The sequence below is a fragment of the Notamacropus eugenii genome, chromosome 3, assembly GCF_028372415.1.
Source record: "Notamacropus eugenii isolate mMacEug1 chromosome 3, mMacEug1.pri_v2, whole genome shotgun sequence".
NCBI lineage: Eukaryota > Metazoa > Chordata > Mammalia > Diprotodontia > Macropodidae > Notamacropus > Notamacropus eugenii.
Genome location: NC_092874.1, coordinates 356,748,640 through 356,820,728, shown reverse-complemented (window position 1 = coordinate 356,820,728; position 72,089 = coordinate 356,748,640). Strand labels below are relative to the sequence as shown.

The window sequence follows — 72,089 nt, the reverse complement described above, 5'->3', positions numbered from 1 at the left end:
TGAAAATCTATCTTACATTACGGGAAAATAGGGGGAAGGGAATAAGTGGGTTGTGAAGGGATAATAGAAGGGAGGGCTAATGGGAGGAGAGGTAAGTAGAAGTAAACACTTTTGTGGAGGAACAGGGTCAAAAGAGAGAACATAAAGGCGGGGCAGGGTAGCATGGATGGAAATACAGTTTTCCACAACAAGACTGTTAGGGAAGTGTTTCACATGACAACACTTGTATAACTGTTATCAAATTGTTTTCCTTCTCAGTGGAGATGTATGGGGAAGGAGGAAAGGAGAGAAGTGGGAACTCAGACTTTTAAAAACTAATGTTAAAACTTGTTTTTACTAGCAACCGGTAAATAAAACATATAGGCAAAATAGTATAGAAATCAATCATACCCTACAAGAAAATAAAGTCCATGCGTATAGGGGAAAGGAGGGGTGTGACAGAAGGAGGGCAATTTGGGGGAAGGGGTAATCAGAATGCACAGTGTCTTGGGATGGGAGGAGGGGAGAGATGGGGAGAAAATTTGTAACTCAAAGTCTTGTGTAAGTGAATGTTGAATACTAAAAATAAATTAATTTATTAATAAATAAATTTTAAAAAGAAAGATGAGCATTCTAATTCTGAGCTTTCCATTCCTTTTAGATAATTCACACTTCTAATATAACTTTTAAGTGGGAAGCTGGAACGTCACTCACATAGAAAAGAAATAGTTTTTTTTTTTTCTGAATTAGAAGATAAAGATCGTGAGCTATCTTTTACCCCCTTCCCACCTGACATGGTATTTTGCTCATCTCATGACTTATTTGGGTAATGCTACAATCCTCACTAGTCATTTGAGGAGCTGATACCCTCCATAAACTGAGACTGAAGACTCTTATGCAGCTCAGCTATCTGATAAGACAGGACCCCTAAGATATTTTTCCTCACAAAATAATGCTCACAAAAGTCAAACTTATTTTTTCCTTCTGTGAATAATTTGGAGACCTGTACTGGATGTGAGAATATTATTCAATAAATATCTCATTATAATATTACAGCTTTTGTGGGGCCTATTCTTTTCTCTCTGGTGTGGCAGTTAGTTTACTGTATCATCAGTCATTTAGAGAATAATTGCTGCTAAATGTTGGAAAGAACATGGATAGAAGGATTTGACCAATTCTCCTTTCAATTATTCCAATTTCTTCTTTTAAATTACATCCAATTATTTCAATTATTCAAAAGACTCCAAAATAACACAAATTTAGGGGCTGATTCATACTACTTCATTTAGCACTGTAATTCCAACAATAATCAGAAGGCCATTTTCTGTAGTCAGTAGGTTTAAAGTGTGTAAATAGCATTATTTTTCTTAGAAAAGCTCATTAACACCAGTATTTATGGTATTGTCATTCATAGGACTTGGCAGGCATGTTACACATATGCTTATATTCAGAGTCCAAATATAATTTTGAAATACTAAATTCAGCTCAAATATTTTGCAAGTTAAATATGTCCATACATGTAATACATATAATTGCCTATATGTAATAATATATTCAGATATGCTTACGTTATGGAACAATCACCTTAGGAAAGTATTGTATTCATAGTTTTGTGAGCATTATATTTTGAGGGAAAATATCTCAGAGATTTTTTTTGTCAGAATTTCTAACAAAGGCTAAGAATGTAAGCAGAAATATTTTTATTTTGGAATAGTATTATCTAGGCAGCTTAATTGCTTAAAGTGTGGTGCTAATGAGGTCAAGGTTGAGCGTTTAATCCCCATATGGACCAATTAAACTTTGATCTGCTCCTTAGTCATCGACTGTACATCTTGCAAATGTATGCTCCTTTTCAGAAGCAAAGGGAGGAAGCACAAATTTATCATCACAACTAGAAATAATCAGAGTACATTTTCTACAGGTTAGATGCCACTATTTACATGCTTCCATTTTATTACTGCCAAACAGATCTACTCATTCTTCACCCGACAAACATTCAGAGTGCAAGAACATTAGTAGTCACTTCAGAGGCCATTATCTGCCAATTTGTACCTGAACATGAACGTCAAATAAGATATGTTCTGCCTCTACTTATATACTTTTAATAATGAGAAATATGCCAACACCTGATGCATCCCATTTGACATTTGGATACCTTTAATTTGCTTGTATTACTAGTTCCCTTACAAGTTCCTCCATTATTTTAAAATAACATCACATCACAGAATTATCCATCTTCTCCTAAAAGAAATCTCAGCAGTATCCAAGGATACTCATTTTACATTTAAGTATAACTATTAGGAAATCCTTTTTTGCATCTAACCTCAAACTTGAAACTTGAAACTTAGAACCCGAATTTTATCCTGAATTCAAACTGAAGAAATCTTGGCTTTATCTATATGACAACCCTTTAAATTCCTGAACACAGATCTCATATACTTCCTGTGTCTTTTCTTGTCCAGGTTAAACATCTCTAGCTCCTTCAAACAATTTTATAGTATATATAGGAGACTATTCTGAAAGACCTCCTATGCAGATTCTCCACATTACCTATGCCCTTTTGAAATTGCGGTGATCCAACCTGGACATATTAGTCTAGATGATGTCTGATTTGAATAAAACTGTCATATCCCTATTTTGGAAACTACACATCTCTTAATTCCATAGGAGATTATATCAACTTTTTTAACTGACACAATACATCTGTCACATATTGAATTTGAAGTCCTATGGAATTCCCAGATCTATTTTCAAATAAACTGCTATCCTGTACTTATGAAATTGACATGTAAGGTTTTACCTTTATCGTTATTATATTTTTCTTATTAGGGTCAGCAAAATATTTGAACACGACAAGAGTTTTCTGGATATTGATTGTTATCCAATGTGTTAACTATGCTTATTCATGTGGCATGTGAAAATGCAACAAATATTCTAATCCTATTGTCAAAGTTTGTAAAAATTGCAAAAAGTTGCAAAAAAGGTACAAACTCAGCTCTACAAAATTCAGTTGGAAACTTCCAAGTTAATATGAAAACATCAAGTGTTTTTAATTGGTTTTCAATCCATTAAATTGTCCTATCATCAGTTCATATCTCTCTATCATTTACACAGGAATTGTATGAAACACTTTATCATATGCTTTGTTAAAGTCTAAGTAAGCTACAATGATAGCTTTCTTTAAATCTACAACTAGAATAAAATTACCCCAAAAAAAAGAAGAAAGGAAAAAGGTTAATCTAGTATGGTCTATTCTTCATGAAGTCATATACACTCTTGAAGTCTAATATAGTCTTTCCTTTAAAAATCAGGACACCTTGGGGGGCACAGCCAAGATGGTGGAGTAGAAACACACAAATACGCTACCTCCAAACCCACAGCCCATGAAATATCTGTAGAAAAGAGCTGCCAATAAATTCGGGAGCAGGAGAAGCCACAGAACAGTGGAGCAGACAAAATTTCTGTTCCAGAGAGCCTGAAAACATCTTGGAAAAGGTTGTTTGCACTACAGACTTGGAGCAGAGCCCAGCCCTGCATTGGCTGCCCAGTGCCGAGAGGAGCTGATCCGAGCAGGCTTCAGGGATAGAATCTCCAGCAGTTCTGCGGTTCCCTCGACCCACAGGTGACAAGGGTCAGTGAGAGTGTCTCTTTGGTGGGTCGAGAGGGGAGTGGGGAGCCCCCATGACGCAGGCCCCCTCGGGAGGCACCAACGGAGGTGGCAGCAGAACGGAGCTCCTCAAGCAGGCAGGAGCCTGGATCCATTGTTGAAGGTCTCTGTAGAAACCCCCTGAGGGAACTGAACCCATGAGGCAGCCCTGCCCCCAACCCAGGCAGCTGAACTTGATCTCACACTGAATAGCAGCCCTGCCCCCGCCCAAAGCCCTGAGGCTGGGAAGCAGCATTTGAGACTCAGACCCCAAGCACTGGCTGGGAGGATCCAGAGGCGAGGTGGATGTGAGGAGAATATTCAGAGGTCAAGTAACTGGCTGGGAAAATGCCCAGAAAAGGGAAAAAAACCAAGACTATAGAGGGTTACTTTCTTGGTGAACAGGTTTCTCCTCCCCTCCTTTCTGATGAGGAAGAGCGGTACTCACCATCAGGGAAAGACACGGAAGTCAGCATTTCTGTATCGCAGCCCACTCAATGGGATCAGACCTGGGAAAAGCTCAAAAAGAGCTCAGAAAATTTTGAAAATTATGTTAGAGGACTGGAGGAAAAATTGGAAAGAGCAATGAAAGACATGCAAGCGAAGTATGAACAGCAGATCAGCACCCTGCTAAAGGAGACCCAAAAAAATGCTGAAGAAAATAACACCCTGAAAATTAGGCTAACTCAATTGGCAAAGGAGGTTCAAGAAGCCAATGAGGAGAAGAATGCTTTCAAAAGCAGAATTAGCCAAATGGAAAAGGAGATTCAAAAGCTCACTGAAGAAAATAGTTCTTTCAAAATTAGAATGGAACAGATGGAGGCTAATGACTTTATGAGAAACCAAGAAATCACAAAACAAAACCAAAAGAATAAAAAAATGGAAGAGAATGTGAAATATCTCATTGGAAAAACAACTGACCTGGAAAATAGATCCAGGAGGGATAATTTAAAAATTATGGGAATATCTGAAAGACGTGATCACAAAAAGAGCCTAACATCACCTTTCATGAAATTATGAAGGAAAACTGCCCTGAGATTCTAGAACCGGAGGGCAAAATAAATATTGAAAGAATCCACCTATCACCACCTGAAAAAGATCCAAAAAGAGAAACTCCTAGGAATATTGTGGCCAAATTCCAGAGTTCCCAGTTCAAGGAGAAAATATTGCAAGCAGCTAGAAAGAAACAATTCAAGTATTGTGGAAATACAATCAGGATAACACAAAATCTAGCAGCTTCTACATTAAGCGATTGAAGGGCATGGAATAGGATATTCCACAAGTCAAAGGAACTAGGACTAAAACCAAGAATCATCTACCTAGCAAAAATGAGTATACCACTTCAGGGGAAAACTTGGTCTTTCAATGAAGTAGAGGACTTTCAAGCATTCTTGATGAAAAAAACAGAGCTAATAAGCAAATTTGACTTTCAAACACAAGAATGAAGAGAAGCATGAAAAGCTAAACAGCAAAGAGAAGTCATAAGGGACTTATAAAAGTTGAACTGTTTACATTCCTACATGGAAAGACAATATTAGTACCTCTTGAAACTATTCAGTATCTGGGTACTGGCTGGGATCACACACACACACACAGACATATGCGCACGCGCACACACATAAAGACAGAATGCGCAGAATGAATTGAATAGGATGGGATCACATCTTTAAAAATATGAAATCACACAGTGAGAGAGAAATATATGGGAGGAGAAAGGGAGAAATGGAATGGGGCAAATTATCTCTCATAAAAGAGGCAAGCAAAAGACGTTTTTAGTTTGGGGAAAAAGAGGGGAGGTGAGAGAAAAACATGAAGTTTACTCTCATCACCTTCCACTAAAGGAAGGAATAAAATGCACACTCATTTTGGTATGAAAACCTATCTTACAATACAGGAAAGTGGGAGATAAGGGAACAAACAGGGTGAGGGGGACTATGGAAAGGAGGGCATGGGGAGGAGGGTGCACTTTGAGGTCGACACTCATTTGGAAGGACAGGATCAAAAGAGAGAATAGAAGTGATTGGGGGCAGGATAGGATGGAGGGAAATATAATTAGTCTTATACAACACGAGTATTATGGAAGTCATTTGCAAAACTACACAGATTTGGCCTATATTGAATTGTTTGCCTTCCAAAGGGAGGGGGTTGGGAGGGAGGGAGGAAAAGAAGTTGAAACTAAAAGTTTTAGGAACAACTGTCGAGTACTGTTCTTGCTGGTAGGAAATATGAAATACAGGTAAAGGGGTATAGAAAGTTATTTGGCCCAACAGGACAGAAGAGAGGATGGAGACAAGGGCAGAGAGGAATGATGGAGGAGAGAGCAGATTGGTGATGGGGGCAATTGGAATGCTTGGTGTGTTGGGGTGGGGGGAGGGGAGAAAGGAGGAGAAAATTTGGAGCCCAAAGATTCTGTGAAAATGAATGTTAAAAGTTAAATAAATAAATAAATTTAGAAAAAAAAATTTAAAAAATCAGGACACTTTTACTTCATTCATGCTATCATTTTTCTCTTGTCCTCCAGCGTGTTTCTCTGTACGTAATGTCTGTTTGTGTGTGTGATATCTGTTGGTTCTTTCAGCACCTAAAATGTAAGTCTTCTGGACTAAGTGTTCACTTTAGCAAATGCAACTAGGAGTTCTTTCATTATTTGTTCATCAGATAATATCTGATAAAACGGAATAGAGGTGTTCAGATCTCATTTTATATGTATTTTTATGTCAGGAGGAAATATATTTGGACTGAAAAAATGAAAACTTTATGATGAATAGAAAAACAGTATGCAAAATAAATAAGTGCTTGGGATACAAAAAGAGGCAAAATACAGTCTTTACTCTCAAGAAGCCTACAATCCTTAATTTTCCTGACATTACTCATCCTCTTTAATTTGTATATTGCACTGTAGAATGCAAAGCTTGATAGGTGAATCTCTTTAGGAAGCTTCTGGTTATCCATCACCCATCTATTCAAATTGTTTCCATTCTTTTATTCAGAATTTTTTTCGCTAAAATATCTCATTGCTCCTAGCTTGAGTCCATCTGCAGAATTTTAGTACACATCTTTTCCCCACCTTTCACATTGTCTGTTTCTAGATTTTCTTTTTGTCAAAAAATTTAAGTAGACTAGTCGTTTTCTTTGTATCTTCATGCTTTACAGCCCAGAACACAATTCACTTCTTTTTAGTAAGAATGACATCTAAAATAGAATTTATCTTCTTTTCTCTCTATCTTATCATTAAATCAAGTCACATACTTGTTGTTTGTTCTCTCTGAGGACTGTCTTTTAATGTGGTGGAATTTTCTTTATTAAAAGTCTTCAAGCAAAGGCTGGATGAATAACATTTATTGGATTGTTATGGTCAGGCTTTCTGTAGATTTTGGATTGGATTAGATAGCTAGTGAAATTCCTTGAAACTCCAAAATGTTTTGGTCACCATGAAAGATCATTTTAAACAAATTTGGTAGGAATTGATCAATTGCCTCACATACAGAGAAGTTCATTGACAGATTCTTTTTTCCTCCACATAAATCCCTGGATTGTTAGAAAAAATAGATGAAAAGCTGTGGTTGAGGCTTTATTTTGACATTTCTTTGATTCAATGTTCTAACAATCACAGTAAAATCGTAAGAAAGTTTGAAGTCTCACTTCTGTTAGCTATGTTTGAGGAAAGTGTATTAACTTGAAATTGAGTCAGAACATGGAGTAACGACCTTGAACTATTACGACCTATGTGATATTATTGGAATAGTCATGGTTATCACTTCTAAATATATCCAGTCTTAGTGACTGCTGGACTTCAAGAGCAGTGAAATGGTTCTGACCCAGTTCTAAAATGCCCTCTTTCAGTTTTAACAATGCACTGAATGTAGGACTATCTTCCTCTCAAGTAGTACATGTTCTTCTATCAATACATGTCTCTAACATTACTTTTATCCTTATCTTTCCCACAACATAGTTTAAAAATCATGTTTTTGGACTTACTGGTGAAGATGGTAGAGTAGAAAGACTCACATACACTAGCTCTTACCCCACAGCCCATAAAATACCTGTAAAGAAGAACTCTCAACAAATTCTAGAGCAGCAGAAGCTACAGAACAATGGAGTGGTGGAGATTTCTAGCCCAGAGTGACCTGAAAGACAGACGGGAAAGGTCTGTCCCGATGGGCCTAGAGCAGAGCACAGCCCAGCCTTGGTCACATGGTACTGAGAGGAGCAGATCCAAGCAGGCTTCAGGGGCAGAATCTCCAGAGGCAGCCCAAATCCTTCAACCCACAAGTGCTAAATGTCAGTGAGAGGATCTTTTCAGCTGGCTGAGAAGGGAGCAGGGTGTCCCCATAACTCAGGCCTCCTCATGTGGTACCAGTGGAGGCAGCAGCAGACTAGGCTCCCAAAGCAGGCAGCAGCCCGTATCCATTGTTGAAGACCTAATTGTAAACACCCTGAGGGAACGGAGCTCTGTGTGGTGGCCCTGCCCCCTCCTGAGCAGCTGATCTTAATCTCATACTGAATAGCAGCCTTGCCCTACCTAAAGCCCCTGAGCCTTTGGAGAAGATCATCTGAATCTCAGCCCCCAGTACTGGCTTGGCAGAACTGGAGGACAGGTGGTTGTGGAGAGAAAACTCAGAAGTCAAGTAACTGGCTGGAAAAATGGCCACAAAAGGGGAAAAAAATAATAAGACCACAGAAGGTTACTTTCCTGGGGAAAAATTTGACTTTCAAACACAAGAATCAAGAGAAGCTTGCAAAAGTAAACAGGACAGAAAAATCATAAAAGACTCTCTAAAGCTGAACTGTTTGCATTACTACATGCAAAGAAAATATTTATAACTCTTGAATCTTTGCTCAGTATTTGGGTATATGGGGAGATTGTACAAACACACACACACACACACACATACAAATATATAGATAGAGAGTACAAGGTGTGTTGAATCAGAAGAGATGACATCCACACAAAAAATAAAATAAAATAAAATGAAATAAAACTTAAGGGATGATAGAGGAAAATACCGGGAAGAGAAAGGGAGAAATGGAATGGGACAGGCTAAATAACTCATAAAAGAGATAAGAAAAATCTTGTTCAATGGAGGAGAAAAGGGAGAAGGGGAGAGGGGAAAAATGAAGCTATTCTCTCCACATGTGGCTGAAGGAGGGAATATCATGCTCACTAAATTCGATGTGAATATTTATATCACATCACAGGAAAGTAGGAGGGGAGGAGACAAGTGGGGTGAGGGGAATGTTAGAAAGGAGAGTATATAGGTGAAGGGAGTCATTAGAAATAAACACTTTCAATAAGGGACAAGGTCAGTTGCAGGGAAAAGTAAGGGGGGATAGAGTAGGATAGAGGGCAATATAATTACTATTACACAACATGATTATTATGGAAGTCTTTTGCAAAACAAAAGGCTATATTGAATTGTTTTTCTTCTCAGTGGGGCTAGAGAAGGGGGGGGGAGGGAGAGAAGTTGGAATTTAAATATTAGCAATGAATGTTGAAAATTTTTATTGCGTATAATCGGGAAATAAGAAATACAGGGAATGGGGTATAGAAATTTATCTTGCCCTACAAGAAAAGAGAGAAGATGAGGATAAGGGAAGGGTGGGGTGTGATAGAAGGGAAGGTACATTGAGGGAACGAGTAATCAGAATGCAAGGTATTAGGAAGCAGGGGGAGGGGAGTGATGGGGAGAAAAATTGGACATATTACAAAGTGAGGTAAAAGCAATAAGTATTAAAATAATTAAATTAATTATTGAGAATAAATCAATGACATCTTTAATTTGGGGAAAGAACTTTAGCTTAAATTTCCTAGAGGAAGGTAACCTCAGGTAAAATTTGGCATTGATGGAAAAGGTAAGGTTTTAATAGTAAATTTGATTTTATGATTGCTATTTAATCAGGTACTAGAACATGTATAGAAAGGCATGTAAGCCACTTAAGACTTGCCTCAAAAGATGTTCCTTAGCCAAAGTCAAATTATAATCATATTTGAAACCTGGTTATTGGAACTTGCCATTTTTCCATGCTATGGAACTATTAAGTGACTGTTTTCCTGAGTCTAACTCCAGGTATGGATAGCAAGAAAGGGGGTCTGAGCCTTCAATCCATGATGCCAATAAGCTGGTGAGATGCTGGTATGAACTGCAAAGGGTGATCTCATGGGAAGGGTGGGAGACCAGCTGTTCAGCCTCGGCTGAGGTAGGATTCTCCTGACTGAGTTTTCTCACTGACACCTACCAGACTTTAAGCCTGACAATGCAAGTGGACAATCTAATCTTCGCTGGAATGGACGTGAAGTTGGGGAGATATTGTATCCCTGCAATGTCCCTACTCTTGGTGGCAATTTCCCATAGTAAAAAGGTTTGTAAGCTTAATACCAGATCTGTTAAATTATAGATTATTGGTAGGGGAACATCCTAGGTTAAGTCTAAAATTAAGCTATTAGGCTTAAGACTTTAGACAAATAACAATAAATAAGGGTCCTTTAATTCTTCGTAATACTGTGGAGACAATTACCTCAAGGGATTGTGAAGTTAGCAACATAAATGTTATTTGTGTCTCAGTTGGCTAAGTTTTAAAAAAAATTCTTTTGTGGTCCATATTGTAAATGCTTTAAAAAGAAGTATCACCTGACCAAAAGTTTGAATTGTTTTATCTGTTATAAACTGTGTTCAAATGAAAAATAAAATTGAAAAAAGTCATGTTTTTTATTCTCATCATTTTGCAGAATTCATCGTTATGCAGAATGTGGTACAATGAGCCTTAATTCTACCTGTTTTAAAATTCTTTGTACTCTTCCTATTGGGTCCTCCTCTTTTTAAATCATTATCTCTCCTCTCACTTCACTTTCCAAAGATTTCATTTTTTTTTCAAATTAAGTTAGCTAATGAAATTTCTGTGATTTAGCAGTAGCTTATTTATGTACCATTTTTATTTCTTTTTAGAGTTATTACTCTAAGATAGTCTCATTTTCTCCTCACGTTTCCTCCTCTTTGTATTTTAGCACCAGTTTTTCCTGTATTAAGCAAGACTGAGTCTAAGTAAACTTATTGCTTTGACGTTCTGATGAGTGAAGTTACCAAACAAAATCAAGAATGCATAAATTGTTGTAAATTGCGCAGAAAGAAATAGCTACAATAAATGACTGGGTAATTGAAATTCTTCCTCACTAGTATTAGGTAGGACTTTGTCACTTTTTTATCTGTTTCCAAAACATGATTTCTTTCTTTTTCATAATGTGGTTGGAACTTATTTCCATTGCTTCTATCTCTTCTTCATTGATTCTTGTCTATTTTGCTGATTTCTTCTAGATCTTAAATTTGCTCTTTGATATGCTATGTAATTTCATCACCACTACCACCCATCTACTCTGCTTCCTTTAAATGAAGTATGGTTATTCTTCACTCTTAAAGAGGTAGTGTGTCCAACTGTGGTTGAAAAGAGTTAATATGAGCTAGGAAGGTTCTACCACAGATCAGACACAAATAGTCAGTATGAACATTTGGGGGAAAGATGTCCCTAAATTTGTTCATTTCATGTTTCCTTTGAGTTACTGTAATTCTGCTTTGCCCATAGAGTATAGAACCTTCTTTGATTCATGCAGCTCTGTGCCAGTGTCTGAACTTGGTGAATGTGAATGTTTAGCTTGGAGAGGATAAGTTTATGACTGGTCCTGCACTCTGTGCCACACATCAACTTTGTCCCTCCCACATCTTATCTGTTTCTCTTTCAATTCAGTTGCCATAGTCCAGCCTTTAATCATATTCTTCTTAGTCTCAAAGTGGAGGACAAATTTATTTCTTTGCATTAGGATCTAAATTTACAGTTTTTATTACCCAACATTCTCATCTGTTAATATAAAACTCAAGTTATAGGCATAATTAATCTCTTTTGAATTTTTTCTTAAATATTACTAGGTCTTTTTGCTTTTAATGGTCCTCTGGTATGCTATGAATGAGTTGATACATATGAGCTGTTTTCTTCCTCCCTCTTACATTGAAGTTTAAAACACTCTTTATCAGATCTTCAAAATTTCAGAAGAAACTATTTAACTATTTTTAATGTCTATCATGAAAAGACTATCCAAACTTTCCATGTCTTTTTAAGACCCAGATGATAGCTTATACATACATGCATACATATATGTATGTGTGTGTATCTGTATATATGTGTGTATGTGTGTGTGTGTGTAAAATGTGATGTTGAGAAAAAAAGAGTTTTTTATTGTCAGTTTACAATGCTAACTGTAACAATGTGATGCTAAGTATATTTCCCTGAGAAATGAGATAGTTTATTGATTTACTTATCCATAATCTATGAGGATTTATGAAGAATTTGTGCTATATACCCTTTTTCTCCATGAAATTAGAGTAGGTATACATTTATGTATAATCCATGAAGATATATGATTCATTCATGCAAGAGAGACAGACAGACAGAGAAGATAAGGACTGACTACTTGTTATTTCTTATAATACCTCCCTTAAGTGTAATTTAATTAGAAATTGATGAAGAAATACTCTATGAGGGAGTTACTAATAGCAAACTGTACAGGGAGAAAGAACACTTACTTCATTTATTGAAAAGAAGATAGAAAATGGATTAATCCCAAGGAAAATTTGAGGAAATTTTAAGAAACTTTAATCATTATCAGGAGTAACTTAGAAATTTTGTGTATGAATTAATAAACAAGTGAAGACATCTCATCTACTAATAAGGTGAATGTTCCCTTTGGAACTGACATTGATCATAGTCAAAATATGGTACATAAAAACATATGAATGTACTTCAATGAACATTTAGTGAATTACAGCCAATTATCAAAAATAAATTGTAAGTTTAAGAGTGAGAAATTGATAATCCAGCATATCCCTGGATCACTACAGAACTCAGAATTAATCAAAGATATAAGTTAATTCAAGTTGTAAGTTGTGATTAGACGAGTTAAAGTGAATTTGCATTGGCTTCAGACCCAAAATAACATAGTCACATACAAAGAGGGGCAGCAGAGTTTCCTAATTCCTTCCTATTAGACTATTTTTAACTACCCCACCAAAAAATCACCATTTCTATATTTAAACTCTTATCCAAATATCTAGGTACAATTCTTGTACATAATACCTGACATCTTTTTTCTCTCTACTTATGTTTTCATTCCCTTTGACCTAAAATTTCTTCTAAAATCAGGCTTTTAAAATTCTGCATACACTTCAATATCTAGATTAAGTGGATCAAATTCTCACTTATTCCCAGTAAGTCTCATGTTATTTTGTTTATATTATATTTATATCATTCATCTTAATTTTTCATAGACTCGTAATTTTAATAGCAAACAAATGTTTTTCATTACATTTTTTGTTAAGAAGCCCCAGAAACCTAAGTGAGAGAGTAGACTTAGCTCTAACAAAAGACTTGGTTGAACTCTCAGGAATGCAGGTAGTTGTTGTGCTAGACATGGAACTTAATGCAGGATTACTGAACTTTTTCTTTAATGCCACATCAGTGTAGTATCAAATTTGGACATCAAATTTGGCAGCTGTGGCAGAAAGGCATTCTGGAGCAAGATGCTAAATGGTAGTGGATTGACTGCCAAGAAATGGTTAGTTGGATTCACTCTGCCTGTGAGACAATATGACCTCCATTTTCTCTGGGGTGTCCAGTTTTAGGTCAGCTGTACGTAAATAGTAAAAGCACCTATGAATTCCAGGTAATATAGAAATGCATTTCAAGATATGGAATGGATGGTAAGTTTATAGTGTGAGTTCTCATAAAATGGAACTATGGGGTAGCTCTGAGAATATTTCTGATAATCTTCAGCTTCCAAAGTTCTTCTGTTGACTGATCAGAGAACAGATGATTATATCTGGAGGCACAGGAACATGGTTTCTGGTCATCGTGTGGTGAGAGAGAGGGAAAGATTGCCTATGTATATCAACCAGAGTTTCCACAAGAGAGTATCTAGCATGGCTAAATACCACAGAGAATAGCTATAACTAATGAAGAATGCCAACTGACATAGCCAGAGGTTTATGAGAAAAAGTTCAAAGAAAGATCCAGTAGAAAAACCCCTCGACAGAACTGCCCAAATTTTAAATCTGACCTCATAGGTATCACAGCGATTTGTTGGGATGAAAGCTATGTCTTGAAAAAAAGTTTCTAGACAGCTATATGATATTCAGAAGAATAAGGTATCAAGAAACATAAAAGGAGAGGGTCAGAGAATGGGAGAACTTATTCCTCATATAAAGAAATCTTGGAATCAGAATTCGGATTAGAGTATTTCAAAAATATTTGAGTGAAAGTCAAGCGAGGGAGAAAAAAAAAGTTTTTGTCATCATTGCATACTAAAATCAACCAGGTCAGAAAGTCAAAAAAAGAGAGGAAGTTGTTTGATAAACAATTCCAAGCTTGGCACAGGGGGCAAGGTATACTGAGTGGAGGAGTTCACTTATTCAGAGATCTGATAATGTGAATCGTCTCTCCCTCTATCTCTTAGTCTCTCTCCCCCAAATACATAAAACTTAAAATACATATGTCTATAACAAAAAGCATGCGAAACATGTTATGAGTATAATGTAATTATCATGTATGATTTAAATATAAAATTCAAGCAAACAAAATATACATATATAAATACAAATATAAAATTATATACATATTACAGGTAGGGGACAGAGACAGAGACTTAGTCAATTGATTAAAATTCTCCTGGGGAGCTCAGGCTTGCGTGAATTCTCAAGAATATTTTTTTTAATAATTACTTTATTTGTTTTCAGTTTTCAATAATAACTTCCATAAGTTTTAGGTTTTGTATCCCTCCTTGTCCTCTCCCTCCTCACTACCGCATGCAATCTGATATGGCTTTTACACATAGATCTTTACTAAACACATTTTCACGTTAGTCTTTTTGCATAGAAGAATGAAAACAAATGAGAGGAATCATGAGAAAAACCAAACCAAAAGAAAACACAACAAAATAGAAAAGAGTCTACTTCATTCCGCTTTCCAACTCTATAGTTTTTTCTCTGGATGTGGATGGCATGTTGCACCAAGATTCTTTTGGAAAAGTTTGAGTTCCTTCCATTCTCGTGAAGGGCTAAGTTTATTAGAAACAATCCTTATACACTGTGGCTGTTAGTATGTATAATGTTCTCCTGGTTCTGCTCGTTTTACGAAGCATCAGTGCATATGTCTTTCCAAGTTTTTCTGAAATCTATCTGTTCACCATTTCTTATAGCACAATAGTGCTCCATCACATTCATATGCCACAACTTATTTAACCATCCCTCAACTGATGGGCATCCCCTAGATTTCCAGTTTTGGTCTCAACAAAAAGAGATACTATAAATAATTTTGTATACATGGATCCATTCTCATGCTCATAATATCTTTGGCATACAGCTATAGAAGCAATATTGCTGGATGGAGGGTATGCACATTTTGTAGCCCTTTGGGTATACTTGAAAATTGCTCTTCAGAAAGAATCTGGATCAGGTCCCAGCTCCACCAATAATGAAGTAGTGTTCCAACTCTCCTTCATCTTCTCCAACATTTATTATCTTCCTGTTTTGTCATGCTACCCAATCTAATAGGTGGGAAGTGGGACTTCAGAGTTATTTTGATTTGCATCTCTCTAATCAATAGTGATTCAGAGCATTTTTTTACATGACTATGATTTCTTCCTCTAAAGCCTACCTGTTCATGTGCTTTGACCATTTGTCAATTGGAGAATGACTTGTACTCTTGTAAATATGATTCAGTTCTCCATATATTTCATGAATGAGGCCTTTTTCAAGGACACTAGTTGTAAACTTTTCCCCAGGTTTCTGCTTCCCTACTAATGTTTTTTTTTTTTTTTGCATTGGTAAAAAATTGCATTTTTGTTTTTGCAAAAACCTTTCAATTTATTGCAATCAAAATTATACATTTTGCATTTCAAAATATTCTCTATCTCTTGGTTGGTCATAAATTTCTCCATTCTCCATAAATCTGACAAATATACTATTCCTTCCTCCTCTAATTTGTTTATACTATCATCCATGATACCAACATAGTGTACCCATTTGGACTTGATTCTGGTATACTATGTCAGGCATTAGTATATGTCCAGTTTCCACCACGCTTTTTTCCAATTTTCCCAGAAGCTTTTGTCAAAGAGTGAAGTGTTGTGCCAGAAGTTGAGATCCTTGACTTTATCAAACAGCAGACTGTTATAATCATTGACTACTATGTCTTGTTCACCTAACATATTCCACTGATCTATCCCCTGTATTTATTAGCCAATACCAAGTGGCTTTCATGTTTTCTGCTGTGTAATAAAATTTAAGATTTGGTATGGCTAGGTCACTTTCCGTACATTTTTTTCATGAATTCCCTTGATATTCTGGACCTTTTGTTCTTCCAGATGAATTTTCATATTATTTGTTCTAGCTCTACAAGGTAATATTTTGGTAGTTTGATTGGTATGGTACTGAATAAATAAATTAATTTAGGTACAGTTGTCATTTTTATTTTATTACCTTGGCCTACCCATTAGTTCAGGCAACCCACGAGCAACTGATGTTTTTTTTTCCAATCATTTGAATCTGACTTTTTTGTTTGAAAATGTTTCATAATTGTGTTCATATCGTTCCTGGGTTTGTTTTGGCAGGTAGACTCCCAAATATTTCATAGTATATACCATAACTTTACATGGGATATCTCTTTCTATCTTTTGCTGCTGCATTTTGTTAGTAATATATAGAAATGCAGATGATTTATGTGGGTTTATTTTGTATCCTACAACTTTGCCAAATTTATTCATTATTTCAAGTAGTTTTTTACTTCATTCTCTAGGATTCTCTAAGTCTATCATCATATCGTCTGCAAAGAGTGATAACGTAGGATCTTCTTTATCTATTCTAATTCTTTCAATTTTTTCTTCTTCTATTGCTAAGATAACATTTCTAGTATCATATTGAATAACAGTGATGGTAATGGACATCCCTTTTCACTTCTGGTCTTATTGGAAATGCATCTAGCTTATCCCTTTTACATTTAATGCTTGTTTATGGTTTTAGGTAGATATTACTAATTATTTGAGACAAGTTCCTTTTTTTTTCTTTTGCTATGCAATGTTTTCAATAGGAATGAGTGTTGTATTTTTTCATAATCTTTTTCTACATTTATTGATGTAATCATATGGTTTCTTTCGGTTTTATTGTTGATATGATCAATTATGCTGATAGTTTTTCTCATATTGAACCAGCACTTCCATTCCTGGTGTAATATCCTACCTAACCAAATTTATTATTCTCATCATAAGTTGCTCTAATCTTTTTTATAATATCATATTTGAAATTCTGGCATGTGTATTCATTAGGGAAATTGGTCTATAATTTTCTTTCTCTGCTTTGGTTCTTCTTGGTTTAGGTACCAACACCCTATTTTCATCATAAAAAGAATTTGGTAGACTTCCTTCATCAATTTTCCCAAATACTCTATACAGTATGGGAATCAACTGCTCAATAAATGTTTCATAGAATTCGCTTGTAAATCTGTCTAGCCTTGGAGGTTATTTCCATGGGATGTCATTAATGGCTTCTTCAATTTCTTTTTCTGAGATAAGTTTATTGTAGAATTTTAATTCCTTTTCCGTTAATCTGGACAATTTACACATTTTTTAAAAATATTCATCCATTTCACTAAGATTGTCAAATACTTGGGCATACAATTAGGCAAAGTAATTTATAGGTTTTGTTTTAATTTCTTCTTTATTTAACGTGAGTTCTTCCTTTAATTTTCAATATTTGTAAATTGGTTTTCGTTTTCAATTTTTTAAACCAAATTGAAAAAAAAATGTTTATCAAGATTTTTTTCCTGAAATCAATTCTTAGTTCTGTCTATTATTTCAGTAGTTTTCTTAATTTTTATTTTATTAATCTCTCTTTTGGTTTGGAGTATTTCTAATTTGGTATTTAATTGAGGAATTTCAATTTGTTCATTTTTTTTAGCTTTTTCAGTTGCATGCCTAATTCATTGGTCTCCTCTTTCTCTATTTTACTCATGTAAGCATTCAGAAATGTAAGACTTCCCCTAAGAACTGCTTTCACTGCATCCTATTAGTTTTTGTAGGTTGTATCACTACTGTCATTTTCTTGAAAGAAATTATTTATGCTTTTATTTCTCCCTTTTCCCTTCCCCTCCTCAAGATTTTTACATTTGCACCACTGCCTCCTTGAATCTTCCCTCCCTTCAATCATGCTCCCCTCCTTTTCCATGACTTCTTCCCCCCCTTGTAACCAACCTTGCCCATCTGTTTCCTCTCCCCACCCCAATCTCTGCAAGGCAAGTTAGATCTTTATATCTTATATCTCTGTATCTCATATCTCTATATCTCTATATCTCTATGCTATTCCCTCCTTGAGCTAAATCAGATAAGAGTAAACTCAAACAATGCTCATCTCTCTCCCTTCTTTCCTTCCTCTATAATATATATGTGTGTGTATGTATGTGTGTATATACTTGTGTATATATGTATTAATATGTGTGTGAATATATGTGTGTGTACATATATATGTATACATACATGCATACATACATATATATGTGTGTGTGTATATATATATAGCGTCTTCATGTGATGCAATTTGCTCTCTTTTGCCTCTTTTCCTCTTCCTTCACACCTCTGGATTGAGATTTATATAATCACATCAATTAATTTATACACGCTGTCTCTAACTATGTATGTGCCTTTTAAATGTCATGATGAATATATAGTTCTCAAGATTAACAAGTATCATCCTCTCTTATAGGGATATAAAAAGTTTGTACATATTGAATAACCTTTTTTATCCCTATTTACCTCCTTAGGCCTCTCTTGAGTCTTTTTCTTTTTTTGAAGAAAAACTTTTCTATTGAGTTTTAACCTTTTTATCAGCAAGATAGAGTGCAGGCTATTTTATTCATTATGGCTTTCTGGTAGACCAGTAATTTTTAGATTTTCTTTCATGGATTTGTTTTCTAGTTCACTTGTCAGATATTTTGCATTTTATCCTAGTTTTTCATTACTGAAATTTTATTTGATTGATTCTTGATGCCCCATGGAATCATTAACTTCTACTTACCAAATTCTAATTTTAGTGGATTGTTTTCTTCAGTTAGCATTTGCATTTTCTTTTCCATTTATCCAATATTTTCAGTTAAGTTTTATACCTCCTGAATTTTGGATCTACTCATTACCACTAATTCTGTCCCTTGAGGTCAAACTGAATTCAGCTGAATGCACCTATTGTGTCAGTTTTTTTAAAAGACTTGGGTAAGTCTTTTCTTACTCTTTTCTCTTCAGCTCATTCTACAAAATGACATAAAATTAATTTGACTACAACACACTTCTGATCATTTCAATCCCCTACTCAAGAGTGTCTGCAAACTAATGTCCAAATTCCTTAACCTGGAATTAATATCCATTTATAGTCTAACTCCAAAGTACCTTTCTAATTTTATTTCCTACTATTTCTTATGTTCTGAGCAGACTGGGTTAGTCATGGTTCCCCTAATGTAAGAGTAAGCTTTGCAACATATTTTTTATTTTGTTTATATTATTTGTATAACATGTAATGCTCTCTGCTAAGGCATACAACCACTCCTTATTTCTTCCTGTTTAACTTATTTAGGCCTTTTGTGATTCCAAAATCTCATCAAGATCTTTTCCCTCTTTTGAAGCACCACACAAACTGGTCCCCATATACTTACATCCGTTCCATATTATTTTGGATTAGGGTTTTCGGTGTACTTATCATCTCTGCTTAAGATAGTATGATCTATAAATGGAGAGACATTCTTATTTGTATTGATATCAATTTAATTTTACTAAACTCATTTAAATAAATGTGTATTACATCCCACAGCATTCAATAAAATGGTATACAAATAATAGGAAGTACTAAATAGTTTTTGCAGAAAGTTTGTTTCTCCAAGCTCTTGTCTCCTATTTAGTCTGACAAATGCCCATATAAAACCTGTAATTTTGCCTCTATCATCTAAATCTCATTTTGTCTGTTGGTAGGGGAACACGGAGAATTCATAATAATGAAGAGCACTTATTGCCTGAAAAAAATGAAGCGAAAGACAGGCATAAATTGAAATATCATACTCTTTCTCTTCCCTTTTTTGATCTGTGTTTGATCCACATCATCTTATATCTTCCTCCCATTTTCATATCTTATTCAATTTTGGTATGGATTTCAGTTATGTCTTCATTGACACCAGTTTTGAATAGAATAGTATCAAAGGCAAATTCCTGTAGTTTACATTCTTTAATGTAGAGTTTTGCTTGTTAGCACTAATACTTTAATCAACACTCTTTTTTTCGTTCAGTCATTTACCCTATTATAATTTCATATCTTTGTTCTATTCTAAATCTCTCCATTTTTCTCCACCAGAATATCAGGAAGCATCTTTATTAAATACTCTTTTTGCAGGGGCAATGCACCACATCCATCATGCTTGCCTTATACTTTAGTATAGGGGGGAAGCCAAGATGGAGGAGTAGAAAGATGAACGTATGCTAGCTCCGAACCCACTGCCCATAAAATATCCGTAAAAAAAAGAACTCCTGGCGAATTCTGGAGCAGCAGAAGCCACAGAACAACGGAGCAGAGGAGATTTCTGCTCTAGAGAGCCTGAAAACCTCTTGCAAAAGGTCCCTGGCGCCCAAGACCCAGAGCAGAGCCCAACCCTGCCTCGGTGGAGCGGTGCTGAAAGGAGCGGATCCAAGCAGGCTTCAGGGACGGAATCTCCAGCGGCCGTGCAGGTCATCCCACCCACAGGTGGCAAGGGTCGGTGAGAGGGTCTCTTTGGCGAGTCGAGAGGGGAGTAGAGTGCCCCCACAACTCATGCCCTCTCTGGAGGCAGCAGCAGAGGCAGGAGCATACCAGGGCTCCCAGAGCAGGCAGGAGATCTGATCCATTGTTGAAGGTCTCTGCATAAAACCCCTGAGGGAACTGAGCCCTGTGAGGTGGCCCTGCCCCAACATGAGCACCTGAACCTAATCTCACACTGAATAGCAGCCCTGCCCCCGGCCAAAGCCCTGAGGCTGGGAAGCAGCATTTGAATCTCAGATCCCAAGCGCTGGCTGGGAGGACCTGGAGGCGAAGTGGGTGTGAAGAGAATATTCAAAAGTCAAGTCACTGGCTGGGAAAATGCCTAGAAAAGGGAAAAAATCCAAGACTATAGAAGGTTACTTTCTTGGTGAACAGGCATTTCCTCTCTTCCTTTCTGATGAGGAAGAACAATGCTTACCATCAGGGAAAGACACAGAAATCAAGGCTTCTGTATCCCAGCCTACCCAATGGGCTCAGGCCATGGAAGAGCTCAAAAAGGATTTTGAAAATCAAGTTAGAGAAGTGAAGGAAAAACTGGGAAGAGAAATGAGTGACATGCAAGTAAAGCATGAAAAACAAGTAAACACCCTGCTAAAAGAGACCCCCCCAAAAAAAATGCTGAAGAAAATATACTTTAGTATAGTATCCTTGTCAAAAAAGAAAGAAAATATGAAAAGTTGTTAGTCCGGCACAATATGTCTGGCATTAACAAATTCATTCTAGCTCTTACTGATCGACACATCCTCATGTAAGTGCTCATTATGGGCCATCACTTTCAAAATCAATATTATAATTTAATCAGAAAAAGACTTTAAGTTTATTGACCTATACTTTAAAGTATTTACCATGTCTGCCAATAAGTTTGTGTATGAAAAGATCAGGACAAAGTTTGAGGACCTTCAATGAACTATAAACTCAATCTGACTCCACATTTTGTTATGTCTGAAAAAAAAATTAAGCAATATTTCAGAGAGTCCTATGCTCTGACTGTTTTAGAGAACTACCAGATAGGAAAACTACTTTTAAAAATTAATGCAACCACTTTCTCTGTAACTTGCATTCGTGTAACATTTCCTAGAGTATTCATAAGTTGAGCCACACAACTAGTACATGTCAAAGGTAGGACAATAACTCAGGTCTTTCTAGCTCTTAGGACATCTCTGTGGCCACTTTGTCATCTTAAATGTTTATTTGTAAAATGAGTAATGTCAAAATTATATCGCTTTGTACATGTGGACAAAGTGGAGGAAAAAATGCATATATCTAAGTAAGTTCCATATGTATTCCCAACTTCCCATTGTTTTTATAAAGGTAAGTGAGAGATAAAGCAGCTGAGCTAAGGTCAAGTGTGACATATTATATGTTAGACCCTTGACTAACTTCTCATTGCCACAGACAACTCCCTGACTACAAGTTGCAGAGAAGATGCTGATATTCATTGGTCAAATCTTAATTATCACAGAGGAAATTACAGTTTTAATCATACCTAAAAATCTACAGTAAACTATTCAAACTTTGAAATTTGATTAATTTATATAATGGAGTGTTGTATCAAGGATCATTCATAATTATACATATTAAAAAATGTGTGATCCCTAAAATGTTAATGATTTACCATTTCTTTTTGTTATTTATACGGTTACTGATTGTAACTGTCAAAATGTAGTAATCACTAACAGTATTTACTGTATTACTTTAGGTGTTGTATTCATATTCTGTCTTACCATCTAGCAGTTAATAATACAAGATTGAATCGGCCAAATCGCTATAACCACCTTTTACTGCTTATGGAGAATCAAAATGCTCTTGATCCTATTTTCCACCACTTCTCCTAATATCATTTTCATATATTCACATGCATATGTGATGTCATTGACTTAGATCCAAAGATACAAGTTGTCAAAGATGCATTTTTATCAATTCTATTATTATTGCCCATATCTTTCCATATATTAATCACAAGGATTTCATTTCATGCCTCCCTTTCCTTTTCCTGACATTATGATGATACCATTAGAGCACTTGGGTTGTCTGTTTGCCATTAAGAGATGACCACATGATGAGTCTATCTTCTTTTCCTATTGTGAATTTCTCTGATTACATGGTTTAAATAGATAAAACAATTTGTTACAGTGCAATCTTTGTCTAGGATTGTTGCTCATCTTCAAAATTCTTCTTTGAGTTATATGTTGCAGCCTACTAAAAGTCCTCATGGGTCTTTCAAATGCCTTCTCTGTGACATTCATTTTCAAAATCTTTGGGGATTGCTGCTATGTTCAGAGCTTATTATGGGACACTAATGTGTAGATAAGTTATTTTAAGCCAAGTTTGCTTAGCATCTTGGTCCTCATATAGTTGGCTTTTGTTGCAGCAGATAGCTTCATAATCGGCAAGTATACAAATGAAACACAAACCAGCATTAAAGAGGATTAAGTATCATTGTTCTGAGGAATAAAGGAAGGTATTCAATCAATTCTTTGGGGTTTCTTTAACTTTATTGTTCTTTTTCTCATTTTGAGGGAGATTGCTTAAGATTGATTCTGTTTCCTTAATAAAAGCAGATGATTATTTATCAGTTATTGAATAAAGTATTATAGATATAAAATGGTGAATTAATTAAACAGATGAAAGGATATAGAAAAGAAAGAAGCAAAAGAAGTCTTTGAATTGAAAGTTCCACATAGGGTAACTTGGGTATCTGTCTCCTTTTGTGTTAAATGAGCTTCATATTTTCCACATTTTTAGGGATGTGTCATACAGGGAACACATGGTAGCCCTAAAATCCTTGTGTCATGAAAATTTTCATGTAATCACTTTTGAGAATAGGGGACTGAAGAAGGAGTCATTAAAAAATGTTACTAACAAGAACCAAATTTTGCCCAGGTCGCTAATTATTTTCCAGTTAAATCGTTGGGCTGATCCAGGTATTTTGTTTATATCATCCCTCCTCTTTCTAGCCTTTTCTTCCAAACAAAGGCAAGCTACCTGCTTTTCTCCTTTTTTTTTTGCCAATGCGGAATGTTCATACTGCTTGTTTTAAATCCAGATATCATTCGAATAAACTTATTAAAGATGAGTTTTAATTTTAAGATGTAAGTAGTCAAATAAAAGACCTCTTGCTTCTCATATGCTTTTTTAAAAAATTTCTATGAAGCCTCGAAAAAATGGACTGAAGAAATTAATGCAATATGTTTGTCTTATATACCTTTGGCTACTGAATCATTTATTTTAAAATGACTACCTGGAAAAAAAAAGAGAATATTTTCAAAACTTAAACAATGGATTTTCAGGAAACAAGAGAGTTAAGTACTTTAGTACATATAAAGTATATTTAATCCATTTCCTCTCTAGGCTTAAATAGCATATCATATTACAAGAATTCAGATATCACCTACTTTGTCTTTAATTCATTTTTTTAGAATAAATTTTAAGTGCACAAATGCAACCCAAAATCAACAAAAAAATAACTTTTCTTTGTTCTGTCTCCAAAAAGCATTTTAGTTATTTAGAATAGGCAAACAAGAAGAAATCCTCTGAGTTCTAGGCTTCACAAAAAGATTTTTAAAATTATATACATAGGTATGATGTACAAGTATACATTAGAATAGTCACAGTAGAATCAAGCTGAGGGTTAAAAATGCTAAAAGACCATAAAAGTGAAAAGAAAATAAAGTGTACAATAGGCCCAGATAAGAAGGTTGAAATGGACAGCAAATACTGAGTTATAATTCAATTTCGGAATAGACTAAAAGGATTATTTTGAAATAGGTGAAATCTATAAAGGATACTTACTGTAATATTTATTAGATGTCAGCTTCCTGATAAAGCAGTAGCACAGACCTGAAATATTTAATTTCAGTGACACAGCTCTCACTCTTATGTCCTTTAAATGGTTGTGTATAGCTGCACTTCACCTTACTATGCATTTCTAAAGTGGTGCTGCTGTACCTATAAAAAGAGTTAGCTTTCTACATACTCTTCTTATATGGCTACATTTGTTATCCGCTGTTCCAATGATGTGTAAAAAAAATATATACACTGCTGAGGATCTCACAGATAACACTGAGATGTAAGACATTTCATAATCATGAAACTTACACCATAATTGTTTTGCAGCATTTTTATGGTAGGCAGTGTAGTGTCCTCCATCCAGGCTGCCATAGTGATTTGAAACTGAAAACAGATTGTGTTTCTTCAAATTATAACTCAAACTTTTCTAATGGAAAATCTACAAAAGTTTGTAGTTTTTCCTTCCATCTTCCATCATAGGAAAAAAGTTTCAGATTTAGTAGAAGAACATGTGGTAACTTCCAGATTTCAATTCTTTTCATTGAATCCCTTCAAGTTTTGCAGTGGCTACAGTAAAATCTGTTGCTATCTGTGAGTGATTAATCTTTCGAAAATAATCTAATGCAATCCTGTAATGTACATTTCCTGGTGGGGTAGTGATAAAGACAAATGCATAAAACTTCAAATGTCCTAGGCTTTTATGATAGGTGAGGCATTGCACTGTGGATTTGAACTGACTATATGAAAAAGTACAGCAATAACTGACTCATTGAGGTGCTTGGGATTCTGCCAGGCAGGTTCAACCACTTTGAAGTCATTACAAAGATCATTATTTTCCTCTTTATGCTTTCTTCAGTTAACAGCTTTATTCAAATCTTCAGAGAAGATTAGCAAAAGAAGCAACTCTTGTGAGTTTTGCTGACTGTATCCTGAAAACTGGTCATTGATGTTCCCACATGTTATTTTTAAAATTCTTTTCACTGATATACCAATAGTGACACATCCACAAAGCCTTCATGATTATTCCAAACTCCTCAGCCACTTTCATTTTATGCCGCAATAAATTTGACTTATTAATATCATTCTGATATGTTTCTGTTGAAATAACCAGTCAAATTAGGAGCATTTCAGATATTGTAGTAGTGAATTTATATAACAAGAGTTTATTAAATTACAGAAATCAGTGAGAACTGGTCCTGATCCTCCAAACACAGGACTGAGATTACAAAAGTGAGAGTCAGAGAGCCTTGAGATTTCAGGTTTGGGTTAGCATATTGGCTTGTTTTCCTGATTGACTACTGGAGTTACTATGGGCTTCTTCTTTCCTTCTTCCTGGGTGGTATGGGTTATATCTTGGAGGGATGGGAGCACTTCAGTTTGGAAGGTTCCCTGTCCTGCTCAGCAGGAATCTGTGGCTTGGCTTTAGGAGTTGGAGGAATAGAAGTAGGAGAAAATGAAGGAGTCATTTCCATTGAATACATATTGTATCACCAAAGCAATATTCACAGCACTGACAGCGATTATAAATATGCTGGCATAGTTCTGAATCTCAAAGTATTAGAGACTCTCTATTTATAATACAGAAGGAAAACATTTTTTTCATACACCTTAAAGTCAAATCCCCAAATCAGAAAGCCAAATCTGTCATAGTACCCAAGAAGTCAATATACATTATAACTGCAGGGGAAAAAATCATTCCCAAGCGTTCCCCTCCCTGCTGGGGCCTTCCTACAAACACTCAGGAGCCCAACTGTATGCTTGCCTGTGTCCTCTCCTCCCTCTGCTCTAACTGCTCTCACCAACTTCCTCCCAGTTTTGCACCACCCTTCCTGCTTCACCCATTCAGCAAACTCCTTCCACAACATGTGACTTAGGCTTCCATGTGATTTTAGCAGGTCACATGGACTTATTAATTAATCAGAAAGATCTACCCATTTCAATTGCCATTACATTCAGCCCCAAGATCTTTCGTATTCATTACATAGGTAAGTGAGGCAACTGATATCAACAGAACTGTGACAGGGATACAGAAAAAAAGAATCTAAAATAATATTTTAGGCAAGTGGTGTCAACAAAACTTTACAACGATATAACAGGGATCACACAGAATAAGTACATAAAACAATATCTTAGGGTGGAGCTTGAGCACAAGCACCCCATCATTCCCCCCTCGGAGAACTGGGGCCTAAAATCTTGGGGTAAGGGCAAAAGTCTCTTCTTCTATAGCTAATTCCTAGTGAAATTGGACGTAGATCCCTCCCTTCTCCAAGAGATCCCATTCTAGAGGTCAGTTCTTTAGCTGACATCCAGAATTTGTTCGATGTCAGGTCCAGGGGTGACACATTATAGTTTTGGACAGGGTGTGATATCCAATTTAAGTGATCAGGCATCTGCAGGTAGAGTGTACTAAACCTTCAGGAAACAATCTACTAATCAAGTTTAACGGACAAAACGTCAAAAATAAACAAGGAGACAATAACCAGAAGCAGGGTAGGTAAAGTCAACCATGCTTCTGGTGTCCATGCACCCACTATCATAGCCTCATTCACGGTAGACTATGTGGCTTAGACGTACATATTGATAATCATCTTCTCCTGCATAAACAACAGTTACAGTATTATCTTTCCAATGCCCTAGAATTTCTGCAGTCTTCGTTCCATTTATGCATACTTAAGCTACCAATGTATTCTTTCAGTAGAACCCAATCCTTGAGTTCCTCTGTTAGGTATTTCAGAAGCAGGGTCAGTTGGCACAATGGCTATTATTTCACAAGGAATAATAATCACTTGAACATTCTATCATTTTTACAAAACTGTATGATTTCTTCAAATCAATATTGCAATGTCACAATAATTTCTCTTTAATAATTATAATCTGTCACTCCAGCCAATACATGCATTCCTTGAGTTGCTACTCTAGATTTAGGCAGTATTTGTCTAAAACTATTTTTAGGGATTCCCATGCATGTTCTCCAAGAGATTTTTTTTAAATTTCTCTTCTATCCAACCACGAGTCCTCTAAATAATGCAAATTTTAACTTCCTCAACAAAATGTCTCTGGGTGATGCTAAGACATGTGACCTCACCATCCAGTACTCAATGTTTGAGACCTTATGTGTTTGTTGTTTTCCAATGTGTAGATTTAGTGTCATTATTCTGGCTAGAATAATGGTCCTCTAAATGATCTATTATTAAAATTCATACTATTCAATCATAAGCATACTTTCTGTATGAATATGAACCTTTTCTTCCTGTGTTAAAGTGTCTACTACTGGGGCATATACTGACTTTATGGAATGATCAAGGACACCTTTCACATTTTGTGGAGGCTGATGATCAAAGTCCATCTTTTCAGATTTTAGTGCATGATCATCAGGCAATTTGGTTGATGACTTTTTACTGTGATCAATCTGAACAACATTTTTTCACCATACATGTTGAGTTAGGTACAGATGAACTATCAGATTTAGAAGCAGTACCAATTGGTCCAACTACAGTTGGAATACTAAGTGATCCCATTATCTATTGATTATTTGCCAATTCTACATTTTCATTAACAGTTACGGACAAAGGTTGCATCTGGCCTGAAGGCTGAACAGAGACTGACTCTTACAGTGAAGGATCCAAAGAGATTTTCACCTCTTCAGTCTTGCCATGGGCAAGTGGATTTGCCTTAGCATTTGTTCTAAATTGGGGATAGCAAAGGAACCAGTTTCATAATCTACTTCTAAAATTAACAGTTCACTCTTTAGGATAGTTTTATATCATCACTTGAAAAGCGTATCTTTCAGACTCTGCCAAGTTCTACCCTGCTGTAAATATTTGGCAGAACCAAACCAGTCAAGAAGTACAACATATTCAATGCATTCCTACTTCTTCCATGCATCATTAGAATTATCTGGGAGTTTTGCTTCAGTTGATTAGCAATGACTCATGGATTTATGTCTTCTTCAGGAACACTTAGAGAATTAATAATACAGGAATCTTGACAATCTTGCATAGTTCAAGGATTCATTATAATGAAATTGATGTTTTTTGTCTGTTATCATTATGAACAATTCATTAACTATGACTGCACCTTTCTTAGATTTCTCATTCTTTTCCTCCTTTTCATCATTAATCTTTTTGGTTTTATCTTTGCAGTCTAACACATGTTCTAAAGAGTCTCAGTCAAGACTCTCCCATATTCTTCTCTTGCTTCCTTCTTGTGCTGCAGCAGCTGTTTCTTTCTTGTGTTATTTCCTTAAAGTTTTTTTCTTTTTTATCCCCAACTTTAGCTTCCACATATCTTCCAGACTTGGCTGGAGAATAACTTGAGATTAGCAGTGTTTCCCAGTCAGAGAATCAGAAGTTGAGGTTTAGGAAATTAAGGGTTCTTGGGACTCCAAAATGTTGATATATCAGGCCTTCTTTGACCCAGGCCTTCTTTCAGTCAAAGAAAAAAAAGCAATGTTTATTAACGATCCACAATGTTGGGGTGACTTTTAAGAAACCTCACCATTTGTGATGCCTGTTTTGACAAGCGGACTGGATAGGATCTGACCTAGATTGTGTCTGAGCCTAATTCAATTTCCATTGAACAGATTCACTATTTGCAAAATAATGTATTATATTCAAGGCATATAAGAAAGATTTCAGAAAGTGGGGATGTAAAAGGAATGTATTTCACTTACAGTGAATTACATGAAAACATGGACACCCGAGAGTGTGCTATCAGATCTGAGAAATCCTACTAGTTCAGTTGAATGGAATGTTAAATGTTTGGAGTGGAGTTGTATTAGGAGAAATATATTAACCCCTATCCCTACACAAGATAGAATATTTTTCCCCTTGAAAATAGTGTTATTATCCTGGAGAATTTGTCAGGCTATTGTTAAGAATTTCTGGTCACCTAAATACAAAATAATCATGAATGTCTACATGTCCTTGTCTTCTGGAAAATCAGATGTAAATTATCATATATAAAAGGGATAATGATACCTACCTTCTTTGTGAGATTCATATAATATAATACATTTAAAATACTTTTGATTTTAAAGCAAAATCATAAAATGTAGGTATCATTATTGTTATTTCATTTATTGTCTGGCCCAAGAATTGGTTCATTCAATCATCCATGCCATTAATGGAAGAGATGTTGTGTACATCATTCCCCTTCCCATATTTGCCTTTTGGAATTGTTCCTATGCTTCACGTTCTATCTCAGTTACTAATTGCTCTATAAACCCTTCCTATGGCTTTTCAGCCAATATTAATCACTTTTCTTTAGGATTGTCAAAGAAATATCTCAACACCTCTCCAATGAACTCATGCTTTGATTTGTATTGAAATCAATTACATAGAGATTTTATCTATCCTTCTTGCTTAAGAGACTTCAGAGTAACTAAAATGTTTCCTTTATCTTTGTCTTTGTGCTCAGTGACAAAGATATTCAATAAATATTTGTATTAAATTGGGGGGAAGCAAAAGAAAGTGAACAGACTTGTTCCAACACAAATTCAAATGTGATTAAATCTCTGTCCAAAAAACTGCAATCATTGTTAATAGGATTTAGTGCCATAGGGACCAGCGTTCTAAGAGCCCATCTTTTAGTTTAATTGAAAGATCCTATGGAGGTATAAACTCTTAAAGTCTATATTCCAATCAAATACATTTAAAATAATTCTTATTTATTTACATAAATTGATATTTAAGACAAGAAAAAGAAATTTGAATTCTTACCCCTTATTTTCCTTGAACAAAAGATTATGGATTGGGAAAGGGTAGAGGAAATTATCTAGTAGAACTTATCTAGGGTGCTAAGAAATTCTAGTGGAATAAATACTGAATTTAGTCAGACATTACCATTTTGTCTCTGGGGAGATCAAGACAAGTTCATTTACCTCTCTGGGCTTCATTTTCTTAATTAGCTCATCTCTGAGGCTGCTTGCAGGTAAAAGGCTTTTGAAAAATCTGTACAATAGCAGACTATGATATAATTGAATTCTTAAGAAGACAAAACTCATAAAAGACTAGTTGCAACTTGCCAAAACTCAATGTACAGATTTAAAAAAGAAATTTTTATTAATGTCTTTTACATACTCAGAGTTTTCTTCAATATTTCTCTCTGTCTTCCATACAACAAATAGGATTTTTGCAGACAAAAAGAAAAAGTAGAAAAACACACATATCCAATCAATACACTGGAAAGAAGTTGAAACACAGGGAATATACAATAACTGTGGACCTCCCACCTTTAAGAAAAGGTGGGTTAGGAAGTGGTTTGCAGAAGGTAATAGACAGAAAACCTGTACTAGTGAGGGACTTCTGAAAGCTAGATAAATTTAACCATAAAATAAATAATAAAACAGCCAGATGAAGGAAGAGAATTTTAGAAAATTTAGACATAACAGGCCTCTGGAGAAAATCAAATAGGAATGCAAAGACATATTTTGCTCTCAACTATACATGGAACTTTTACAAAATTTTGGCATGTATATTGGCATGAAACACTCATATACACATGCAGAAAAGTAGAAATACTAAATGTCCCTTTTTTCAGATCTACTTCAAATAAAACTGTGGAAGCATAGATTAAAATTAATAGGAAACTAAATGAACAAATACTAAAAAGTAAATAGACCAAAGAATAAATCATAGAAACAGTTAATAATTTCATTAAACACAATGATAACAAAGAGACAACATTCTCAAATTTGAGAGATGCCATCAAAGTAGTACCTAGGTGAAAAATTCTATTTCTAAATGCAGGAATCTGGCAAACACCTAAAAATACTAGAAAAAGAACAAAAAAAAAACCTACCAAATTGCAAATTCTGAAAACTCAAATGAAAGATTAAAAAAATTAAAAGTAGAAAAAACTGAGCTAATACAGAAAACTAGAAGCTTATTCTACGAAAAAATGTTAACTAGACAAAACATTAAGTTGATTTAAAAAAGAAGAAAACCAAATTACCTCTCTCAAAAGTAAAAAGTGTGAATATACCAAAAGTAAAGAAGAAAATGAATCAATTATACTGAGGAATTTTGCCTAATCACATCACAGCAAAACTGACATTCCAAATAAAATCGATGAATGCTTAGAAAAATATATACTACCGGGGGTCAGAGCCAAGATGGCGGAGTGAAAGCAATGACTCACCTAAGCTCCTGGACAAACTCCTCTGGATATCTCTGAAAGGAGAATCTGAATAAATTTTGGAGGTGTGGAATCCAGTGGGTGACAGACTTTGACAGATTTGGAGCCCAGGTTAGACTGGAAGGTCCACGGGAAGGATTAGCTCCACGGGGCTAAGCCCCCAGCGCACAGCGCAGCATGGTCAGCGCAGCAGGGCAGAAGGGAAGCCCGAGAGTGGCGGGCAAAACCAGCGGAGCAGGAGACAAACCAAACCGAGCCAGTGAGAGCCGCTGAGCGCCAGATATCAGCGCAGCAGCCCTTGAAACCTTCAGCCTGAAGACTAAACTTTGGTAAGTCACCTACTTGAACTTCCGGGAGCAAGGATGGCGGAGTGATCAGTAAATGCTCTCTCCTCACCGCTGATGACCGTGAAAGAACCAAAAAATATTTCTCCAGATAAATACTGGATCAGCGGGAATAGCAGAAGGGGGCAAATAGTCTCATAACACCAGAGGCTAGAAAAATAGCAAAGGGGGATTCTTCCTACTGTGGCGGAGGCGATCTGGAAGGACAGACGACCCAGGGCAGAGAAAATGCGCACTGAGACCCAGGCAAGCCTCAGCGCCAGGAGACGAGCCCCAGCAGGGGCGGGAACACACATTAGCATCTAGGAGTGCCCCAGCCCTTCAGGGGAAAAGGGAAGACAATAGGGAAGCTGGGATCACAATCCCCTGACCTTACCTTTGCCTCAGGTCAGCTGAGGAGATCTCCTGAGACCAGACCACCCCTCCCACACACCTAACAAGCTAACCCCAGGGTTGATCTGGGAAACAAACAAACAAAAAAAAAACCTGCTTTTAGCCTCGACACACATCAGCTCAACACAAAGATCTGTACCATCTGACTGAAAGAACCACAAGCTACAACACTCAGCCAACATCATGAATCAGAAAAAGCAGACGAAAAGTGAAAAAACCATAGAATCTTTCTATGGGGATAAGAACCAAAACACAAGCACCAAAGAGGTCAGAGCTGAGACTGTACTTCCATCTGAAACCTCAGAAGGGACTATGAATTTCTCGCAAGCTCAACTAGATTACCTGGTACAGCTGAGGAAGGAAATAAAAGAAAAACTGACCAATGATTTTAAAATTATAAAAAAAGAATTCACTGATGAGAACATCACTCTGAAAAGGAAAATTGAACAAATGGAAAAGGAAGTTCAAAAATTAACTGGAGAGAATAATTCCCCAAAAGGAAGAATTATTAAAATGGAAAAGGAAACCCAAAACCTAATTGGGAAAATTGATCAAATGGAAAAGGAAACACAAAACCTAACTGGGAAAATTGGTCGAATGGAAAAAGAAGTACAAAAATTAAATGGAAAAAATAGCTCCTTAAAGGAAAAAATTGGTCAGATGGAAAAGGAGATGCAAAAGTTAACTGAAGAAAACAATATGATGAAGATTAGAATTGGGCAAGTAGAAACTAATGACTCAGTGAAGCAACAAGAATCAGTCAAACAAAATCTAAAGAATGAAAAGATAGAAGAAAATGTAAAATATTTAATTGGAAAAACAACTGACCTGGAAAATAGATCCAGGAGAGAAAATTTAAGAATTATTGGCCTGCCAGAAACCCATGATGAAGAAAAGAGTCTGGACAATATCTTCCAGGAAATCATCAAGGAAAACTGCCCAGAAGTACTAGACCCAGAGGGCAAAATAGTCATCGAAAGAATCCACCGTTCCCCTCCCGAAAGGGATCCCAAACTCAAAACCCCAAGAAATATAGTTGCCAAATTCCAGAGCTATCAAGTGAAGGAGAAAATACTACAAGCAGCCAGAAAGAAACAATTCAAATATCAAGGACATACAGTCAGGATCACACAGGACCTTGCAGCTTCTACATTAAAAGATCGAAAGAATTGGAACCCAATATTCTGTAAGGCAAAGGAGTTGGGACTTCAACCAAGGATCAACTACCCAGCAAAGTTCAGCATAACATTTCAGGCAAGGAGAAAGTCATTCAACGAAATAAGGGGTTTCCAGAGCTTCCTGACCAAAACACCAGAACTCAATAGACAATTTGATCTTCAAATGCAGGTCTCCAGAGAATCATAAAAAGGTAAACAGAGGGGAAAAAACAAAAACAAAAGCTTGCTACTCAATTAGGGCAAACTGTTTACCTCCCTATAAGGGAAGATGATACCTGTTAATCTTGAGAACTGTGCAGCTATTATGATAAAAGGGATATATGTAGAGGGAACGGGTATAAAGTAAATGATGTCATGTAAAAAATATGATTTAAGTATGAGAAGGGAATGTAATAGGAGGTGTGGAAAGGGGGAAGCAGAAAATGGCAAATTATATCACAGGAAGAAGTACAAAACTATAGTAGAGGGAAGGAGGGGAGGGAGATGAGCCTTGTTTGAGAGGTACTCTCATCTGATTTGTTTAAAGGAGGGAACAATAATCTTAAGTAGATAATCCTAACTAGCTCTATAGGTAGTAGGAGGGGAAGGGGGAAGAAAGGGCAGGGTGGCTAGAAGGGAGGAAAGAAGCAATAAGAGTAAAGGGGAGTAAAAGGGAGGGGGGCTAAAAGAAGGAGGGGAAGGCTGCAGGAGGAGGGGGAGAAAAGTGAATACTATTGAGGAGGGGAAGGGAGACGGGAGAGCTAAAAGCACAAATGGTGGGAAAGAGGTTGGAGGGAAATACACAGATTTGTAATCATAACTGTAAATGTGAATGGAATGAACTCTCCCATAAAACGGAGACGGATAGCAGAGTGGATTAAAAGCCATAATCCAACAATATGCTGCTTACAAGAAACACATTTGAAACGGGGGGATACACATAGGATAAAGGTCAAAGGATGGAGCAGAATATATTGTGTTTCAGCTCATGTAAGGAAGGCAGGAGTAGCAATCCTAATCTCAGACAAAGCAAAAGTACAAATAGATCTAATCAAAAGGAATAAGGATGGAAACTATATCCTGCTAAAAGGCACCGTAGGCAATGAAGCAATATCATTACTAAACATGTATGCTCCAAGCGGTATAGCATTCAAATTCTTAGAGGAGATGTTGGGGGAGTTGAAGGAAGAAATTGATAGCAAAACTATACTAGTGGGGGACCTCAACCTCCCCCTCTCTGAACTCGATAAATCCAACCTCAAAATAAACAAGAAAGAGGTTAAGGAGGTAAATAATACTCTGAATAAGGTAGATATGATAGATATTTGGAGAAAATTAAAGGGGAATATAAAGGAATATACCTTTTTCTCAGCGGTACATGGAACATTTACAAAAATTGACCATGTACTAGGACATAAAAATCTCACAATCCAGTGCAGAAAGGTAGAGATAATCAATGCATCCTTTTCAGATCATAATGCATTAAAAATTACATGTAATAAAAGGCCATGGAAAGAGAAACCAAAAATCAATTGGAAACTAAATAATCTAATTCTAAAGAAGTGTTGGGTTAAAGAAGAAATCATAGAAGCAATCAACAATTTCATTCAAGAGAATGACAATAGTGAGACAACATACCAAATCTTATGGAATACTGCAAAAGCAGTTATTAAGGGAAGTTTTATATCTTTGAATGCTTACATAAATAAAATAGAGAAAGAGGAGATTAATGACTTAGGCTTGCAGTTGAAAAAGCTAGAACAAAAACAAATTGAAAATCCCCAAGTAAATACCAAATTAGAAATACTGAAAACCAAAGGAGACATTAATAAAAATGAAATTAAGAAAATTATTGAATTAATATATAAAACGAATAGTTGGTTTTATGAAAAATCTAATAAAATTGATAAACCTTTGGTCAATCTGATTAAAAAAAAGAAAGAAGAAAATCAAATTACTAATATTCAAAAGAAAAGGGGTGAACTCACCTCCAATGAGGTGGAAATTAAAACAATAATTAGAAACTACTTTGCCCAACTTTATGCCCACAAATTCGATAATCTAAACGAGATGGATGAATATTTTAAAAAATACAAATTGCCCAGATTAACAGAAGAGGAAGTTGAATACTTAAACCACCCCATCTCAGAAAAAGAAATTGAACAAGCCATCAATGAACTCCCTAGGAAAAAATCTCCAGGGCCAGATGGATTCACAAGTGAATTCTATCAAACATTTAAAGAACAGTTAATTCCAATACTATATAGAGTATTTTTGAAAATTGGGGAAGAAGGAGTCCTCCCAAATTCTTTCTACGATACAAATATGGTTTTGATACCCAAACCAGGAAGAGACAAAACAGAGAAAGAAAATTATAGACCAATTTCCCTGATGAATATAGATGCAAAAATTTTAAATAAGATTTTAGCAAAACGAATACAGCATCTTATCACGAGATTAATAAATTATGATCACGTAGGATTCATACCAGGATTACAGGACGGGTTCAATATTAGCAAAACTATTAGCATTATCCATCACATCAACAAAAAAAGCTAACAAAAACCACATGATTATCTCAATAGATGCAGAAAAAGCTTTTGACAAAATACAACACCCATTCCTCCTAAAAACACTGGAGAACGTAGGAATAAAGGGAACTTTCCATAAAATAATAAGCAGTATCTATCTAAAACCTTCAGCAAGCATTATATGCAATGGGGATAAGCTAGATGCATTCCCAATAAGATCGGGGTGAAACAAGGTTGTCCATTATCACCACTATTATTCAGTATGGTACTAGAAATGTTAGCTGTAGCAATTAGACAAGATAAAGATATTCAAGGAATAAGAATAGCCAAAGAAGAAACTAAGTTATCACTCTTTGCAGATGATATGATGATTTACCTAGAGAATCCCAGAGATTCAAGTAAAAAATTACTTGAATTAATAAACAACTTTGGCAAAGTTGCAGGGTACAAAATAAACCCACACAAATCTTCTGCGTTCCTATATATTAGCAACAAAGTCCAACAGCAAGAGATAGAAAGAGAAATCCCATTTAAAGCTAGGGTAGAGAGTATAAAATACTTAGGAGTCTACCTGCCAAAACAAACCCAGGGATTATATGAACACAATTACAAGACACTTTTTGCACAAATAAAGTCAGATTTAAGTAAGTGGAAAAATATTAGTTACTCATGGGTAGGCCAGGCTAATATAATAAAAATGACAATTCTTCCTAAATTAATATACTTATTTAGTGCCATACCAATTAAACTATCAGACAATTATTTTCTAGAGTTGGATTAAATAATATCAAAATTCATTTGGAAAAACAAAAGGTCCAGAATATCAAAGGGACTAATGAAAAGAAATGCTTGGGAAGGTGGCCTAGCGCTACCAGACCTCAAACTGTACTATAAAGCAGCAATTATCAAAACCACTTGGTATGGGCTAAGAAACAGAGAGGTAGACAAGTGGAATAGACTTGGCACTCAAGATGCAATAGGTAAGGAATATAGCAACCTTCTGTTTGATAAACCCAAGGACCCCAGCTTCTGGGATAAGAACTCGTTGTTTGACAAAAATTGCTGGGAAAACTGGATAACAGTGTGGCAGAAATTAGGCATAGACCCATACCTGACACTGTACACAAAAATAAAGTCCAAATGGGTACATGATTTAGGTATAAAGATTGATACCATGAATAAACTGGAGAAGCAAGGAATAGTGTATTTATCAGATCTATGGAGAAGGGAAGAATTCTTTAGTAAAGGAGAGATAGAAAGCATTATGAAATGCAAAATGGATAACTTTGATTACATTAAAATGAGAAGTTTTTGCACAACCAAACCCAATGCAACCAAAATCCGGAGGGATGTAGTAAATTGGCAAAGAATTTTTATGGCTAAGCTCGGGGATAAAGGCCTCATTTCTAGACTATATAGAGAACTGACTCATATGTATAATCATACAAGTCATTCCCCAATTGATAAATGGTCAAAGGATATGAACAGGCAATTTTCAGAAGAAGAAATTAAAGCTATCTATAATCATATGAAAAAATGCTCTAAATCACTATTGATTAGAGAGATGCAAATCAAAACAGCTATGAGGTAGCACATCACACCTATAAGATTGGCAAACATGACAGAACAAGAAAATGATAAATGCTGGAGAGAATGTGGGGGAGTTGGAACACTAATTCATTGTTGGTGGAGCTGCGAGCACATCTAACCATTCTGGAGAGCAATTTGGAACTATGCCCAAAGGGCTACAAAAATGTGCATACCCTTTGACCCACCAATATCGCTACTAGGACTATATCCCCAAGAGATCATAAAAATGGGAAAGGGTCCCACATGTACAAAAATATTTATAGCAGCACTCTATGTAGTTGCCAAAAACTGGAAGTCAAGGGGATGTCCATCAATTGGGGAATGGCTGAATAAATTATGGTATATGAATGTAATGGAGTACTATTGTGCCATAAGAAATGATGAACAAGAAGACTTCGGAGAGGCCTGAAAGGACTTATATGACCTGATGCTAAGTGAAAGGAGCAGAACCAGGAGAACTCTGTGCACAGCAACGACCACAGTGTGTGAGAGTTTTTTCTGGTAGACTTGGAATTTTGTAATAACGCAAAAACTTCTTATAAAAAAAAAATCCCAAAGGTGGTTCTCAAGGCAAAATGCCTCCCACACTCAGAGAAAGAAATATGGAAGTCATTCACAAAATGTAGCAGATCATGTTTGTGTATGTGTATGTGTTTGTGTATCATGTTTTGATTTGTTATATGATTTCTTTCATTTATTTTAGTCTGACTACATAACATGACTATAGTGAAAATATACTCAATAGGAAAGTATATGTAGAATCTATACAGAATTGTATGCAGTCGTGGGGAGGGAGGGGGTTAGTGGGGGATAGGTGTGGGGGGGATAAAATCTCAATTCTATGGCAGTGATTGTTAAACATTAAAAAATAAAATAAAAAAGTAAAAATATATACTACCCAGATTAATACCAGGACTAAAACACTTAACTAACTCTGTACTAGAAAAATAAATTAAATAAGGCATCATTAACCTTTCTAAGAAAGAAAGCCCCTGCACCTTATAGATTTGTAAGTGAATTCTCCCAAATATTTGTGGAAAAATTAACCTCAATATTGTATAATTTATTTGAAAAAAATGGTGAAAATAAGCCCTACCATATTGCTTTTATGACACAAAATTCGTATGTGAAACACAGGTTAGGAAGAGGGAAAAACAGAGAAGGAAAAGTATAGGTTAATTTCTTTAAAGAATATCAATGTAAAAATAAAGACGCAGAAAAAGTCTTTGGAAAATTTATGCCCATTAAAACACTATAAATCATAGGAACTAACGGAGCCTTTCTTAAAAGGATAGTATCTAACACCAAGAGCAAGCATTATCTGTAATAGGATAAATTTGAATTCTTTCCAATAAGATCAGAGATGAAACAAGGATGTCCATTGCCACCATTATTATTCAATATTGCTCTAGAAATATTAGATATAGAAATAAGAGAAGAAAAATAAATTGAAAGAATTAGAATAAGCAATGCAGAAACAAAGGTACCACTCTTTGCAACATATATAGTATGATGACATACTTAAAAAATTCTATAGAATTCACTAAAATATATTTTAAACAATCAACCTTACCAAAATGGCAGGATATAAAATAAAACCAAATAAATCATTAGCATTTTTATGCACTACCAACAAGACCCAACAGGAAGAGATAGAGAAATTTGATTTAAAATAACAACAGACAGCATAAAGTATTAGGGACTATACTTGCCAAGAAAAACACAGAGATAGTGGATGGGGCCAAGAAGGTAGAGTAGAAGCAGAATTAGCCAAGTGGAAAAGCAGATTAAATAGCTCACTGAAGAAAGCATTTCTTTAAAAATTAGAACGGAAAAGATGGAAGCTAATGACTTTATGAGAAACCAAGAAATTACAAAGCAAAACCAAAAGAATGAAAAAGTTGAGGACAATGTGAAATATCTCATTGGAAAAACAACTGGCCTGGAAAAGAGGTCCAGGAGAGACAATTTAAAAATTATGTGGCTACCTGAAAGCCATGATGACAAAAAAGAACATAGACATCAACTTTCCTGAAATTATCAAAGTAAACTGCCCTGATATTCTAGAACTAGAGGGTAAAATAAATATTGAAAGAATCCACTGCTCACCTCCTGAAAGAGATCTGAAAAGAGAAACTCTTAGGAATATTGTAGTCAAATTCTAGAATTCTCAGGTAAAAGAGAAAATATTGCAAGCAGCTAGTAAGAAACAATTTGAGTATTGTGGATATACAATCAGGATGACACAAGGTCTAGAAGCTTCTACATTAAAGTATTGAAGGACTTGGTATATGATATTCCAGCAGTCAAAGGAACTAGGATTAAAACCAAGAATTACCTAGCCAGCAAAACTTTGTATAATATTTCAGGGGAAAATGGTCACTAAATGAAATAGAGGACTTTCAAGCATTTTTGATGGAAAGACCAGAACTGAATAGGGAATTTGACTTTCAGACACAAAAATCAACAGAAGCATGAAAAGGTAAACTGGAAAGAAAAATCAAAAAGGACTTATTAAATTTGAACTGTTTACATTCCTACATGGAAAGGTAATGTTTGTAACTCTTGAAACTTTTGTTAGTATTTGAATAGAAGGAGGGATTATACACAGATAGACAGAAGGCACAGGATGAGTTAAATAGGAAGGGATGATATCTAAAAAAACAAAATTAAGGGGTGAAAGAAGAATATATTAGGAGGAGAAAGGGAAAAATGGAATGGGGCAAATTCTCTCTCATTAAACAGGGAAGAAAAAGCTTTTTCAATGGAGGGGAAAATGGGGGAGATGAGAGGGAAAACGTGAAGCTTACTCTTATCATATTTGGGTTAAGGAAGGAATGACATGCACACTCAATTTGGTATGAAAATCTATCTTACACTACAGAAAATTAGGGGAGTAGAAGATAAGTAGTTTATAGAGGGGATGATAGAACTAGGGCAAATGGGAGGAAGGAGCAATTAGAAGTAAACACTTTTGGGAAGGGACAAGGTCAAAAGATAGAATAGAATAAATGGGGGACAGGATAGGACGAAGGGAAATATAGTCAGTCTTTCACAATATGACTGTTAAAGAAGTCTTTTATATAACTACACATGTATACCCTATATAGAATTGCTTATCTTCAAAGTAGGGTTGTGTGAGGAGGGAGAAAGGGAGAGAAGTTGGAACTCAGAGTTTGAGGACCAAATGTTGAGAATTGTTTTTGCATGCATCTGGGAAACAAGAAATATTGGTAATGGAGTATAGAACTCTATCTTGACCTACAAGATAGAGTTAAAACGGGGATAAGAGAAGTGAGGGGTGCGAGAAAAGGGAGGGCAGAGTTGGGGAAAGGGTAATCAGAATGCATGGTGTCTTGAGTTGGGAGGAGGGGAGAAATGGGGAGAAAATTTGGAACTCAAAATATTGTTTAAATGAATACTGAAAACTAAAATAAATATTTTTTATAAAAGAAATAATTGGGCAGTTACCAGAACATGTAAATATATTGATTTATACCTGCCTGTCATATGAGTTACTTTTAGGTATTTACCAGAGTGGAGAGACACAAAGTTCATGTCAAACCAGATAGATTATTTCATTATGTTGGTTCTTTCCCTTTGTGCAAAATACCTTAGGGCCAGAGATCATTTTTTTTGTGGTGACAATAGCATATGTCCTCCTTTCCATTACTTAAAATGGAATCAGTCTTTGTCAAAAAGGAATTTCTTGAAGCTAAGGAAAAATTAAATGAGAATACATATATGTGTCTTTGTAAACAAACACATATACATATATACAGCAGGCATACCTATAAAGATAGAAGAAAAATACGAAAAAAATGTTTTGTAAGACAGTAACAGCTACTTCAAAATGAGGAAACCTTGCTGTATGTAATCAACTAACTTACAAAGCCAAATAAATTTTTAAAAAAAGACTTTGAGGAAAATGGGCTTTCTTCCATCTTCAAATGATACTATACTTGGCTGCATTGTCTACAATTATCTTTATTTTTTCTAGTGGTGTGATGATAGAATAAAATAAATTAAAACTACTAAAAACCTATTTCTCTTTAAATAACTGAGGTCAACCCTCCTCTTGTCCCAGATTTTATCCTTTAATTTAATAGTTACAGGAGCACACAATTAAGAAAACCAGAACACAGAGACAGCTTTTGGGAGGAATATATGGAATGCCAGTCTGTGTTCTCCTCAGTTAACCAAGAAAGCCTCCTAAGCAAGAATTCTATGAAATACAGAACAAAACAAAAATAAGGTAGATATATTTGGTTTCTTGAATTTTACCATAACTACTGCTCCTTTTGTTAAGTAGAAGAATCCTCTTTTATTTAGACGTTAATTTAACTTCCTGGATCTACGTCTTATGTATTCAATTCCAGTTTAAAAACACTTTATATCTTGTGGTCAATCTAATCACCATTATTTTTTTCTAGTCAATGTCATAATGTAATTTGCTTGGACTTCACTTGCAGCCTTTTGTACTGTAGATCATTTGAATAGGCATTAGACGATTTCGTATTATTTTTAAATTCAATACTCAAACAGTATATCTCGACCTCACTTTGTTAGTGATTATAATTATAAAAACATAAGTTCTTTATTAAATGCTTTAAAAATCCTGTAAATGGGTTGCCTGAGTGTCAGAAGTCTAAGAGAAGGGACAGATAAATGATTATAGTCAGCAGTGATTGTTTTCGCCTTCTGACCACGTGCTAAGCAATCTTCTTTCCGAGCATGTGTAAAAGAAAGTACACCTGACAGTTATAGATATTATTCCTATTTCTACTACCATTGATGACATCATATAAGGTTACATAATTTATCTATCCATACTTCAGTTCTGTAACTATTAATATGTGTATTAAGCTCCATTATGAGAAATACTATTTATACAAAATTTTTTCCCCAAAGAACTCCAAGATATTTGGTTACAAATAGTCTGAAATGCTTAAGAGTCCAATATATTTGATTCTAAAAGGGGTGGTGGAGATAGTGCAGAGAAGATAATAAAGACTTGAGCAGAAGCTTGAAAAAAAGAAGAGAAGTACTTGCAGGATAAAGAGGCAGCCTGGTATAGAACACTGCATGGCAGGTCAGCGAGATCCTTGTCTGAATTCTGCCTCAGACACTCAATTTGTAACCAAGGGCAAGACTCTAAACCACTCTGGGCCTCTGTGCCCTCATCTATAAAATAAGATGTTTGGACTTGCTAATGTCCAAGTTCCTTTTCAGCTTTTTAACTATGATCTCAAAGGAATCAAGGAGTATAGAGAAGACTGTGAAGTAACATATTCTAGGAAACTCATGATGACTTTATTTCCAATCACAACAAAAATATGAATGATTGAAAAAAGTGAAGATTTGAATATTTGAGAAATTTACATGCATTCTTCTGCAATGAAGTTGAGATCATATTACAACTGGGATCCTACCTTACCCCCTAAACAAAACAAAACTAATACTCTGTGAGGATGGAGGATAGAGATGAGGAAGAAAACAATAGATTAGTTTTTAAATGATTGAAAAATATCATTTAAGTTACTATAGTAGTTGTGAAATAGAGATGGGGCCTAAACCTATTATTTCATTGATACAGGGCTCTCCTGAGTGAGGCATTCTATTTACCAATGCAAATTCTCTTCAATATATCATCTTAGAGAGTTGCCCAAAGAATTGAGAAGTTAGAGGACTTGCTCAGGATCTCACAATTAGAGTCAGAATCCTGGCTTCCCAGATGCCTGTCCATCCATTATGCCATGTTACTTCTCAGCTGAGAGATACAGGAAAAAACGCTGTTTTAGGAATCATGAAAGGTCACACCAAACTAAACTCCAATTGTAAAAAATATCCTTTAATGTACTAAATTCAAATTGAGTACTGCTTTGTTACTACTCCCTTCTAAAAGGAATTTGTGGACAGATAGGAGATGAGAAAGATATTTGGTACTATGGTCAAGGGAAGGAAGCTGTATGTGTGCACATTTTTTATTTTAGCCTTAAGATAGAGACTGACAGTTTGGGCAAAGAGCTGTCCAACTTTTGATGTCTTTCATTATATAGCATATTCTTAATGTTAATTGTAAGTAATACTATTTACTACAATTATTTTTTCTTTATTTATTATTATTTATTAAATATTATTTTACTATTTATGCATTATTTGTCATTTATTACTATTTATTAATTAATTTAATGCTAAGTTACTGTCTTTTAATATACAATGATCTCCAGTCTTTGTCAGTGAAGCATATATTTTGATTTCTTTTTCCCAAGACATTGTGCTGGACTTAAATCTAAGCTATTGCCTGTCTTTTGCCATGTAATACTCATAAAAACTCACTGATGAAACTTTCCTCCTCTTTAGTGCATATCCAAAGTTCCTTGGAACTCCCATTGTCTGAAGTATATCTTGGGATTGTTACAAATAAAAGAAGCAATTTTCTGTGTTAAATGAAGTCATTCTCTTCAAACAGCCAGGATATTTGCCAAAGAATACTGGATGCCAGTTATTTGTTGGCGATATGAAGGATAAATCACAGCTCTCTTGATAAAGCATAACGAAAAAGAGTAATCATGAATGAACAAATTTCAAGTAAATAAGAGGCAATAGGATTATATAGGATAGCATGTATAGTAACAATCATTAATAATGATGAAACATGTGCTGTTCTAACTTTTCCTCTTATCATGTTCTAGTACAAACTTTCATAAAACAAGAGAGAAAAAGCTCCTTGTCAACCTTAGCGTGATGGTCCCCTAGGTTAATGTTTCTCATCATCATGTTTTTACTGGTCATACACAGTATCATCATGTATCTCCTTGGTATTAATATTTCGTATTTCATTCTGGGGAATAAATCAATAGTCTATTGCAATTGACTAGAGTGCTTCACATTTTTACACTAATCCTTTCAGTTTGGCCAGGGTATTTACTTATAAATATGTCTTTGGCACATGGAATTCATCTTTTATTAGGTCACCAGAGTGATCCTGAGCGAAATTCCAGCATTATCAATGTTTCTTTAAAGAAAATGACATGTTTCTCATGTGAGAAGCACACTGACAGGATTTTAATATTGTTGTTGGATTCTGAACATTCAAATTATTCATTTTGTTGCTTTCAAGATATGCTTGGAGTAACAGAAAAGATAACTTCTTTTTTCTAAGGTTTATTTTAAAATAAATCTTTATCTGACTTTTTTAATGGCAATAAAACACTTTTAAGTAACAAGTCTTATCTCCTACATCCCCATCCAAGAGTGTTAATGTACAGAACAATAATATTTTTGGAGGATTAAAAAGGGAACTAGGAGTCCCTCAACACAAAATCTTGTTTTGGGTTTCCCACAATTCTTTATCATTCCCTTCACATAATCACTCTGAATTATCATATGATCATTCTTTTACCATGTCCTCACCAACACCCCATAGTCCCAGTGTTTATTTCCTGTTTCTTTTCACTCCCAGAAAATCTCAAACCTTGGAATTCTGGTGTCTTTTTTAGTTTACGTCATCTACTATGTCTCGATCTGTTTTTTTTTTTTCTATATCTGAAGAAAAGAAAAAAACAATCTTTCTCTTATTCCCTGAAAAGACAAAATCCTTTGTTTAAGTAATTTAAATGAATTTTTCTTCTGGATACAAAAATAACGTTTACAAGGGAATTAAAACAACAAATATGGGGGGAAATATGCACTCTACAGATTTTAGTTCTAATTCTGCATGGAAGTACATAGAAAATTTGGCCTCACTTATAAGTCTTACCTTTTCTGACTGGTTCATTAACTCTGTTCTTTCTTATTCCCCCTCCAACACTTAGCTATCTCATTCATCTCTAGAATGACCTATTCTAAAGCAGCCACTTAGTTTCTAGGCATTGGCCTTAATTTGGTAAAGTGCAGAAATTCTAGATCTTTTGGAGAATTCCCTTCTAATTTCCTTGCTTTGGATGTACCTAGACTTTAGAGGTACCCCTCTTTTGTTGACTTTCTTCGCTATGCATCCCTGATATGTCCTTCTCCTGGGTTTTCAAATTGTGAGGTCTAAAGGATTCTAATAAATTCTGTGCTTCTTGAGGATGGGCACTTTGAAAAAAGGGTTTGTACTCCCAGTATAGAACAAACCTTTTCCCATCCTGGGAGCTTTTTTGAATTTAAATTTGTTGAATTTTAGAAGGACCTTAGAAATCATGTGAGGAAATTGAGACCCAGAAATATTGTCTGTTTAAAGAGAGTCAGTAACAAAGATGGTTATTGTAATTTAATTATATTCCTCATTTTATACTCTTTATCCATTAACCTAGTGAAATCTTGTTCCATTTGGCAGGAATAATGTTCACCCAAAGGATGACCTCCCAAAGATTTATCTCTATGGAATTCTAACAATGCATTTCCAAGAACCTTTTTTACACTTGTGAGGATCGTGAACCCTGAGTTTGGTATTTTACTGTCTCCCTGTCCTCCAAGTTTTGCTCATTATTTGTAAGAGTTGATCCTAAACTTTTTGGTCAAATGGGATTCAATCTGGACTTGGCTGTAATTAAATCTCCTTTTCTCTGAAGCCCATATGTGATAGATATTATTTAATATCTGATATTGTATTACTTTTTCGTGAGATGTAAGGCTGCTTCTAGTTTAAGAGTGTCTTCTAAGACTTCATGTTCAGAGTTATGTGTTCTTGTGACAGTTCTACCAAATCCGGGTTTCTAGAACTCTGAATAGTATAACTCAGCTATAAGGTCAGGTAACAGACATATTTTCTGGTCAATGAACAATTAGTAACATAGAACTACACCTGTACATCATTTTGAGGGTAAGACAAAGCACCTTTCCAACTTTGTTCTTTTCAGACTTTGACCCATTGGTAGTTTATAAGATTATCAGATCAGATTTGGATAACTGCATTCACATGTGAAAGGGTCAAGAAACTAAGAATTGTCATAGACAGAAGTTTTGCTCCTGTATTTACATATTGCCCTCCTTTATATAGTTGAATGGGAGAGACTGGCAGTTTTAAAATGGGGAACTGTTGCTGAAAGCTAGGTTTGAAGAGTTACAAAAGGTCGGCCTGCTTTGGAAATAACATACCTCACAGCTTATATTCTGAGACAATTGAACCATAGCAGTTCCTTCTTATTTTAGATTAAGGGTTTGGGGTCTTTTTGATAACGCATCAATAAACTAGCTAAGTATTTTAACTTAGCCAGGAACTGGAGGCTACAGAGATTACATAGCAATGTGTTCCACTAAGAGAAAAGCAAATGAGACAATCAGAGCAATTCCGTAACAGAGATATTTTGCTCAGCAAGGCATAACATGTGGATATCAGAAGTCATCTTCTATCAGAGGAATGAATGGTTCATCCACTAGGCTTTCTTGCATGCAGGTCCCTAATACACAAGAGCAGGTCCTAAATTTGTGGGGAAAGTGATGGTTAAATATTCTATAATAAAATGCTTTTGTTGTCCAAGTATTTTTGTTTGAACTATATGTGACCTCTCTGCAAGTATTGTAAAGTAAATATATTGGTGGGGGCTAATAAGTTATAATTTTAAGAGTATGGAGTCCTAACATACCTTAAACCTCGCGTAGTTCCTCTCAAGAAAACTTGCTTGGCTAGTTACAGAGAGCAGAGTAACCTAATGTCTAGTTAAGGATGCAATATTCATTGAAGATCATTTGTTTGCTTCATATTAATTCACTAACTGGTTAAAATATAATTAACACAAGATTCAAAGACAAGACAACAATGAGAAGGTACTACAAAAAGTTATGACAACTCAAACGCGACCTGAATGAAAGCACCAGTGTTGTGATGGTTATTCATGTACCTAAGCTGAAATGATATCCAGGCTATAATAGGGGAAAGGAGGTTAGTGAGCCAGTGTGAAGTGCACCTCTTGATTCAGGTCATTTTAGATTCCTATTGTTCCTTCCAATGAAATCAGGGCATACTGGGGCAGTTTGACATAACAGAACTCCTCTAATTTGTGGATGAGTTTCAGGAATATTATAAAGAAGGATGGGTTCTATAGTAGAGGAGTCTAATAGATTTTCTATCTGCTTTGTGATATGTTGGGAGGCATCAATTAATCAGGTTGGAATTTCTAATGATTGTTTCCATATGGAGAGGTTTCTTAATAAAAAGAAAAAGAAACAAACAAACTTGGGCAGGAGGAAGGGCTATATCTTAAACAGTTACTATGTACTGAAAGAAAATCTAGGCCTGAGAAACCAATGAGTATTCTTAAGCTATAATAATCATTATTTCAGTATAGTTACAATTCCAGGTGATTTGCGTGGCAACTGAAAGATATATAGTGAATATAAGTAGGTTGTAGCAGTATATAGCCATTGATCACCTGTATGCTGGAAGTGGGAAAAAAGAAATTAGCAATATCCACTATAACTAACAGAGGATATGGACTGATCACATAGGGAGAATCAAAGATAATAGATTAATAGACAAACAAAACAATACATCGATAATCACAAAATCTAAAAGAAATAGAAAACTTCCTGAAAAACTGTCTAAATCCTCTGTGTAAAGTATGTATGGGCTGTGAGTTTTGCTAGAAACAATATCGGTACTGATGGGATCTGGTGCCTATCTTGGAGGAATAGTAAGAGTATATGTGAAGGGGAACTCTGAAAATGTATTTTCCTCAATATGGACAACTCGAGAAGTGAAACTTCTTCATCAATGCACGATCTCCTGTAGCTTTTATTCTTAATGATTTGCCTGCGACAGAGAAATTGTAATTCATATAGTGTATAACAAAATTAGGACCAGAACCCAGGTTGTCTTGACTCAAAGTTTTCTTGACTTCTACCCTATAAACCACAGTCCATTTTTATTATATTCTTTAAAGCAAAATAATAATCATTTTAAATTCCCACAAGGCAATATACATATATATATATATACATATATATGTATATAATATATATTATATGCGTGTGTGTGTGTGTGTGTGTGTGTGTGTGTGTAGGGTGGGGGTTACTCAGGGGTTGCATAGAGGATTCAAAGTAGCAATGGCAAGTCCTTCCAATTAGTACCCTGGGTTTACAATTTTGGTTGTCACCTAGGAAGTCATGGAGAGTAAAATCTTGAAGGCAAGTGAGAAGGGAGGAGGAAGAGAAAGAGAAAAGGCATTAGCAATACAAAATGTGATATCCACAACAAATAAGGACAACAACTAGGAAGAAGTTCAAGAGAGATTCCCCTATAAGGTAGGGAAAGCATGAGAGCTTTAGGTCTAGCTTTAGCAAAGTCCAAGACCTAAAAATCTGTGATCATAGTATGAGGCTTGTGAGCTAGTGAGATAAATGAACATAGTGCTACATATATTTGCATATTTTGATGAAAAGAGGGACACACATATTAAAAGAATCAAATAACTCCCAAATCTTGCATTATTTCATGTGATTTTGAGACCACCCATGAGGAGTCGGAAGGGCAGGCATAACATTTCCCATTTTACAGATTAAGGAACTGAAATTCCTAGATGTTAAGAAACTTTCCCAACACCACATAGCTAAGAAGTGACAGATCAAAACTTGGACCCAGGTCTTCAAACCGTAGATAAAACACATTTTTCATTTTCCATTGACCCACAATTAGCACATAGAGATAGGATGGGGCTAAAACCGGAGTCATATAAAATAAATAACTTGTTAAAGAGCCTGAGACCTTCACTGCAACCGAACCAATTGATTTAATTGTTTTTGGTACCATTTCCTACTTTCTAACTGTCATAGAATTAAACACATAAAGTTTGAGTAAGTCAATACCTCTGACCTACCTCAATAGTCTTGCAATTGACCAGTTGGGAATGTTTTCTTATTATAAGTGCAATAAAATATTTAGGAATTAACTATATAATTGTCTAAAAATCAATGTGTTTTCCTTAGAGTTTATCCTTTTCATTATGAAAGTGCCCCAAATATAATAGCTTCATTTAATTCCTCTAACACATTTACCTATTGATAGCCTGCTGGGTGCCTAAATCAAGAACTTGTTCTTAGAAGTAAATCAAAATAACTCTCTGTGAATTTTTAATTTTGCAGTCCCAAATCCTTAAAGAGCCAATAATCTTGCAATCGATTTTGATTTAAATTGTAGCTCAGTGCTATATTTAGTGTAGAGAGTCTTTGAGGGAACTGAATCTAATATGATTTCTTTAATTATCTACTGTTACAGATATAGTACATGTTTTGACCAGCCTGTTACAAGTACCGAAAAATGAAAATAATGTGCATTATGGAAATTCCACATAGTTTGCTTCTGCTTATGAAGTATAAAATTTAGTCTCCGTTTTATTAGAGCTCCAGTGAATATAGTGACTTCACAAAGCACTGCTTCTGCTATGTACACATAACTGATTCCCTATTTTGCCAAAAAAAGTTGAGTTTTGTATCTGCCCTTCTCTGTTTTCATCTGAGTGTTTTGAATCTTTTGTTGGGTTGCCCCTCAACATCTTTCACTACCCACTTCCCCTTCCAGTAGTTAACAGTTACTTATGTAGTCTTCTTTCTTCTTCATCTTTCTATTTTGAAATATGTATGCTTATTGATAAATGATATTATTGGAGATTAGGATAAATGATAATTTGCCAGAATAACTAAAGATATATATCTGAAAGAAGGTCAAAAGGGAGAAAGGAGACAAGATATCTATCTATCTATCTATCTATCTATCTATCTATCTATCTATCTATACATATACACACACACATATATTTATGTATGTATGTGTATATGCATATATATATATATATATATATATATATATATATATATATATATATATATATATATATATATAATTACTCAACTTTAGAATAGAGTTAAGACTTGTTCATTTTGGTCCAAGAAGAAATAACCAAAAATACTGGAAGTCTTATAGTGGAGGCTTGGATAAGCATTTACTGTGTATGTTGTGAGAGAGAATTCCCATTTAAGGATGAGTTGATCTAGGAGGTTGATGAGTTCTCTTTAACTCTGAGTTCTTGTGATTCTTCAATAAGTCCCAATTTAAGTTTCTTCCCCTTGATGCATAGCAAAGAGTATGGAAAAGACTGAATGACTTAGTGAGTTACAAACTCAAGTTTGTAATGTTTTAATTGTGGTTTTAATGTTGGTTCTTTCTTACCTTGCTATATACATAACTCAAAATCATTTCATCTTTATGTAGGGTCGTGTTCTCATTGACGCTTTATTGTGACATTTACAGAAACAGCCCTGCAATATTTCTAAATGCTGGATTTACCCAATGCTCAATTTTTCTGCCTATTAAACAACGTTTTAAGAGAAAGATGGTTAATTAAATGCCTTTTTTAAACTTATAGATGAGTATATTTACACTGCTAAATTCAATTCAAATATATTGATATACCTATATATGGAAAAGTATAAAATGCCATATAGGTGCCTTTCTGGGGTGGAAAATTAGTGTTTTCTTTTCAGTCACACCTTCATTCAAGTAAAGTTAAACATAATTGAAACCATTTGAAAACTAAGGTTAGATGCTCAAATATATATATTCTTTGTAGACATATTTGCACAGTGAAAACTTTGACTTTGAAAGAACTGATTAAGCTTTTCACAAAGTTAGAAAATGATTGAGTCATTCAAAATTAACTGAAATGGCAACTTACCTTCAAAAAGCTCTATTAACTATCATCAATAAATAAAGCCATGGAACTAAATTAAAAAAGTTTTATTTAGGACTTCAGAACTTCACTTTAATCATAAAAAGGACAGAAGAAAAAATCCTCTAATACAAAGACTTACCAGTGAATGGTCATTCATTTTATTTTCTATTTGAATTGAAATAATAGTAATTGTCATTATTATAATGATTGTTGTTGCTATTGTTGTTTTGAAGAATAAAGGAGACTATGGACAAATGATTTTATTTATGTAGGAAACTCCACCTTAATTGGCAACTCAGCTCTCCATTTATAGGCCTAGGTTATTGAGAGGTTAAGTCTATTTATAGGCTTAGGGCATTGAGAGATTAAGTGATCTTTCTATGTCCACATGGAAATTTTATGTCAGAGGCAGGAAATGAGTTCATTCCTTCAAAATTTTAGGGTTTAACTCTTTTCTGGTATATACACCTCTCAATCCTGGTTTAACATGATTCAAAATATTTCTGTGAATTTAGATGAGTGAAATGAATAACTGACTGGGTTGGGGTTTGTGAGTATTTGAAATTCAATTGGGCAATTTCTAGTTTTGTAGATTTAGGTTGCAATAGGGAGAATCAATGTTATGTGCATAAGAGTTATACAAAAAACTATTTTTCTTACATATGAATAGACTAGCAAAAATCATTATAGTTAGGTCATTCAGATCTTTGAATGGCCCTCTATCAGTCTTGTTTACACTATATACATGTAAAGTGAAAGGGAAATGTATAGTTGTAAAAACTATAGTTAATAGGATTTTATGACACAGCATCGCATGGAACATTTCAGTAACTGAAATTATACAAAAGAAAAATTGTAAACGTTATTGTCATATAAAATATACTAATTACAAGTTAGAAATGACATTTTGGATATCATTGAGTTTTGATGACTGCATGTTTAGGGGAGAGTACTTAGTTTTCACATTAACAAAAAGAGACTGAAATAGAATTGGACAAACATTTGGTTATGAATCATAAGAGCTGAGCATGAGTCACATTTCTGTTATGAATTGAGTGACCCTAGGAAGATGACATAAAATCTCTAGTTTATAAAAGGAGGATCACAAGCCTAACACATATGATTAACGTGACACTCAAATCTATCTCAGGAGATAAGAAAGAATGTAAAGAAAGAAGCTGATCAAACGATTCTGGAGGGCAATTTGGAACTATGCCCAAAGGGTTACAAAAATGTGCTTAATTTTTGACCCAGCAATGCCATTTCTAGGACTGTATCCCCAAGAGATCATGAAAGTGGGAAAAGATACTACATGTACAGAAAATTGTTTATAGCTGCTCTTTTTGCTGGCCCAAACCTGGAAATCAAAGGGATGCCCATGAATTGGGGAATGGCTGAATAAACTGTGGTATATGAATGTAATGTAATACAATTGTGCTATAAGAAATGTTGAACAGGGAGACTTCAGAGAGGCCTGGAAAGACTTATATGAACTGATGCTGAGTGAAAGGAGCAGAACCAGCAGAACTTTGTACACAGCAACTACCACAGTGTGTGAGGAATTGTTCTGCTAGAGTTACTACTTCATTGCAATGCAAGGATTTAAAAAATTCTCAATGGACTATTGAGGTAGAATGCTTTCTGCATTCAGAGAAAAAAATATGGAATTCGATCACAGAATGAAGGACACCATTTGCTTCTGTATTATGTTTTGTTTTGTTTTATGATTTGTCTCATTCATTTTAATTCTTCTATGCAACATGACTAAGGTGAAAATGTATTTAATAGCAATATACACATATATGTGTGTGTATATAAATATAAATATATATATGTATATATATGTATATATAACCTATATAAAACTGTGTGCTGTCTCAGGGAGGGAGTGGGGAGGGAGGGGGAAAGGAGGGGAGAGAGGGGAAAATATCTTAGATACATGGGAGTGATTGTAGAACACTGAAAGCAAAGAAAATAATTTAATTAAAAATAAAAAAGGAGATAAGGAACAGTAAACTTCATTTCAAAAGTTTTCTAAATTAGTAGAGAGTAGTAGTAGAGACACTGGGTATTACAATAGTTCAATAATGTAGGGCTAAGAATCTTCATCAATGCAGTTGTACTGTCACACAAGGGAAGGGGGAATATATGGGAGATATTATGAAAGCAAAATCTGCAGTACTTGTCAACATATTGGATACGAGAGAGAAGGAGAGTTAAAAAATACTGCAAACCTAGATGCTTGGGAGGATTTTAGTCACAATGAGAATATTACAGGAAAGTTTAGAAGAGAGTAGATCCTTTGAGGAAAAGATTATGGGTTTGGCTTTAGACAACTTAAGATTAAAATGTCTATAAGACATAAGTTTGAAGATATTCGATAAAAATTTGAAGATGGAGAGTAGAGTTCAGCAGGGTAGGACTGGATAAGTAGATTGGAGAATCATTATCATAGGCATGATAGTTAAATATATGGCAACTGATCAGACCTCTAAGTGAATAAGTGTATAGCGAGAAGAGAAGGTGTCTTAGGACAGAGTTTTAATAATATACTTACATTTAGTCAGTGATATTTAAATGTTAGTTGTTATCATTATATAGTGACATAATAATGTCTTAAAGTGCTTTGCAAACTTAAGTCCTATACAAAGACATTATTATTACTCTTTTTATTACAGCTTTTAAATGGTGTCTATGCTTTTTGGTCTCTTCAAATTAAGTGCCACTCTGAACAACTCACTAACTTTGTGGATATTTGTTGCAAAATGATTAAGTTATACAAGAGGACTTTAAGGTGATCATACCTCAGAAAGGTTAAAGAAGATTAATGATCATAAAATGACCAATGTGTTTGAAGGTAATATTTCTGTGATTCTAGAGAAAAGGTAGTGTGTCATTGGCATTGTATTTGAGACCAGGAACCTTGGATTGAAATATTGCCTCATACTCTTGGTAACTGTATGGTTATGTACAATTCAACCTCTCAGAGGGTGAGTTTCCTCTTCTTCAAAAATGGACAGCAATACTTGTAATAGATGCCCTAAGTGAATGTTGTGAGAAAAGGTATTTGAAAATATTAAATTATAGGAGAGATATGATTTTATTATGAATATTCTGTTGAGTTTTCTTAATGTTTTCCTTTTAGCTTTAGATAGATTTTGTTTCTTGATTTTGTTTAAAGCTATATTTTCAGAATTTTGCTGGAAATTCTCTGCAAGCTTCCACTTCCACACATGCACACAATAACCCCAAATCTCTATAAACTATAAATATGCCTTGAATATTCAAAAAAGAAACAGTAAGTTTAAAAACTTATTCTTAGAGACATAATAAGTGACAGTTAAGGTTCTTTTTGGATAATTACAATTATTCAAGGATGTTAACATGCTTTGAGCACATCATCCAGTAAATACAACCAGCAGCAAGAGCTTTGGAAACTTTGAAGTCATTAATTATGAATTAGATACTGGTTATGGGAAAGGTACTCACTACCAATATAATCAAAATACCATAAAACCAGAATCTTAAGATAGCAGTTAATGACAGTGAATACAGACTGTGATAGTAATAGAGAACACAAAATACACAAACCTATGAAAATATGAAGAAAAGGGTAAGATTGGTATTAATTAGTTTTTCAATGAGGAACTGAATTTAATGTTTTTTTTTTCCTCTCTGTCATTTTGGTTGATTACACCTGAAACAAGCCCTTATCTGGTAATAGCAAGAGCAAAGCATCTCGCTCATTAAAAAAAAAAAATCAGCTATATTCATATAGATTTGTGTGTATGTGGATATAGATGTGAATATCATAGAAATATATTTATATGGGTACAGATGAAACACATGTGTTGTAAAGTTTCTCTCATTAAAACTGGCCAAGCGTAACTTTAAAAAATGAAAGAAAATAAAACTAAACTTCTATTTCCTCATACTCGGTAGCAAAGAGTGAAAAAAATGCAAAAGATGAAGGCACAATAATTGGAACGTCATATCAGAAGAGACCAGCACATTGCAGAGGCTACGAAAATGCTACATGTTCCCAGCTGGGAAAATGTGTAATTGCAACCAGCCAGAACATTGATACAGAGATTGTAAAATCACTAACAAGGGAAAAAGAAAATTCAAGAGACAAATACAGGAAGTGTTTTCATACGTATGACAAGAGCTCTAGTAAATATGACAAAGTGCCCCTCAACAGCTGAATGTTGAACTGGCATGAAGAAAATATAAAAATGATTACTACAATGACTAGTTATATAGAACACCATAATAACAGAATAGGAACTCATTTCAAATAAAAGTGAAGTTAAATGCTAGAACAAATTAAGGAAAAAAATGTGAACAAAACTTGCTTTGGGCAATTCTGTAACCAGAAACTATAGTCAAAAGCAATCAAGACTAATGACAACATTATCATAACAGAAGAATACATATGGCCTTGGGGATTTTGTCAATATATACATCTATACCCACAGCACGTGTGACACCAAGAAAGCTGCAATCTAGAAGCTAATACCTCATTACAGTAGAATTCGAATAAGGCTATGCCATAAATTCATTTCTGAGCCAAGATGTACCTACATAATTCAGGCATGCTGCAACAAAGAAAGAGGGAGATGCTAATATGTCCTAGTTCAATCTGCCTGATTGCAATGCTGTATACATTGATACAAACTCAAACTATATCATTGTATGTGGTTATTAAGAATGAATTCTTATTGAAAAGTCATAGGAATCAAGGTATCAGGAAGGCTCTTCGTTTGCAATGATGATTGTCTTGGCATCTATCCACTTTAGTAATGAGACATATTTGGTTGGCAAAATCAGTCTGGAATTGATGCAGTGAGTTTTTAGGCCAAACTTATCACATAGCTCAATGGCATGATAGAGAATGAAAAGATACAATAAATGGAGTATGGGAGGGGGGAATGAATGTTTTATGTAATGAAGAAGTGTCTGAAAAAGCAAGGTATGCATACTTATATTCTAGCACTGTGACTGACACCAACATAATGTTCTAAATTCACCAAAATATTTAATGACAACAGCCATTCAAGATAGAAATACAAGCAATTCCCATTTTACATCGGAAGAAATTGAAACTAGAGAGATTACAAGGCTCTCTCAGATTCATACAACTAATGAAAGTCTAATCTGGGGTTGATTTCATCCAAGTTGTATTACCATGAATTGTCCATACAGAATATAAATGGCCAAAATTTGGATTGCTGCAGTTCATAAGTTAAATGAGACAATATCCTTTGAGGAAAGAATTAGTATTGTGATTAAATGGCGCCATGGCATTTGGGCATGAATTAATATAGACCTAAATGAGTGACTCTGCAATCATTTGTACAGCGCTAATTACCACTATATTTATAACTAAAAGCAATTGAGGATTCAAAGAGTCTCCATATTCATATAGGTTGCTAATCAAATTGAACAATTCATGTATATATCAGTTTACTTATTTATTCTTTTTTTTTTATTTGTATGGTAAACTCAAGGGAATTGCAGGTCATTCTGTTATGTCTTGGTGGAGTTACAAAGTCAACAAAAAGAACTTGTGTGCAAGTTCTCAAGAGATTCCTAGAATACATTTCCCAAAGACATCTGTTTCTGAATATTAAAGTACACATATAGAGCATGATGAGAAACCGGAGGTGCTGAACCTCACAGATGTACGGAGAAGTCTATGACCATATAGGAAATCATATTCATAATTCAGTCATGCTGAGGCATACCAAATTTACACACCTTGCCCTTGATAGTGGGGCCAGAATAATCAACATAGCAGGGAGATGTGCACAACAAAAATCAGTGCAAGCTTCTCCTTTCACAAGAACTATGGCTGGTCATGCATACTGCGTGGTTTAATAGAAGGTGGGACCCACCACATGAGTGGGTCAGCACATGCCTTCCAGAAAGACTAGGCAGAGGTGAGGAACCTGCAGGATTGAGGCCTTCTAAGTCCTTGAGTGCGGCCTTCTGACTGAGTCCAAGTTTTACAGAAAAAAATTATCTTATTAAGGGAATTTATTCTGTGAAGTTTGTATTCGGTTAAAGGGCTGCACTTGAGGAGGTAGAGGGCTACATGTGGTCTTGAGGCCACAGATTCCCCACCCTTACATTATGGTTTTCCTCATGGTAAAGGGACTTAAGTACAAGTATATGCTAGGTAATTATCCAGAGATGTTTGTATGTTTGGGTGAAAGAAAAGAAGTGTGTGTGTGTGTGTGTGTGTGTGTGTGTGTGTGTGTGTGTGAGAGAGAGAGAGAGGGAGAGAGAGAGAGAGAGAGAGAGAGAGAGAGAGAGAGAGAGAGAGAGAGAGAGAGAGACAGAGAGAGAGAGAGAGACAGAGACAGAGACAGAGAGACAGAGAGAGACAGAGAGAGCGGAAGGGAGGGAGAATGAGAGAGAAAGAGAGAAAGAAACAGAGACAGTCAGAGACACATAGATAGAGAGAGAAGGAGAGGCAGAGAAAGAGACATAAAGAAAAAGAGATAGAGGCAGAGGGACAGAGAGAGACAGACAGACAGCAACTGAAACAGAGAAAGAGACAGACAGAGGAGACAGTGAGATAAAATAGATAATGATATTCCTTCATCCTCTGCATTAAGGTATAAACCAGAGAGATTTTGTGAGACACTTTTCCAATATTTTATTCAGCTTCATGGTATCAGAGGACAGTGTTCAATTCCTGTAGAGGATTATTTTTGGGGGAGGGAAAGGAATAGGTGCTTAGGTTTTGTTTTGGTTTTTTGTACTAGCAGTAAAAAATTAAGGTGTTGCTCCTTTGAAGTCATCAAGATCAGATCACGTCTGGAGAGAAAAGTATGATTTGATGGTATTGTACGTTCAGAGGGATGAAAATTCACAATTACTACCTAGTTACAAAAAATGGTTGCCAGTGACAAGTGTGTATCCTCTCGAAAGATTGTTAATTTGAAGATTTTCTGTAAATTCTGATGAAGGTATCATTGACTCAGTATTTTGTACTGCAATAAACTCTCTGGGGGAAGTATAAAGTATTGGGGAAGATATTCATAAGAGTACAATGTAGCTGCTATATCTTATGTAAGCTACCTATAGTCTTAAATGACTGTCAATCTCCAAAGGGAAACCACAAAATGGGGAGTGATCGCTAAAAATCATTTATTTCTATTAAGGACTTGAAAAGCAAAATGATGTCACTCATAGGAAGGAAGAAGGATGCAATATCCTATCCAGAAACTCAGAATTTTTCTTATCAATCAGAAAAATAGAAGCAATGTTATGTGGACGAAAAAAATGTTTATTACAACAAAAGCAAGATTGATCCCAGTTTTCCTGTGTGCTCTCCTAGAGAGTCAGCCACCAAGACAAAAAAAAAAAAAAAAAAGAGGCTAACCTCTGACCTCAGAACAAAAAGATTTCACCAAGAATTTCAAGTGTGAACGATTAAAGGTTGGACACAAGCCAATTTTCTTTGAGTATCAAGTAGTTTTGAATTTCAAATCCAAATGTGAACATTCTAGCAGTGGTACAAAGGAATAAATATAAGCTATTTTAATAGTATTTTGCCATAACTGTGGATAAGATTGAGTATAATCTGTGTGCATTAAAGAGGTTATTCTAGCATGGGTCTTTTTGGACGTGGTGTATAAAAAGGAATGGAGCAGAAAGGAATTATATCTGGATCCGTCATCAGTGTCCTACCCTCATGGAGTTTCTTGTCCAGTAGGTTGCCAATTCATCAACAGACAACTAATATAAGTGTTAAATATATGAGCAAGACAGTCTTAGTAGAAGTCCAAAGTCTTAGTAGAGTCCAAAAGAGAAAAACAATTCATAAACAGAGAGAATGAAGGAAAGACTGGAGCTAGGAGAATTTCAGTTGGGCTTTAAAGGATGGTTAAGACTTTAGAGGGCAAAATGGTATAGGGAGAAATACCTGAAAAAGAGAGAGAATGTGTGGAGAGTCTGGAGGACTGAGAAGACTTCAGTTTGGCCCATTGATGAGGAGAAAATAAAACAAGCAAGCAAGCAACAACAAGCAATATAACAATCTCCTAAAGGGATCAATACCAAAGTAACCCAATATACAGGAGAGCAAAGACCAGAAATCCTGACCTTGCTTCCTCAGTTTAAAAAGACTGAGCCCCAAATATTAGTGATCTTTATGTGAAGGTTGTCAAATCTTTGCTGTTCACAGTGAATCTCACATTATAAAGTAGTTGACACTGAAGAGGAGCAATATAATGAATATCAAGGTCACAGCACAGTTAATAAGGGTGTATTTCAGTCAAGCACAGTGACTGATGTCATTATTGTCCAGGTAGTAAGATGGGGAAGAGACCTCAGTGCTCTTGAAGTCAATTTGCTCCAGGGCCAGAGGTAACAACAGGAGATGGTTATATAAATAATCCCTTGGTGTTTCCTGTGCTATCAGATAGGACTTCTCTGTCCTGAGGAATCCAGTTGGCCCATTGAATATAGCTTCAGGCCTGGAGTCAGGAAGAAGTGATTTCACATTTATAACAGATTCTAACTATTTGCATGACTATGGGAAAGTAAATTAGTCTGTTATCGTTTCAGTTTCCTCAGTACAAGATAGGGGTAATAATAGTTCCCACATCCCAGGATTATTTTGAGGAATAAGTGAGGTAAAAGTCATAAAACTTTTAGCATAGTGCCTGGCATATAATTGTTATTGTTCTTCATTTTTGAAAAGTAGCAATGGCATCACAGGATGATGTCATGAATTGTGCATGAATTGGAATTAGATGAGGCAGATTTGAAAAAGGCATGTCTCACTATCTCTTTCTGAGTCATTAAAGCCCAGGGGAAATACAAAAGTAAAGACAACTGGGGAAGAGCCAAGATGGCAGAATAAAAGTTAGGTACTTGCTTCAGCTCTCTCCCAAACCCCTCCAAATACCTACAAAAGTTACACTAAAAGAATTCTAGAACAGTAGAGCCCACAAAATAACATAATGAAACAAATTTCTAACCCAAGACAACTTGGGAGGTTGACAGGAAAGTCTGTTGCACCAGTCTAAGAGAAGAGTGCAATCCAGTGTGGGTAGTACTGGCACAGACCAGGATGGAGCAGCCCTCAAGGGACAGAATAACTAGCAACTGTGGTGTATCCAGACTTTTTACCTCACAAATTCCAAAGAAAATGTAAATCAGTAGGAAATGCCTTTCCTGGGTGAAAGTGGAGAGTGGTCTGACCCCAGCCCAGGGTTGTGTTGGTGGCAGTGAGAGGAACAGTGGTGGCAGTGGCTGCTTCTGCAGCTCACAATCAACAGAAGCTGGAGGCATTGAGCTGCTGAGCACAGGATGATTTCAGGGATCTCTATGTTGGCACTGAGGTAGGGTTCTCTTGATTTTCCCTTGTTTAGAGGTGGGTCACAATCCTGGGTGGCAGTACTAGGGCAAAGAGGAGGTCTGACATTCTAGGACTTGTGGTGGGGGTAGACAGGGAAACCTCCTCACATTTATAAGGTAGAAAAGACTGCTTGAGATCACTCACATAACAGGAGAGGAGCAAACATAGCTCATTTGGAAACTTGGAAGAAATTAAAATTTAGAGGTCCCTAGAAAATATCTCGGAAAAGAGTGGCACAAAACCACTGGAGTTTTGACAGCACACACTCCACACTGGAAGCACAGATCTACCTTAACGTATTAAAAAGTCAAGTAATTACCTTGGAAAATAAGAAAATGGCAGAAAAATAAGACTATAAAATCTTGCTTTGGTGACAAGGAAGATCAAAATATACAACCAGAAGAAGACAACAAAATCAACGTTCTTACATCCAAAGCCTCCAAGGAAAATATGAATTGGTTGTAGGGCAGGTAACAGCTCAAAAAGAATTTTGAAAATCAAGTAAGAAAAGTAGAGGAGAAATTGGGAAGAGAAATGAGTGATGGAGGAAAATCACGAAAAATGAGTCAACAGTTTGCTATAGGAGATCCCCCCCCTCAAAAAAAAACAAAAACAAAACACTGAGGAAAATAACACCTTAAAAATAGAGTAACCAAAATGACAAAAGAGTTCCAAAAAAACCATGAGGAAAAGAATGTTTTAAGAAGAATTGGCCAAGTGGAAAAGGAACTCCAAAGGCTCACTGAAGAAAACAACTCAGTCAAATAACATAAAGGAAATGGAAGGTAATGACTTTATGAGAAATTAAGAAATTATAAATCATAACCCAAAGAATGAGAAAAAATAAAAGACAATGTGAGTTGTCTCATTGGAAAAAACAATTGAACTAGAAATTAGATGCAGGAGAGATAATTTAAAATTTTTTGAACTACCTGAACGCTATGATCATGAAATAAAAATAGCCTAGGCATCTTCTTTTCAGAAACCGTCAAGTAAGGCAGATCAGCACACAGAACAGACCAGTATGGAGTGCAAACCATCAAGGATAGGACCTGGAACAGGGAGCCACCTGCAGCAACAGTTTCCAGGTTACACAACCCACAAACTTCACAGACAGCTTCAAAAGTCAGCAGGAGGGTTCCTTCACCCACGAGAGGGGAGTGCACCCTGGACAGCCAGCAGCAGGCACTGCAATGGATGCTTCAATTTTTGAACCCTTCCACCTAGAGCCCCTGGAGTAATTGAACAGCTCATCTGAATATCAGTCTTGAGTGTCAGCGCTGAGAGTCCTTTGTCTAAAGCCCCTGGGTAAATTGAGCCACTGGTTTAATCAGCGCTGAGCTCACCCTTGGGTGAGGAGAAGTGCAGGCCTAATAAAGCTGAAGACCGCTGTGGTAAGGGAATTCTACTTGCAGATTCTAGGCAGAAACGCTTTTCATAGACCCAAGAGAAGTGTGCAGGCCAGAAGAGGAGTAAACACTTCTCCCGATATTGTGCCATCTTAGAGGAACTGAGAACTTACAGGTCCCAGATTATACTCTCCTCTTGACAAAGGACTGAAAAGTCAAGTAACTGGCTGGGAAAATGAGCAAAAAAGGGAGAAGAAATAAGACTATAGAAGGTTAATTTCTTGGTTGACAGGCATTTTCCTCCATCCTCTCAGATGAAGAAGAACAAAGCATAACATCAGAGGAAGTCAAGGCTTCTGCATCCAAAACCTCCAAAATAAATATGAAGTGGTCTCAGGCCATGGAAGAGCACAAAAAGGATTTTGAAAATCAAGTAAGAGAGGTGGAGGAAAAATTGGGAAGAGAAATGAGAGTGATGCAAGAAAATCATGAAAAGCAAGTCAACAGCTTGCTAAAGGAGACCCCAAAAAATTTTGAAGAAAATAACACCTCTAAAAACAGCCCAACTCAATTGGCAAAAGAGGTGCTAAAAGCCAAGGAAAATTGCCCAGAAGTGCTAGATCCAGAGGGCAAAATAGTCACTGAAAAAGTCCACCGTTCGCCTCCTGAAAGGGATCCCAAACTAACAACACAAAGAAATATTGTTGCCAAATTCCAGAATTATCAAGTGAAGGAGAAAATACTACAGGCACCCAGAAAGAAACAATCCAATATCAAGGAGCTACAGTCAGGATCATACAGGACTTTGCAGCTCCTACATTAAAAGAAGGAAGGGATTGGAATGCCATCTTCCATAAGGCAAAGGAGCTGGGACTATAAGCAAAGATCAATTACCCAGAAAAGTTCAGCAAAACATTTCAGGCAAGGAGATGGTCATTCAAAGAAATTAGGGACTTCCAGACCTTCCTGATAAAAAGACCAGAACTCAAGGGAAAATTCGATCTTCAAGCACTGGTCTCAAGAGAGGCATAAAATGATAAAAAGGGGAAAAGAAAAACTTGTACCTCAATTTGGGCAAACTGTTTACCTCCCTATAAAGGAAGATTAAACTTGTTAATCTTAGAATTTTATAATTGAATCTATATTTATGCACAAATCATTTTATTCCTATTTTCATTATTGATTTTTATATTTTAACTGTCTTTTGGGCTTCACAATGGAAATTAATATTTCAGCCTTTCCTCATTTATTTATCAATTGTTTAGGTTTTAGAACACACAATGGGTATACTCTTGAGCATACTAATAAAATGATAGCTATATATCTATCATGTCTTTTTTGTAATATTTTGTTAAGGTTCTCAAATCTTTTGTAATTTTTCTCTCTTTTGAATTTGTCCCAGTCTATAAAGATACACCAACGTGTCCTAAAATTATTGTTTTATTGCCCAGATCTTCTTCTCATTCAGTTACCATTTCCTCTAACAACTTAGAAGTTTTGAAATTTCATTCACATGCAAGGAATATTATCATTCATTATCCACTGTGCATTTAATCATAATGATAAGACCTTGCTTAACTCTCTTAAGCCCTGCTTGATCTTTATAAATATCAGTATTTCAGAGAGTCACAATACTATTTTGCCCTTTTCCTGATTTATCTGTCAATATACTACTAGGTTCTTATACACAGAATTTGCCCCTAGGATTTTACTTAACTTTGGAGCATAAATTATCCTTCAGTGTGGAGGTTTTGCTTATGCTTTCTCGTACATCATGTTATAAATCTTCCTTTTTGAATTTTACATATCCAATATTGTATGATTATGCCACTCCTAGGTGTTTTCTATGTCATTTTTTAAATATTTACACTTTGACAGTCTTACATTGGGGTGTATCAATCTTGATATTTCTTCTGGATAATCTGTAGACTCATTCTATTTTCTTTTTATCCCTTAGTTGCAATATTTCAGGGAAATTGGCCTTTATAATTTTAAAAATATTTATTTTAAACAATTTTTTCTCAACTACAAATAGAATGTTACAGACACACACACACATATACATACATATGTTAAAAATTCTCTCCCTTACTCCCAGACTTTCCTTTTCTTGAGACAAGTAACTTGATATAAAATGTTTAATTTAATGTATTCAAAATTATAGATTTTGCACCCACACTTCTGTCAAACTCCTGTTATTCATAAGTTGTTTACCTATCCATAAGTTTGATTGGTAATATATTCTTCTCCAATTTTTTTTTCTAATATTTCTCTTTATATATATATAATTCTTGTATCCATTTTGATTTTATCTTAGTTAAGAGTGTAAGATATTAGTCTGGGCTCAATTTATGAAACTCTGGTTTCCAGTTTTGGAACCATTTTTTTAAACGAAATAATGAATTACTATCCCCAAAACTTAAGAATTTTCACTTGTCAAAAAAAGGTTGTTACATTTATTGGCTACTACAAATTACGCCTACTTTGTTTCATTGATCTTCCTTTCTCTTTTCAATACCAGATAATTTTAAGCATTAATGCCTTACTGACACTACAAGGACACTGGGAGAGGAAGGAATAGTTTATTGTCAGATTACTGTCAGGAGAAGGAGAGATTTATGAGTAAACCAAAGAAAGAGAGCATTATGAAATGTAAAGTGGAAAATTTTGATTGCATTGAATTGAGCAGTTTTTGCACAAACAAAGCCAATGCAACCAAGATTAGGAAGGAAATGGAAAACTTGGAAAGACTTTTTATGGTATCTCTGATAAAGGCCTCATTTCTGAAATATAAAGAGAACTGAGTCAAAATCATAGGAATATATGTCATTCCTCAATTGATCAATGCTCAAAGGATGTGAAAACGAAGTTTTCAGAGGAAGAAATTAAAGCTATTGAGAGTAATATAAAAAAATGCTCTAAATCACTATTGATTAGAAAACTGCAAATCATAACAACTCTGAGGTACCACATCATGCCTATAAGATTAATTAATAAAATAAAACACTAAAAATGCTGGACATAGCAGGAAATTGGAACACTAATGTATTTTAGAAGAGTTGTGAGTTGATCTGAAGAGAAATTTGGACCTATGCCCAAGGGACGCTAAAAAAAAAAAAAAATGTGCATATCATTTGACCCACCAATACGACTTCAGGGTCTGTACCTAAAAGAGATCATACAAATAGGAAAGGGACCAACATGCACAAAAATACATGCAGCAGCTCTTTTTGTGTTGGCGAAGTGTAGGAAATTGAGACTATAACCATTAATTGCAAAATGGCTGAACAAATTGTGGTATATGAATGTAATGGGATATTATTGTGCTTTCAGAAATGATGATCAGGGGGAGGAACAAGATGACAACGGAAAAGCAGGGAATTCCCTGAGCTCTTCCCCAAAGCCCTCCAAATACCTCTGCAATTACTCTAAGCAAGCTCTAGGGGTAGAGAACCCACAAAATGACAGAATGAAACAAATCCCCTAAACAATACAACCTAGATGATAGACAGGAAGGGTCATTCACTTCAGGCAGGGTACAGAGTGCAACACAGCAAGGACCTCATGGACACAGAACACACAGAGGAGCCTCAGTAGACTGAATCATTCAGAGATGTGGTGGTTTCTGAACTTCTAAACTAAAAAATGCAAAATAGGTCAGTTGCAAATCTCAGTGGGATCTGGGAGAGGGAAGAGCATATGGTTTGACTGGATCCTGCTCCAGGACAAGGCAGTGGCTGGTGGCAGCATCAGAAGTACTGACAGAGGGAGCTTAAAGATCTCTGTTCCCACAGACTGTGTTGGGATCAACATGCTGATACAAAATATCTGAAGTCTGGGACAGTAGCCCATAATCCACACCTCCACTTTGACAAAGTGAAGTGTTTGACTGGGAAGATGAGTAAACATTGTAAAAGAACTCAGAGTATAGAATCTTGCTTTGGTGACAAGGAAGATCAGAACATATAACTAGAGGAGGACAGCAGAGTCAAATCTCCTACATTAAAAACCTCCGAGAGGAATTGGAATTGGTTGTAGGTCATGGAGGAGCTCAGAAAGAATTTTGAAAATCAAGTAAGAGAAGTAGAGGAAAATTTGGGAAGAGAAATGAAAATGATGCAAGAAAATCATGAAAATCAATTCAACAGCTTGCTAAAGGAGACCCCAGATATACTGAAGAAAATAACATCGAAAAAATAGACTAACCCAAATGTCAAAAGAAGTTCAAAAGACCAACGAGGAGACGAATGTCTTAAAAAGCAGAATTAGTCAAATGGAAAAGGAGGTCCAAAAGAGCACTGAAGAAAATAATTCCTTCACAATTAGGATGGGGCAAATGGAAACTAATGACTTTGTGAGAAATCAAGAAATTGTAAAACAAAAGAATGAAAAAATAGAAGACGATGTGACATATTGAAAAAACAAAACAAAACAACAATGACCTGGAAAATAGATCCAGGAGAGATACCTGAACATCATGGTAAAAAATAAAAAGCCATAGACATCATTTTTCACGAAATTATCAAGGAAAGATGCATTGATATTCTAGAACCAGAGGGTAAAATAGAATTGAAAAAAATATACATTAGTCTCTGGAAAGAGAAACTAAAAAGAAAACTCCTAGGAATGTTGTAGCCAATTTCCAGAGTTCCCAGGTCAAGGACAAAATATTGCAAGCAGTGAGAAAGAAACAATTCAGTTATTGTGGAAACTCAATAAGGAAAAGGCAAGTTCGAGTAGCTTCTACATTAGGGGATCAAAGGGCTTGGAACATGATATTCCAGAGGTCAAAGGAGCTAGGATTAAAACCAATAATCATCTATCCAGCAAAACTGAGTATAATACTTCAGGCGAAAAGTAGACACTCAATGAAATACAGGACTTTCAAGCATTCTTGATGAAAAGACCAGAGTTGAATAGAAAATCTGACTTTAAAGTACAAGAATTGAGAGAAGCACAAAAGATAAACAGGAAAGAGAAATCATTAATAGACTTAATATAGTTGAAATATCCACATTCCTACATAGAAAGATGATATTTATAACTCATGAGACCTTTCTCAGTATTAGGGTAGCTGGAGGAAATAGAGAGAGAGAGACAGACAAATAGGTAGATAGATGGATAGATAGATAGATAGATAGATAGATAGATAGATAGATAGATAGATAGATAGATAGATAGATTGATTCAAGGTGAGTTGAATATGAAAGTACATCTAAAAATAAAATTAAAGGGTGAGAGAAGAATGTGTTGTGTGAAGGAGAAAGGGAGGGATAGAATGGGATAAATTATCTCATATAAAGGGGGCAAGAAAAAGCTTGATCAATGAAGAAGAATAAGAGGTAGGTGAGAAAGAATGACTGAACTTTTCTTTCATTGGATCTGGTTTAAGGAGGGAATAATATACAAAATCATTTGGGTATCTTACACTACAGAAAAGTAGGAGAGACTAGGGATAGGAGGGGAGAAAATAGAAGGAAAGGCAAATTGGGGAAGAAGCAAACACTTTAGAAAAGGGACAAGGTCAAGGGAGAAAATGGAATGATTGGGAGGTGGGATATGATGGAAGGAAATATAATTAGTCTTTCAAAACATAACTATTATGGAGGTGTTCTGCATAACTACACACACACACACACACACACACACACACACACACACACACACACACACACACACACACATATATATATATATATATATATATATATATATATATATATATATATATATATATATATATATATATATATATATATATATATCCTAAATTGAATTGCTTGCCTTCTCAATGGGAGTGGGTCGGGAGGGAAGGAAAGAATTTAGAATTCAAAGTTTTATGTGAGATGTACATTTTATTCAAAAGTTTAAATATTCTTCAGACAGTACACAGATTTTCCAACCAAAATTCTTGCGTAGCGTGCTCAGACAACTGAAATTGAAGGCTAGGTGGAAGATAAAGTCAGCTCCTCATGCGTGCTTTTCAGCCAGTTTTTTCAATTTTTGTTACAGTTTCTTCAATGGGTCCGACCATATAGAAGGCCTGCTCTGAGAGATGGTCATACTTCACTGCCAAGATTTCCTGGATTCCTTTAATGGTTTCTTTCAGGGGTACCAACTTCCTCATGTGTCTTGTGAATGCCTCAGCAACCTAGAACGTCTGTGACAAGAAATACTGAATTTTCTGAGTCCAAGGCACTATCAACTTATCTTCTTCAGACAACTCATCCATACCAAGGATAGCAGTGATGTCCTGGAGCGACTTATAGTCCTGCAGAATCTTTTGTACACCTTGGGCAACATCCTAGTGCTCATTGCCAACAATGTTGGGGTCCATGATCTGGGAAGCAAAGACCAGAGGATCCACAGCAGGGTAAATGCTCAGCTCAGTGGCAGGAACAGGATCAGTCAACTCATCATCAGGGACATAAATGACTTGCACAGAGGTGATAGAACCTTTTTTGGTTGTGGCAATTCTTTCCTGCATGGTGCCCATATCAGTGGGTTGGTAAGTGACAACAGAGGGGATTCTGTCTAGTAAAGCAGACACCTCTGACTCAACCTGAGTGAATCGGAAAATATTATCAATGAAAAGCAATACATTTTGACCCTCTTGGTCTCTGAAGTATTCATCCACAGTGAGGACAGTCAAGGCTACCAGAGCCTGAGTGCCAGGTGGTTCATTCATTTGACTATATACCAATGCTACCTTTGAAGTGGTATCCTTTAGATTGATAATACCAGACTCAGTCATGTCCTGGTACAAGTCATTGCCTTCTTGGGTCCATTCACCAACACCAGCAAACACAGGATAACCACCATGGACCTTGGCAACATTGTTGATTAGTTTCATAATCAATACTGTCTTTCCCACACTGGCACTACCAAATAGACGAATTTTGCGATTCTTAACATGTGGGGCCAAAAGATGCACAACTTTGATACCAGTGACCAGGATTTCTTGCTGCACACTCATCTGTATGAATTCAGGAGCTTCAGTTTGAATAGCAGCAAACTGTTTGGTTTTGACCAGATGCCTTTCATCAATAGTCTCCTCAATCACATTCATGATTCTTCCGAGGGTCTCCCACAGGAATTTTAATTGGGATGTCAGAATCCAGGACCTTCTGCCCTCTGACAAATCATTCAGTACCATCCATAGCAATGGTCTGGACTATGCTCTCATCCAGATGTTAGGCGACCTCCTGGAAACCAGCCTGGTTTCTCTGTACTGCTCTTGGAGGGCATTGAGGATTGGAGGGAGTCCCTCATCGAACTTCACATCCACCATAGCCCCATGACCACCACGATGTTCCCCCTAGCCGCCCAGGTCTTGGGGGTGGAGGATGTCATGGCTGCATAGGCCTGGATTTGAAAGTACTTTTATAATGATATTTATATAGTTTGTCACTTTGTTTTGGTAGGTAGACTCCCAAGTATTTTATATTGAATATAGTTATTTTTAATGTAATTTTGCTGTCTATTCATTCCTGCTTAACTTTGTTGGTAATATGTGAAAATGCTGATGATTTGTGTAGGTTTATTTTGTATCATGAAGCTTTGCAGAATTTTTAAGTTATTTTCATTAGGTTTTTTTTTTTTGGTTGATTCTCTAAGATTCTCCAAGTATACCACTGTATCATCTGCAAAAAGTTATAGTTTTATTTCCTCATTGCCTGTTCTAACTTCTTCAACTTCTTGAAAAATACTTACTGATGGTTTTAGATAGACACTACTTATCATTTTAAAGATAGGTACATTTATTTCTATGTTTTATGTTGTTTTTGGCAGGAATGAGTCTTATGTTTTGCATAAATCTTTTTTTCTGAAACTATTAATTTAATCATATGATTTCTGTTGGCTCTGTAATTTATATAGTGAATTATGCTCATAGTATTCCTAATGTTGAACCCATCCTATATTTCTCGTATAAATTCTAACTTCTCATAGTATATGATTTTTGTGATGTATTTCTGTAATCACCTTGATAATATTTTATTTAACGCTATTAAATCAGTGTTCATTAGGAAATTTGGCCTTTAGTTATCTTTTTCTGTTTTTTTTTTCTTTCTTTTGGTATCAGCACCTTATTTGTGCCTTTAAAGAAATTTGGTAGGCTCCTTCTTCACCTATTTTTTTTTCAAATAGTTTATATAATATTGAATTAATGGTTCTTTAAATGTTTGGTAGAATTCATTTGGTGAAGTCATCAGTTCCTGGACATTTTTTCTTAGGGAGTTCACTGATGGTTTCTTCAATTCATTTTTTTTTTCTGAGATAGCGTTATTTTTAGTATTACATTTCCTCTTGTTTGCATCTGAGCACCTTATATTTTTGAAAATATCCATTATTTCATTCCAATTGTTGTATATGTTGGCATAAAATTGGGCAAAAAATAATTATTATTTTAATTTTATCTACATTTTTTGTGAATTCACCTTTTTATTTTTGATACTGATAATTATTTTTTTCTTTTTTTTAAATGAAATTAAGCATTAGCTTATAGTTTTTCCTCATAAAACCAGCTCATAGTTTTATTTATTAGTTCAATGACTTTCTTACTTGCAATATTGTTAGTTTCTTCTTTGACTTTCAAGATTTCCAATTTGGTGTTTATTTGGAGATTTTTAATTTGTTCGTTTTATAATGCTTTACTTTGTATAGTTTCATGCCCAATTCATTAATCTTCTTTATCTTTTTGTTGATTTATTTAATACTTATATACATGTACACATTTATATATTATTTATATATGATATAATATAATTTATATATTATTTCAAGGATGCTAGTTCACCTTTTTCACCTAGCTCTTGCCTGTGGCTCCAAGAAGCTGTGGCATTCATACCATCCACATCCTGGTAAAGTATCTTGGCAGACAGAATAAACCAGGCTAAGAGTAGCTGACATTTCTCAAACTCATCAGTGAATTAGAGTGATTCCTATCCCCATCATTTGTGGAATGGGTAGATACGATAATTTGTTTCAATAGCCATGAAGGGGGCTGTGGCTAATACTATAAAGTCCTTAGAGCTTGGTGAAATATCAAAGACACCAAGGTCATCCACAGTATCCTGGACCATTGTTAGGAATACGAACGTTTATCTTTCCACTGGAATTTGATGACTCAGGAAGAAAAAGTGAGACTGATCATTTGTGCTACTCTGTCTCACTTAAATCCAATTCTAAAACAAATCAAGACATCACCTTGTAATGTTATTAGTCCTCTTCAAAAGCAGAGGATCCAAAACCACAACCACCACAACCACCACCACCACCACCACCATCACCACCACAGTAACAGCATTTTATCGATGTAAGCATTTAGAAATATAATTTTTCCTAAGTACTGCTTTTGCCACATTCTATATATTTTGGTATATTGTCTCATTGTTATTATACTCTTTAATTCATTTACTGGTTATTTTCATGATTTGCTTTTTGCTCACTTATTCTTTAGGATTAGATTATTTAATTTCCAATTCTTTTAATCTTTTCCTGGAAACTTTTATTTCATTATAATCTGAAAAGAATACATTTACTATTTCTGCTTTTCTGCATTTGGTTGCAAGATTTTTATGTTCTGACACATGGTAATTTTTTTTCCATTGGGTTACTGAATACTCTTATTCTGCACATAAAATCTACTAAGGATATGGACTGTGGGCTCGTCAGGGCTGCATCACAAGTACATGGCTTCACACATTAACACCAGGGTTGGGGGTGAGAACAGGTCATTGTACCCCAGTCAGAAGATGATAAATGCTCTTCTGACAGAGAGACAGAAGATCAGGTAGACTCTGGTATAAGACAGTTCCAAAAAAGCAGTGACAACATCATAGAAAGGTGGAAGGGAGAGGGAAGTTAAGCAGAAGAGGTTCCTGCCTCCAGAAGAAGACAGGTATAGTGTTTGGTGTTGCCCATTCTGAGGACAAGAGCAGACTTCTCTAGAGGTGACTGGCGCCTGCAAGCTCTTAGGCCTCCTAGACACAGAGCTTATTTGGCCCGAGGATTTCTGAAGTTCCTTCCAGCAAATTTAGCCTTGCTTCCCAGCTCTTCCTCAGTTCTGAGAAGTTGGTTATACTTGGCCAGATGCTTATATCGGCAGGGGGCATCAGTCTTGATCTGCCCAGTACAAATACCCACCACCAGGTCTGCAATGAAGGTATCTTCAGTCTCCCCAGAAGGATGTGAAATCATTAATCCTGACCAATTGGATTGGGCCAGCTTGCATGCCTGGAGAGATTCAGTCACAGAGCCAATGTGGTTCACTTTGAGTAGGAG

At 35.5% G+C, this 72,089-nt stretch overlaps 4 pseudogenes; all 4 read right to left on the bottom strand.

The window, feature by feature from the left end:
* Positions 1-24,468: 24,468 nt before the first annotated feature.
* Positions 24,469-25,757, bottom strand: LOC140532181 (ubiquitin carboxyl-terminal hydrolase 8 pseudogene; annotated as a pseudogene).
* A 1,721-nt stretch (positions 25,758-27,478) lies between these two features.
* Positions 27,479-61,956, bottom strand: LOC140532180 (ubiquitin carboxyl-terminal hydrolase 8 pseudogene; annotated as a pseudogene).
* A 5,832-nt stretch (positions 61,957-67,788) lies between these two features.
* LOC140532179 (ATP synthase subunit beta, mitochondrial pseudogene) lies at positions 67,789-70,888 on the bottom strand (annotated as a pseudogene).
* A 530-nt stretch (positions 70,889-71,418) lies between these two features.
* The window catches only part of LOC140532178 (alpha-enolase pseudogene), a 1,502-nt pseudogene continuing 831 nt past the window's right edge, over positions 71,419-72,089 (bottom strand).